Source organism: Mustela erminea, chromosome 10 (assembly GCF_009829155.1).
Source record: "Mustela erminea isolate mMusErm1 chromosome 10, mMusErm1.Pri, whole genome shotgun sequence".
Taxonomy (NCBI): Eukaryota; Metazoa; Chordata; class Mammalia; order Carnivora; family Mustelidae; genus Mustela; species Mustela erminea.
The window spans coordinates 25,114,344-25,186,432 of NC_045623.1; the positions used below are offsets into that span (position 1 = coordinate 25,114,344).

The window sequence follows — 72,089 nt, forward strand, 5'->3', positions numbered from 1 at the left end:
GTGAAATTTGTACCCCTTTGTCCCTTATGAGCTTTCTGTAGTTCAAAACAATAATACCCCACATAAAAGAATTGCATACCTGTTTATCAGGAGAGAATCCTGCAAAAGTGATCTCTGTTTTTTGTGCGGGGAAGGAACTTGAAAAGCATCTGGCAGAATGAGAGTGTGTGCGTGGCAGTGGGCTGGGGCAAGCACTTAGAAAGTTTTTCTTTTTTTAACCATTTTGGAGTATGTAACATACTAGATGCTCAGTTATTTGTCTACTAAATAAACTAAAATATATTTCTTTCACCTCTGTCTTCCTCCAGCTACCTCTTCTCAAGAGCTCTTCTGTCTAGGTAATGACTAGCATATACAAGTTTTAGCACATGTCTGTTTAGATTAATAAAATATTCAGTAAAATTTGTTCAGCAAATGTTCCACGTATGAATAAAAATTTTACCTATTTGTGAAGTGTAGGATTCTCTTTATGTCTCTTAGATTAAGCTTGTAAAATTATGTTGTTTGAATTTTCTAAATCTCAGTTTTTTCCCCTACTTGATCTGTTTCTGATAAAGGTGTTTTAAAAATCTCTCACTGTCATTGCATTGCCTAGTTCTTTGTTATTCTGTTTGTTTTAGCTTATAAACTTGAGACCAGATTATTAGATGCATATATATTTATTGCTGTAACAGTGGGATGTTCATTCTTATTATTTAGTGCCCAACTTTCTCATTATTTTTTCAAAACATTTACATTTACTCATTTGAGACATGAGTTTTCTTTTGATTAATAGCCTCATGATACATCTTTTCTAGCTCTTTATTTCCAAAATTTCTGCATAATTTCATTGTAACATGTTTCCCATTTATTTATTTTTTTAAAAGATTTTATTTATTCATTTGACAGACAGAGATCATAAGTAGGCAGAGAGGCAGACAGAGAGAGAGGAGGAAGCAGGCCCCCTGCTGAGCAGAGAGCCTGATGCGGGACTCGATCCCAGGACCCTGGGATTATGACCTGAGCTGAAGGCAGAGGCTTTAACCCACTGAGCCACCCAGGTGCCCTCCCATTTAATCTATTTACATTTATTATGCTTATAGGTATATTTGGACTTTTTGCTCTCTCATATTTTTGGGTTATTAGGCTTCCCATTTGCGCTTTTCTTCGTTGTCTCTCTTCTTCTTTCTTTCGAAATGAGAGATTTAAAATTAATTTATTTTTAAAATTCCAGTATACTTAACATACAGTGTTATATTAGTTTCAGGTGTATAATATAGCAATTCAACAATTCTACATACTGCTCAGTGCTCATCATGATAACTATACTCTTAATTCCCTTCACCTTTTCACCCGTCCCCCCAACCCACCTCCCTCTGGTAACCATTTCTTAGTTCTCTATAGTTAAGAGTCAGTTTTTTGGTTTGTCTCTTTTTTTTCTTCATTTGTTTTAGTTCTCAAATTCCATATATGAGTGAAATCAAATGGACTGACTTATTTCATTTAGCACTATGCCCTCTAGATCCATCCATGCTGTTGCAAATGGCAAGATTTCATTCTTTTTTATGGTTGAATTATATTTATGTGTTTATACGCACACACACACACACACACACATTATCTTTATCCATTCTAAAATGATGGAGTCTTACATATTCTCCTTTTTTTTGTTCCTACCCTGGTTTAGAAGCTAAAACTATATATGTATAGATACACATCCATATATATGCATATATGAATTATATACAATTTTACATGTAGGATATATACATACACCTTTGCTTATCTATGTACATACAGAGATTCTTATCTACATTGAGTCTATAGGTATTCTTATTATGTCTGAAAGTATTTTTATTTTTCTCATACTCTTGAAAGATAGCTTGGCTGAGTGTAGAATTTAGGTTGAATGTTATTCTGCCTAAGGTTGTAGAAGCTATCATTCCCCTATTTTCTGGTATCTATCGCTACCAATGCAAAATCTATTGACAATGAAAATACTTTAAAAAGTGTTGACAGTCAATGCTTTTTAGGTAATCTCTCATTTTCTTTGGTAGTCCTTAAAAGTTTTCTCCTTGCATGTTAATATTCTGATTTACTCTGATGTGTCATGATACAGATTTATCTTTGTTCATCTTTCCTGTACTCACAGAGTTCTTTTAATAAGTGCTGATAGCCTTCTTCGTGTCCTAAACTATTTTATTCACTCTATCTTTGAATATTGCGTTGGCACAATTGCCTCTAACATCCTTCCTGGAACTACTGTTAGAAGTTGGAAACTCTTAATTTTTGTCCTCCAGGCCCTTATCCACTTCTGCATATTAAAAAAAGTTCTTTTCGTCATGCTATTTTGAATTTTGGTGAGTTTTCCAGTACTCTATACTAATTTAATTTTCTATGTTATGTAGACTTTTGAATTTTAAAATATTGGTATTTTTCATTTCTAAGATTTTAATACATTTGTTTCATTTCTTTGATCTCATTTCATAACTTCCCTTTCTAAAAAATGGATGTTATTACCTCAATGACCTGAGGACTTTTACATTTTCATTCATGTTTGTTTCTAGAGCAGAGTTTCTATTGGCACTTTGAATTAGACCACTCTTTGTTCTGGCCTGTCCTGTGCACTGTAAGATATAGCCATGCCCCTGGCTTCTACATACAAGGCACCAGTAACACCCCCAACCTTACCGTTGAGACAGCTAAAAATGTCTCTAGCCATTGCCCAAAGTCCCCTGGTTGACAAAACCATCCCCAGTTGAGAATCACTAATTCAGAGTGAGTTTATGCTCTGCCTTTTTTTTTTTTAAACTAATTTTCTCAGTGTTAATTTCTCTTCGTGTTTGGAATTAATGTACAGATTTACTCTCTCCCACTCCTCTGCTGTCTAGTGCTTTTGCAGTCACTGTCTTTCGTTCCTGAGCCCCAAACACAGAACCAGGTCTTACGTTGATGGCTCAGGTTCCTGTCCCATGGAGATATTAAGGATTTCATAGATTCTTAAACATTGAGTGGCTAGGCTTGAGTCCTAGTTAAGAGTATGCATATCAGGGCACATCGGTGGCTCAGTGGGTTAAGCCTCTGCCTTCGGCTCAGGTTGTGATCTCGGGGTCTTGGGATTGAGCCCTGAATTGCGCTCTCTGCTCAGCAGGGAGCCTGCTTCTCCCTCTCCCTCTCTGCCTGCCTCTCTGCCTATTTGTGATCTATCAAATAAAAAAATAAAATCTTAAAAAAAAAAGAAAGGTTACTTCATTAAAAAAAAAAAAAGAGTCTGTATATGTTTCTTTTATCTCCTGGAAATCCAGCTTCCTACAGCCATAGCTTCACAGAGCTGTATGTAACAGCTTTCTTCAACTTATTTTTACAACCTGTCTTTTTGCAGTGAAACTTGCTGCAATCCACCCTCTTTATTGTGCACAGGGACCAAACTCCTGGCTGTTGCTGTCTGCACCTGTATCCAGAGTCTAGTAGACTCTCCATCTCATACTGCTATCTGCTTCTGCTGCACAAAGATGCTTCTCTTATTTGTAAGCATGGTTTTGTGCGTGGATGTTCTCTTTCATATATTATCTGTCAATGCAATGGCTGGAACAAGGGCTTTGGGACAATAAGGAGAGGCTCAGAGTGTGAACTGTTAAAATATATTTTAAAATTCAGTTGCTGAAAATAATATGATTTTTGGTGGCTCTACTCCAGGATTTCTCCATCTCAGAACTCATGGCATTTTGGGCTAGATAATTATTTGTTAGGGGAAGGGGGCTGTCTAGTGCATTATAGAAGGTCCAGAAGCATTCTGGGTCTCTGTTCACTAGATGTCAATAGCAACCCTCTCCCACCCAGTCATGATGAGCAAAAATGTGTTTAGATCTAGCTGAATATACATGAGGAGGGTGTGTGTGTGTGTCAAAGGTGCACCCAGTAGAGAACTATAGCTCTTGTTTGTGAATATCTCTTTTTTTTCTGTCTAATTCCTGGTCATATAAAATCAGTATTTGATTCTTTACATAGGTAAGGAAAATTTATTTATTTTTTTGTTTTTTAATTTTTTAAAAGACTTTATTTATTTATTTGCTAGACAGAGATCACAAGTAGGCAGAGAGGCAGGCAGAGAGAGAGATGGGGAAGCAGGCTCCCCGCTGAGCAGAGAGCCCGATTCGGGACTCAGTTCCAGGACCCCGAGATCATGACCTGAGCTGAAGGCAGAGGCTTTAAACCACTGAGCCACCCAGGCACCGCGTAAGGAAAATTTAAACGGATTTTTTTCATTTAATTTATCTTTTTAGAGTATGTATTGCTACAGCATTGGATTTCTAAAGCATTCAATTGACAAGGGTATCAAGATGATACCCTGGTTTGGATGTTAGTTGCTTCAGATGATATAATAACTTGGAAGAATGTTTTAGAGGGCATCAGAAGCACATAAATGGTAGTGAGCTTGAGCACTTGTGATGTGTCCTTGAACTTATTTTGTTCTAATTCCTTGGACAGCACTGCATCTAAGATACACCATTACTTTTCACAAATAGTTTCACTTAATAAATGTCACCTGCACTCACCCCACTGTTGACAGGACAATTCTGTCAAGTGATTGTTTTGGAGAGACGACCCAAGGCTGAGGTTGTTGTATGAAATGCTCTTCACTTCTGCCAGCTCTGGCAGCCCTAGAAAAATGACTTGATTGTCACTGATCTTACTCCTTTCTGAGTGCTCTACTCATTCTCTCAGGATATCTAAGACGGGCTACGGTTTGACATGTTGAGAGATTCATTTTGCACGAAGAGGAACATTTCTACTTCTACAGAAGGAAGACTAACATGTGAACCTGTCTGGTCCGGGATGAAGTCTGAGCAGGTGGTAGATACTTGCTACATTACTGTAAGGAGGGGCCATGATACAGTGTGCTCAGAGAGATGGCTGGAAAGGGCCAGGTCTTGCTGATGCTGCTGGCAGAGATCAAACAGGTTCAGCCTGAAGAAGTGGAGTCGGATCAGAGAGACAGGAAAGCAAAACAAAACAAAACAAAAAAACCCCAACAAGCCCAAAGTGAGCATGTCCTCTCACGAAGGGACCCTGGCCTTGGAACAGAAAGTGCTCTGTTTCTGTTGTCTCAGTCTGACAGAGGAAGTTCTTTCTAACAGACACTCACTGTTGTCCTTGTTTTGTGAGGCAAGTTGTTTCCTTAAGGTCTGGAGTGTCTTGTTCCACTTGGGTATTAGATGGCTGTGTGAACTAAGGTGTGGTTTTGTGACCTTTGAGACTCACTGGTGATGAGTGCAATGTTGTGGATTAGTCCGTTGCCAAGAAATACTTCCTCTCCTCATGAGTTTTTATTTTCCTAGCTTTATAGGGCCTTAAGTCCCAGAATGCAGTCCTTTAAAAAAGAGAGGGAGAGAGAGAGAGAGAGAGAGAGAACACTACCTCTCTCTACCTGTGACTGTCATAAAGCTTAGAGGTTGTAACACTTGGATGGCCTTCTCCAAAGGATGGTTTACTAGGATGAACTTCACCTTGCCTTTACTTAATTAGTTTTCTAATACCTCTTTCTCTAAATAAGGGGTCTGATTTCCAAGTCATAACTTCAAGTGTAGTACTAGCTGTATTTATGCATTTATATAAGGTATGATGATATGTTGGTGTAAAAGGACTATAAATAAAACAACTAAATTAATAAAGCATTTGTTGAGTGGATAACATATATTAGATTTCCATGGCTCTGTTCAAACATGAAAGTACCCCTCGATCCCAGAAATGTACCAGAGGCAATCTCTTTTGTTCTAAACTCCTATTTACATATATTTGTACTTTTCTCATAGCAATTTTTTAATCTTCTCTTTTTCATTAAAGTAACATACATTTGAGACATTTATTTACTAGATTGTAAGTTCTTAGAGAGCAAGATTCATATTTTGTTCATCTCCCTTGCTCAACTTTGACAAGGTGTAGCCAGAGGTGGGCAAAAGAGGTTCTTAATAAATACTGGTTTTAATCCATTTAAATATTAGAATTAATTTTTAAAAGGGAAAAAGAGGAATCATGCACACAAGTCTCCTCAATTTCTCCATTATTTCCCCATTTTGTGATGTTAATGTAAGTACTTAACTTTGGGGGAGGGCAAGAATACACGAGAACTGTTCTAACACATCCTTATTTGCAGCATATGTTGAATACTTTCCTCCTATGGCTTATCTTCAAGGCTGGGATAGACAGCAGATCCTTCACTACTTGGCTTGACCTTTTATATAATATAGACACACAAAATTGCTTGAAAAAGACTTTTCTGTGCCCCAGTTTTCACATTGTCTAAACAGGCAGGAACAGGATCTGCCAATAACATTGATCCAGACGTTCCCATGCATTTTTCATATGGAACTCTATTAATTGGGGTTCAGCCAGAGAAAGAGAACCACCATGAATCTATCTAATCATTATGGGAATAAGATTTTTTAAAAATGGGAGGAGCTGAGGGAGTGAAATTTAAAAAGGCCAGTGGGACCCATTTTTTTTTTTTTTTTTTTTTTTGTTTTATAGGAAAACTAAGAAATAGCCCCGTCATTGATAGATTGCAACTACTGTAAACCAACAATCTTTTGTCAGTAATACTGAGTGCTTTTCACAACATAACTTTAATGTTATTAGGCTAAGCAACATATCCTGCTCCTCACTAGGAGTAAGTATGAGGAAGGACAAAGGGGAAAAAAGAAGAAAGAACCCTTTTTTTGATACCACTTTGCAGAGCAAAGATTATCACATAGTAGGCACTCAATAAATAGTTGTGGAGTAAATAAATAAATTGTTAAGACTTGACCATTAAGGGAAGATTCACATGGATCCATGGTAGGCTTTGTTGAAGTCTATGTCAAAGATAGACTCAGTATTGGGTGATCCAGGAGCCCCTCTCCACAGTAGAATAGTTTGAGATGTCCAGATAGGGCCTAATCAAAAGTAGGTGTAAGGGCCTATTTATCCAGAGTGATTCCATCTTGGATTAAACAGTCATTTTGTTGTTTATAGAGTAAAATTTAAACTGTCCCTGCCCCCCTTTCCCCCCGGGAACTTACTTAAAAACAAGCCCGGGAAACCAGTCCCAGGTAACAAAGCCCAAATACAAGGGTGCTCAGGCCAGGTGGAGGTATCCAATCAGTGGGGGTGCATACTGTCTCCCTAGCTACCAAGGAGTATGGGCCCTGCCTTTTGGGCGCCAATTCTGACTGACGTGATAGGCTAGTTCAAATGTCTACTATAGGGTAAATTGTAATTCAATTGGTCACATATGTGTGGCCTAGCATGACTGTGCAGCTTTCTCTGTGTTACAATCTCATTGGCCACCTGTGCGTGGCCAGGCCCAACCACATGGCCTTTGCCCTTAAAAGCTAGTCTGTGAAGCAGAGAGAGGTCGCCCTCTCTGTAAGAGGTGTAGCCCCGAACTTTCGGTTTGATTCTTGGTGCTTGGCGTGTAATAAAGCTTTGCTTGACCTTGGCTTTGTATCAGTCTCACTCCTTTAATCACGGACCCATTATTGGGGGACCTTTCATAGGTGGGCCTGAAATATTTGCATCTGTTCTAAGGCAGACTAAGGAATTTGTAAGGTCTTAAGTAGGTGTTGTTCCTATCCAACTCATCGGATTTTCTTCATTGCCAATTACATAAAGCTAGGTTGTAAATTGTGGGACTGCTCTGGACTATAGTGAGAAGACTATAATCCTACAGGCCCCAGCATCCATGTTCTTCACCAGCAGGACCCCATAGACCATTTACTATGAAAATCACATGACCAAATGAGCTTGGTGTTCTCCTCAGGTAGATTCTGTTATCAAAACTAATATTCTCTAAACTAATATTATTTAGTTCTAATTAGTTCTAATATTATTTAGTTCTGTAATATTACAGTTTGTCTAAACTTATATTATTTAAGGATGGAAGTTTTAGGAACCTTGAACAATATGGGCTCTGACTGGACTTTCATGACCAAAGTTCAAGCATTATCCTTTGTGGGTGATAATAATACAGCGGGAGGTCTGAGTGAAGCTGGTCAAGGTCTTCGTTCTGGAGTCAGACCTGTGTTCTTGGCACTAGTGCTTACTGTGATGTTGAACAAACTACTTAACTACTTTAAACTTCAGTTCCCTTATCCTTCAAATGAGACTAATAATGGTATGAGGGTTTATTGTGTAGATTGAACGCCCTTATATGTTATGTCATATACGACATGATACAATGTACCTGCCACGTAGTAAACTCTCATCAAATGGTAACTCTTTAATTTTATTATTATAAATGTATTCTTTGGCAAAAGACACTTCCTATCCAATTGTCCTTTGAAAACATCAAAGCCTTTCATTATGATGCATTCAGTTTTCCTACTTCCTGACTTTGTCTACAAACAAAGTATTACCGATTCATCTTTTGAGGTCAACCTCCTTCATGAAGCATGTCCCCAACCTTCCATCTCATTTCCATTTTCATCTCAACCATCTTGGCATTCCTATCATCCATATTACTAAGAAATATACCATGGTATTTAATTCATTACTACTAGTTTTTCTTTCATGGCTCTGGTTGTGGTCTTTTCTTCTCACTAGACTTTTTAAGTACCTTAAGAGCAAGGATTGTGCTATATACCACATTTGTGCCATCTCGAGTATTCTATGTGGTGCTGGCAAAGAGCCTATGCTCAGTAAACAACTGTTGATTTTACTTTTTATTTGGAGGGTGATTAAAATAATGTTCTTCTGCTCGAATGTATCAAAGGACAGCTCACAAGATGTCACTGATAGCTCTGGACTGGGTCTAGAGAGATGATCCCTGGGCTTAATGAGGACCAAAGGGATTCTGGCCACACATCACATGTGCACAGGATATGTAAGGGACCAGTGAACATTCAGTAAAAGAATCTGGTTTAAACAAACCAAATGATCACATACCCTTTGCTCGACCCTGGGTATTGTTGGTGTAAAGCCAGCGGTGTGTGGCTGGAGAGGTGGGGAAGACTCGGTTGTCTGACCATACGGTATGTACCATCAAAAGGGCTCTCTCTTTTCCAACAGCTCCCAGGCTTCTAGCAGGCCAAGGGCAGGGCCTGGTCTAGAATAGAAAGTTGACAGACAACAGAACACCGTGCCTAAGCAGGACTGAGAGAATGGAAAAACTGATCCACAGGAGGTCCACCCTGCCAATTCAGCGGCCGTTGGAGGAAATGCTTTCAAAATAGAATGCGTGGAGCCTGGCAGGCCAGCACAGGAAGACATGCCAAAGCTTGCAAGCTCCCTATCAGAGACAGGGTGGATCCCGCATGCTAAATCATAGCTTTTCAAAAGGTATGGTACCTCCTAACTATCTTCTGTATCACTGCCAATCTTTCAGTATGGTCTAGATTGATACCAGGTAGGCAGAGACTAAGGAGAGTAAAACAATTCAGGTGTACAAGTTGTAATGGATGGCTTGCAGCTTTCCCTTCAAAAAATATATCATGGGTATCCTGCTTTATGCTAACTTTCCTATCCTCAGTGGACCCGGGTGCCAATGGTGAACTCCAGGAATGCAAATGGATTGTTGAAGTTAAGCACTTAAAGTTTCACAGTCCTTCTACTTGCTTCTGTCACTGAGCAGGTGAGTGGATTGTGGCAACATTTCTAGTGGCTTCTGCTTTAGTTTTGTAGATGACATGCTCAGTGGCAGATCTGTAAATGACCACAGTGGCGATCTTATGGAAAGGGCTGGCCTGTTTCTTCTTGATTGGGAAGAAAGAAACCTGTTTAACCAGATGACTTAATCCTTCTTCCTGGGAGAAAATACAACAAAAGACTAACAAATGCAAGAATGATGCCAGTTTTCCCTGAAGGAATTTCTGGGGAAGAGATGGGGGATAGTACTGTTGGAGGGATAGGTTATGACCTGCTTGGAAGACATAAAATAAAATTGTGACTAAAAACTCAGAGTAATTTTTTAACCTGAGGCCTAAAGTAGTTGGTTCAAAGGAAAACAAATTCAGGGATGCCAAACAGAGATTATTGGCTATCAGATGAGAGAGAAAATGAGCCATTGTGATTTGAAAATAGCCAACACAGTAAGTTTCTTCTGTTTGATTCATGAAAGTCAATCTCTCATAGTACCTCACTGACCGTTTGGGGGAGGGGGAAAGGACCTTCGCTTTTATTCTGTAGAAACAGAAATGTGCCTTCTCTCACTTCAGTTCCGTCAAACACAGAGAGGCCCCAGACACAGAGCTTTCACTTAGTGATTAGGAAATCTTTATGGATACACCTGAATGAGAAAAGGAGACCAATTTTTGATAATCCAGTGGGACAGATTCCTTTTCTTCACCTTTGGCTTTAAGTATCCCTGCTTTCTAATGTCAGGTCTGTGATCAGAGGACACCTGAAAAGTCTTTGTAAGGAAAATGCTACACTCTGACTTGTCGCATGTGTAGATCAAGGGAAGTGGCAGTGGCCTGGGAGAAAATTCAGTCCTTTTCTGTGAACAGGAGACTTTGTTCACACTCTGAGACGATGAGAAGTGTTACCTTCTACTTAAGTCACTTCTTAAATGAGCTGAGACACTTAGACCATTTCCTGCCAGTGGGGTGGCAGGAAAGCTGACACTTCAGGAAGACTTGGATGGTTTTGAAATGATTTTTCAGAACTTGAGAAATTTGTATGAATGTCCTAGAATATCATTGTGTGAATATTTGTGTCAGGAGTATTTCTGAATTCAAACGGCCATATTGGCAAGTAATTCAGGAGTAGTGAGTAAAGTCAGTGCAGGAGCAGAGAGCAGATAGGATTAGGACACAGAATTAATAAGCCTGAAGTATCGGTGAATGACATTTGGGTGAGACATGGAACCCTGAAGGAAAGAGACTTATTCTCCGCAGCTAGAGAAAACCAGAACAAAACAAAACAATCAGTTACTTATGTCAAATTAAATTTCAGAGCAATTACAATTTAAATGTAAAAAAACCCCCATAATGATAGTTGAAGTTTATGCAGGAGTTTCATAATCTAGGAATAGGGAAGGCTTTCTAAAAATGACATCTGAAGGAGCCTGGGTGGCTCAGTGGGTTAAAGCCTCTGCCTTTGGCTCAGGTCATGATCCCATGTCAGGCTCTCTGCTCAGCAGGGACCCAGCTTTGTCCTCTCTCTCTGTCTGCCTCTCTGCCTACTTGTGATCTCTGTCTATCAAATAAATAAATAAAATATTTTAAAAAAATTAAATAAAAACGACATCTGGAGCCAACATCTAAAGAAAAAATTTGCAGGTTGGTTGCATGAAAATATTTCTATGACAGCACTGTGAACAGGGGGCCTGGGTGGCATAGTTGGTTTCGCATCCGACTCTCAGTTTCAGCTCAGTCATGATCTCAGGGTCCTGAGATTGAGCCCTAGGTCGGGCTTTGTGCTAAGTATAGAGTCTGCTTGAGAAGCTCTGCCCTCCCCCCATTTTCTCTCTCTCTCTCAAATAAACAAATGAATAAATCTTTAAAATAAGTACTATAAACAAATTTGAACAACAGATAAAAAGTACTAGGCTTTCTTATATGAGAGGTATGACAAAAGAGGTATAAAATCAATAAGGAAGTAGTGGACACTTCTGGAGAAAACCAAGAAACAATATACAGGGCCATTAAACATATGAAATAAAGCTTCAACTCATCAATGTTGAAATAAATGTAAATTAAAAGAATGCTTACCGTTTTATCATGGAAAATATTTAAGAATTGATAATAACCTAGGTTTAATAAAACAGGCTAGGGGCCATCTCAATACACTGTGGGAGAGAATTAAACAATGGTACAAATTATATGAAGAACAATCTTGCAACCATTGTTTCAAAATGTAAAATACGTGTACTTTGTGGCCCTGTATTTCTAATTTTAAAAATTATTTAAGGATGGAATCACCAAGAAGCAAAAGTATGTATATAAGATGCTCATTGCTATTTTATTTAACATGACAACAAACGGAAACTACCTAATATTTCACAGACTAATGGTGAGTTTAAAAAAGCTAAGGCAAAACAATGGACAACTTTAAACTATAATGTAAACATAAATTTACTCATATTAAGACATATCTGTGATGTATTTGGTGATAAAAGAACACAAAGAAACACTTATAATAATACTCAAGTTATGCACACAAATTTAAATATGATTTTTTTCCCAGCATTTAATTAAGAAAATTTCAAAAATACAGAGAAGTGAAAGAGCAAGAAACACACGTATAGTTTCCACCTAGATTCAATAAGGGCTAACATTTTGCCGTACTTATTTCTCTCTTTCTCTGAACACACACACACACACACACACACACACGCACACACACACAACCTTGATCCATGAATGTTCTCTAATCATTTATTAGGACCCAGATCCTGCCTGATCTGATTAGAGGGACTTCCATCCCTTTGCATCCCTCTAAAGGCAGCCCATTCTATTTTTGATAGAGTTCTCTAAGGAAGTTTCTCCCTCATTTGCATTAAAACCTGCATTTAGGAGGGGAATTTTTTTTTTTTAAGATTTTATTTATTTATTTGACAGACAGAGATCACAAGTAGGCAGAGAGGCAGGCAGAGAGAGAGAGAGAGGAGGAAGCAGGTACGCCACCAAGCAGAGAGCCTGATGTGGGGCTCGATCCCAGAACCCTGAGATCATGACCTGAGCTGAAGGCAGAGGCTTTAACCCACTGAGCCACCCAGGCGCCCCTCGGAGGGGGATATTATCACTATAGTCCAGCTATGACTTTTTCTCAGGTAGGAGGGTGCTGAAATACAAAAATTTAATCACTTAAATTCAATCGGGAATATCTCAATTCTAGCTTTTATGTTTCGAAAAGTAGCAATAATAATGTCTTTGGCAGATTTGTCTTAAAAAAAAAAAAGTCTGAGTCAGATTTTAGAAAGAGAAATCCCTATTAATCTGTCTTTCCTGTTCTGAGGCGGTGAGGGAAAGAGTACCCCCTCAGACAGAGGTCTTCACCTGTGGAACAGCTTTCCCTCATACGGTCATGGCCAACCACCACTAAGCAAAACCACTGTGCTCTGGGACTGTTCCAGTCTGTCAGGGAGGCAGATGCTAGATAAGAAGATGCTGACAGGCCTTCTGGTGTCCTTCCAAGCTTCCCTTCAGAGTTCAGCTCCTTTGTCTTGATCTCCTCATCTCTGCTAACCGTCCCCTCCCAGGTGGGCAGGCCAGGGATTGTTCTTTAACGTCTCTCTCTTGCTTGGTAAATCACCTCAGTGTGGATTAATACAACCAATGTTCTTTTCTCTTCATAGAGTGTGTATGTGTGTGAGAGAGTTGAGGAGGAGGGTGCTTTCAGAAATTGGTAGGCTGGATGACTTGTCCTCTGCAAACTCCCCAGGTTTGGTCTTGGTCTCCTCCCTTCTCTCTTTCCCTAGTTTCTTAATCCCCATTTCCACTTTCTTTCTGTTTCCGTGTCCGTGCTATACTCCTCTTCTCACAGGGACTTTCTCTTGAGATTTCTCCTCTGTCGAAGATGTCACTTGTCTCAGTTCCTCTGGGGACTGATAATTCAATTGTGAAGTGAGTTGTCAATTCTTCAGAGTGAAGACAATTCTTCAGAGTTGTCTGTTAGGTTCTCTGACAAACAATACTGTTCTCTTTAGGTCTGGTTTACTTCAAAATGTTCCAATGGGGTAGAAGTTTCATAAATCTCTCTCAGCGATGGTATTTGGACTCATGGTTAATGAATACTAAAGTTTTAACAGAGGTTCAGGTACCAGGTGAATGGCAGATTTCCTGCTCATTGTTATGAGTCTTCCATGTTAGTTTCAGGATTGGCTTCCAGAGATTAGGTTTTAAGTTAACATAAGGGTCAAGTCCCACAGATTGGATATAAGTTTAAAATGGACACAGAGTAGGGGAAGACATTTAGCTTTTATTCAAAGCTCATTATAATCTTAGGTTTTTAAGGGCTGATAAAGGTAAGAAACTGGAAAATTGTCATTTCAATCTTTATCAGATCATTTGTCATGATTCTCTCATACTGTTATGATATATATACTCTCTCCTGTCTTACAAAGAATGTCAGGATTTGTGGAAGGTCCAGAGATTCTTGTCAGTGTCATCATGTATTTACTTTATGGGTTATTCGAGGTTAGAATAAAGTACATGATGAATTTCAGTTCAATTTCTCTACCAAAATATCAAAATGAAAAGATATAAAAGGTATTGGATCACTGAAAAGGAAATGAAATAATAAAATTATTGAATGTTTGTTACATCTGCCAAAGTAGCAAATGAATCAATTCCTGGAAGATTCAAAACTTTACAAAGATATACACTGCAATGTTATCTGGCAACTAAAGAGTAAATATGTATCAAAACAATTCAATTGAAGCAATATACTAGAGTTACTAATGAATTACATATAAAATACATCAATGCTATGATAAAAAGTCATTTTAGATATAGCATTTATACTATGTTTTTAAATAAATGGTTAAAAGATTATTTAATGCTTAGACAGAATGATCATTTGACAACCTCTCAAGTCCTAGTCTGGTATTTTATTTCTAGAACTCTTACATATTATATTTATATTTTTGGTAAATTTTATTAGTGACTGTTTCAGCACCAGACATTATATCCATATCAGTTGCAATGAAGATATCTATATGTGAATTAAAAAAATAATCTGTTCTGATTAGCAGAATATTTTGGCAAAAATATTTCATATTTATTAAAGAATATAGCCCTGGTAATTATTAAAAAAAAAATCAGTGCTAGGTAAATCAGCTTTGTGTTGAGCACCCAGTACATATACAACAGCACAGTACACATTGGGGAGACTACAAAGTTGCATAACAGTTCCTTTTTCTAGGACCACACAGTCTATGATTGGTGTACAAATTGCATACGTGTAAGATACAAATAATCAGTTGTGAAAGATAAATAATAATACAAGATAATATATAATGAGTGGTAAGTGGAAGATGCTGCTAACAAGCATTGTACTAGGAGCAGCAGATGGTTTTTTGTGTTGTGAAGATGATAGAACATTTTCTAGAGGAAGGAAATTTTGTAGAAAAATTGGGGAGTGTTTTTTTTTTTTAAGGATTTTATTTATTTATTTGACACAGAGAGAGAGAGAGAGATCACAAGTAGGCAGAGAGGCAGGAAGAAAGAGAAAGAGAGAGGAGGAAGCAGGCTCCCCACTGAGCAGAGAGCCCGACATGGGGCTCGATCCCAGGACCCTGAGACCAAGACCTGAGCTGAAGGCAGAGGCTTAACCCACTGAGTCACCCACGCACCCAAGTGGGGAGTGTTTTTACTGAGAATGGGTAAGCTGATGTACCACAGATCTGCCAACTTAAGGAAAAGAGAGAAGACATTTTAAAAATTAAGTAAAAATTTTATTTGCTTACAGAACTTAAATTGTTTAAATGAGGATTCCCCCCAAGGCAGGTGACATGAATTTTGTCCCAATCAAGACCTTGACCACTTAGCCCTTCATAATACAAGATGCTGTTTTAGGCTACTATAACTAGATAATATGCTGTAAATTACTCTGGGATCTCGAAATTGTCTGGTTGCATTTCTACAGAGCTGCTGTGTTTTCCCTAGGTGGTGTTGACTCAATAATTTATATTCTTATATATACACTTTTTTTTTTGCAGATACTTAACTAAGGCTGACATCACTGGTTGAGTATGTCTTTGCAGAATTCTTGAATATCTACCCACACAAATCAAAATTCAGAAGAGTTTACAGAGGAAAGTTAAATACCCAGAATTTTAGGCATGTTCTATACAAATCTTCACCTAATATGTAATCTTCACCTAATATGTCTGATTGGTATTTAAAAATTATATTAAAATTTATTTTCTATTTCATTGCAGTTTATCAAACTGTTATAGACTTTAAGGTTTACTGTTTACCCAGTCAGTTTTGCCCAAACCATCTTATTATCAGAACCTTTTCCAGGGTGCCTGTGTGCTCAGTGGGTTAAGCTGCTGCCTTCAGCTCAGGTCATGATCTCAGGGTTCTGGGATTGAGTCCCGCATCGAGCTCTCTGCTCAACAGAGAGCCTGCTTCCTCCTCTCTCTCTCTCTCTGCCTGCCTTTCTGCCTTCTTGTGATTTCTCTCTGTCAAATAAATAAATAAATCTTTAAAAAAAAAAAAAAAAGGAACCTTTTCCAGGTAACAACTAACCCTACCATCCAGAAGAAAGGTCTTTTCAGATTGCAAGTTTAAATCTTTCAGTTTTATTTCATACTTCAATAATAGCTGTAATTTAGCTAAATAGCCCTTGGTAATTTCATCCAAATGAGTAGTCTCCAGGAGAGAGAAAGTATATTTAGCGTCTAGGACTTTGTAAGAAACTATAGAATAATTCTTAAACTGCCCTTCCGAGATACAAAAAATACACAAATAATAGAGAGACCTACTTGGAGACAAATACAAGGTGGAAATACTCTTGTAACATGGTGACTGTAGGAACATCCATTAAAATGTAGATTGGGAACTGAACTGCTAGACTTAAATTCAAGGCCTGCCTAGTGTGGAGAGAATTATTTACGGAATTTGTTTTCTGACTGATGGAAAAGAATGGGATCTGGATTCTGACAGACCAGGGCTCAAACCTGATCTCCGAGCTTTAGGAGCTGTATGCCCTGAGCACCTTACTTTGTCTCTCGGCGCCTCTGTATTTCCGTCTGTAAAATGAAGGTATCACAACTCATCCTCGAAGGAAGTTGTGCGGCTTCCACATCTGTGTAAAGAGAGCAGAGAAATGCTCTATAAATGTCAGTGCTCTATTTTCCCTTCCCCACATGGGGCAAATGCTCCATCTAACTACTGCATGGTCAATGGTCTACACACTTTGAAAATCCCTAGATAGATTTAAAAATAAAAGAAAGCCAGAGGAAAGATTTTCACAAATCTGTACAGAGAGAAAGCAAAAGAAGTCAGGTGGGGAATGACTTTTATTTCAAAAAGAGCTTGGATGGAAATGAAGGAAACTCAAGGAGGTACCGAAAGAACAGTGGGCTGATTGTTAGAGTAATTAGTGGCAAAACTTCAATGTCAGGTTGTTTTTGGATCCCCACGTTACCACAATAAACCTGTGTGAAGTTTCTCCCTGTAGGTGGCAGCTGGCCAGCTCCGAGTGCAGATATTTAAGTGTCCTAGAGACAGGATGTGACACCACCTGGGCTACTTAAGACACAGGACTTGAGGTGGGCTGACGAACCCTTAATGCCCAGCAAGAGTGATCCTGCCTGTGAGTTAAGAAAGCCCTGGATGTTTTGAGAAGACTGCCAATATAATCCTGGTTAGAGTGTGATTTGATTAAAAAAAAAATCTCTAAAAATACTTCCTCACCTGCTGTCCTGTTCTTGCAAGTTTTGCTGTCAGGAATTTTTTTCTTCCAGTGAAGGTATTATCATTTTCAGATGTTCTCTTTTGAAATGGAAGAATCTGCAAGAGGTTTTAAGGCAACGAATTTTTGTCCTGTTCCTTTACTTAGTCCTAGTAGGTGAATCAACTTGAACCCGAGCTTTACTCCTTCCAGGACTGAAGCATGCTGGATATGTCTGGTGAGATGCCCGGGCAGTTCACAGGACTGTTTATACAAGCTGAGCATGTCTGGGTGGAAACTTCATCCTAAAAGCAAAAAGAGCCAGACCCCATGCTTGGCTGAGTCATAAAGTCTTAGACATTGAAGAGGAAAAATGACTTTGAACACGAAATTGTAGAGTTGGTCTTTTGACAGGGAAAGAGAGTAAGTAAAAATAGAAAAATTCCTTTCACCAAGAATATAACTGGTTAAGCTTGAGAAACACCTTGTGAGGATCCCCATCTTTAGAGATTAACCCAAGTAGGAGAGAGGCATTACCCTCTTCGCTCCACAGATCACCTTGAAAGCCCTGGTTGTCTGTGGATCAGTGGGGCCTTGGCTGGGTGAGACATTCATGGACTTTGTCTGGGGGCTGGAATTTCTATGTTAAGAGGTGGGAGAACCTTGTGAGATCTGCTCAGGTTGCAGATGGAAAAGGTATGTATATGATCAGAGTTGATATCATATGTATAAGAAAAAATAAAACAAAGGCTTAGATTTTTAAATTCAATTATATTTCTATTCCCTGAGTGGCAGGGAAAGAAAGACTTGGGGAGACCATGATTAAGAATTAAAACAACGAACACCTGGGTGGCTCAGTGGGTCAAGCCTCTGCCTTTGGCTCAGGTCATGATCTCGGGGTCCTGGGATCGAGTTCTGCATTGGGCTCTCTGCTCAGCAGGGAGCCTGCTTCCCCCTCTCTCTCTGCCTGCCTCTCTGCCTACTTGTGATCTCTGTGTGTCAAAAAAATAAATAAAATCTTAAAAAAAAAAGGAATTAAAACAGCTGGGGAAAGAGCACCCTCCTTCTCTGTGGATCAATTTTGGTCAGGGACTGATTTATGAATGGAAAAAAAAACTAGCTCGTTAAAGATGTAGAAAAAATTCTGAAAGAAAAATCTATTTAGAAACATTTTTTGAAATCTTGTCAGAAAATTTTACCAAAAATTAAATAAATGAAAGCTTTTAGTATCTTCATGTACCTTGAGAATGACACCTTTGCTCTAAGAATTATTTGACTCAATTATATAATGAATGTAAATTTATGCCTTTTTAATTAGACATTTTTAATTTTTGAAAATGAAGTCAGGTTTATACAAAATTAGACTCAATGTTCTGTAAAGCTTATATTCTCATCATTGGCACTATCCGTACAGTGGCAGTAATTTGAAGGATGAGGTAAAATTCCTGGCTGGGATTTATGAAGCCAAAATGGGAATTACTTCAAAACACTCAAGTGCTCAAATGATCTGACAGGGGTAGAAGAAATATTGTAAGTTGTGTTAGTCATCAAGTTATCAGTGTTATTTTAAATAGTTGTGACCAGGACCCTAGGAGTTGGATTTGATGGGAAAGAGAAAGAAGGCTGCTAGAAGAAGTAGAAAGGACATGGTGGGAATGTGGACTAGATATGTGTGTTTGGGAACTTTGGGCAGTAGGAGATGAGGTGGCTGCGAGGAGTGCCCTGGCAGTGGGGGGCCAGCGAGAGGCGGGTGACAGTGAAGGTGCCTTCTTCAATACCCAACTTGGAGACACACCTTAGAGACACACTCAGGGTTTCCTAGGAGATTCATGAGGCAACCTTTAAAATAATATCTTGACAGTTAGTGTCCTACTTCTTAGAAACTCAAGCACTTTACCAAACACTGCACATAGCACTCAATTATAATGATTACATTTCCAAGAAACCAATGTAGGTTTCAAGAGTTTAGAAAATTGGTGACTTTAGAGATTCTCTCTCTCTTCCTCAATTCAATGCAACAAACATTAGTGAATATTATTATGTGCCAGGCACTGTGCTGGCCCCTGGGCATAAGAAGATAAATAATAAATGAACACTTGAAGAATGATTCAGATGGGTAGGCGTGTGGGTAGGGCTTGGGTAGAGACAGTTGTTGGCATGGGGCTTTGTTTCAAGAGAAAATATATGACAGATAAGGAAGAGGGGAAGAATATTTCAGATAGGGTCATTGTTTCTTCAGGAAATAGTGGGTAATATGGTAGGATTTAAATACAGGACTTGGAAAGGAATCTAGTGGAAAAGTAAATATAATTTTGGCTTTTATTTACTGAACACTTTCTTGTAAAACTGGGTTAATGTCAGATTGCCATGCCTTCAGTGTTATGCTAAGAGACTTATACTTTTTGATTGGAGTAAGAGAAGAGTGATTCCCTGTGATAGAACTGTGAAGGAGTTTACAAGGCTATCGCCATGTAATCATGTCTATAATCATTGAATACTTGGGGTCAGGCATTGGGCTGACTATGTTAAACATTATCTCATTTATTAGGTCAGAATTTATTATACTCGTATGATGAGATGTGATAAGGGACCTGATTAGATTTTTAGTGATAGGGATAGAAAGGGGCAACAATTTATATAGTGTGAAGAAAGTACTTTGGAACCTTAATAGTTCATGCATTCATTCACTCACTTATTCATTCAACAAACATTTATTAAAGTACTCTTTGCCAGGCTCTGGGCTATGTGCCAGAAGCCAGCTGTATGTGGTATGAACTTACTATGTGCCAGGAGCTATTCCAAGTGCTGTGTTTTATTATTATCACCACTACAGATGAGAAAATAAAAACATGGAGAAATCAAAAACTTATCCAAGGCCAGAGAGCTACCACTCAGGGCTTGATCCACATTGTCTGGCCCTGGAGTTTCATCCCTTAGTCCTCCACACAATGTCCCACAGGTAAATAAGACTTCTGACCTAAAACACGTTATTTTTTAGTTGGGTAGAAGGACATGGAAACAAATAACTAAAATGCTCCAAGAGTATAATTCTAGTACGTAAAGTGCCATGTGTTATTTCCAGTTTTAGGTTATTTTGAATAAAACTGCTATAAACATTCATGTTCAGGGTTCTAAGTGCACAAAAGTCTGCTTTTCTGGGTTAAATGCCTGAGTACAACTCTTCTCGGATGGCATGGTAGCTGTGTTTAGTTTTTGAAGAAACTGGTAAAGTGTTTTCTAGGGCAGTTGTATCATTATACATTCCTAGAGGCAAAGTGTGAATGATCTAGCTTCTCTGCATCGTTGCTGCCTTTGGGGATTGTCACATTTTTTTGTTTTAGTCATTGTGATCGGTGTGCGGTGATACATCCTTGCAGGTTTCATTTACATTTCTCCAATGGTGAATGGTGTTCAGCGTCTTTGGATGTGCTTATTTGTCATCTGTAGATCCTCTTTGTTGACATGTCTCTTCATCTTTTGCTTACTTACCAACCGGATTTTTTTCCTGTTGAGTTTTGAGAATTCTTTATATATTCTAATTACTAGATACCAGTCCTCTATTGGATATGTGGCTTGCATATATTTTCTTCTGGTCCATAGCTTGAAGTAATAAGATCTTTCATACAGCAAAAGGTTTAATTTTGATAAAGTCTAAACTATCAATTTTTTGTTTGGTACCAAGTCTAAGAACTGTATCTAGTCCTTGGTTGTGAGGATTTTCTTGTACATGCTCATCTAAAAGTTTTATAGTTTTATGTTTCTCATTTAAGTCCATGATCTATTTTGTGTTAATTTTCATATAAGGTAAAGTTTAGGTCAAGTTTCATTTTTTTGTTGTTCTTTTTTTCCCCTTTATTTTTATTTTCTTTCACCTATGGATGCCCAATTGCTTCAGTAATTGGTTCTCTATTATGTTTCATTGATCTGTGTGCCTATCCCTCCAACATTACCACACAGTCTTGATTACTTCAGTTATAGTATAAGTCTTGAATGCAGATAGACTGATTGCTCCCACTTTATTATTTATTTATTTGAGAGGGAAAGAGAGAGAGAGCACATCTGTGTGGGGGGAAGGGCAGGGGAGGGGAAGAGAAGCACACTCCCCCCTGAGTGTGGAGCCAGATGGACTTGGGACTCCATTCCATGACCCAAAGATCATGACTGAGCCGAAACAAAGTGTCAGATGCTCAACTGACTGAGCCAACCAGCCATCCCTCTCCTTCTTTCTTTATTTATCTTTTTAAGGTCTTTATTTTTATTTTTATTATTTATTTATTTTTTAAAAATTAACATATAATGTATTATTTGTTTCAGGGGTGTAGGTCTGCGATTTACCAGTCTTACAGAATTCAAAGCACTCACTATAGCACATACTCTTATCAATGTCCGTCCCAGCCACCCATCCCTCCTACCCACCCTCAGTTTGTTTCCTGAGATTAAGAGTATCTTATGGTTAATTTCCCTCTCTGGTGTCATCTTCTTTCATTTTTCCCTCCTTTCCCCTATGACCCTCTGTCATGTTTACAAATTTGTCATACCAGTGAGATCATATGATAATTGTCGTTCTCTGATTGACTTTTTTGCTAGCATAATACTCTCTAGTTTCATCCATGTCATTGAAAATGGCAAAATTTCATTATTTTTTTGATGGCTTCATAGTATTTCATTTTGTGTGTGTGTGTGTGTGTGTGTATGTGTGTGTATCACATCTTCTTTATCCATTCATCTGTTGATGGGCATCTAGGTTCTTTCCATAGTTTGGCTATTGTGGACATTGCTGCTATAAATATTTGGATGCATGTGACCCTTCAGATCACTACATTTGTATCTTTGGGGTAATTACCCAGTAGTGCAATTGCTGGGTCATAGGAAAGCTCTATTTTCAACTTTTTTGAGGAACCTCCATACTGTTTTCCATAGTGGCAGCCCCAGCTTGCATTCCCACCAACAGTGTAGTTTCTCTGCATCCTCTCCAACATCTGTCCTTTTTTTTTTTTTTTAAATTTTTTATTTTTTATTTTTTTATAAACATATAATATATTTTTATCCCCAGGGGTACAGGTCTGTGAATCACCAGATTTACACATTTCACAGCACTTACCAAAGCACATACCCTCCCCAATGTCCATAACCCCATACCCCTTCTCCCAACCCCCCTCCCCCCAGCAACCCTCAGTTTGTTCTATGAGATTAAGAGTCATTTATGGTTTGTCTCCCTCGCAATCCCATCTTGTTTCATTTATTTTTCTCCTACCCCCTTAAGCCCCCATGCAGCATCACCACTTCCTCATATCAGGGTGATCATATGATAGTTGTCTTTCTCTGCTTGACTTATTTCACTAAGCATGATAAGCTCTAGTTCCATCCACATTGTTGCAAATGGTAAGATTTCATTTCCTTTGATGGCTGCATAATATTCCATTGTGTATATATACCACATCTTCTTTATCCATTCATCTGTTGATGGACATCTAGGTTCTTTCCATAGTTTGGCTATTGTAGACATTGCTGCTATAAACATTCGGGTGCACGTGCCCCTTCGGATTACTACGTTTGTATCTTTAGGGTAAATACCCAGTAGTGCAATTGCTGGGTCATAGGGCAGTTCTATTTTCAACATTTTGAGGAACCTCCATGCTATTTTCCAGAGTGGTTGGACCAGCTTGCATTCCCACCAACAGTGTAGGAGGGTTCCCCTTTCTCCACATCCTCGCCAGCATCTGTCATTTCCTGACTTCTTAATTTTAGCCATTCTGACTGGTGTGAGGTGATATCTCATTGTGGTTTTGATTTGTATTTCCCTGATGCCAAGTGATATGGAGCACTTTTTCATGTATCTGTTGGCCATCTGGATGTCTTCTTTGCAGAAATGTCTGTTCATGTCTTCTGCCCATTTCTTGATTAGATTGTTTGTTCTTTGGATGTTGAGTTTGATAAGCTCTTTATAGATTTTGGATACTAGCCCTTTATCTGATATGTCATTTGCAAATATTTTCTCCCATTCTGTCAGTTGTCTTTTGGTTTTGTTGACTGTTTCCTTTGCTATGCAAAAGCTTTTGATCTTGATGAAGTCCCAATAGTTCATTTTTTTAAAAAAAATTTATTTATTTATTTGACAGATAGAGATCACAAACAGGTAGAGAGGCAGGCAGAGAGGAAGGGAAGCAGGCTCCCTGCTGAGCAGAGAGCTCGATGTGGGGCTTGATCCCAGGACCCTGGGGTCATGACCCGAGCTGAAGGCAGAGGCCTCAACCCACTGAGCCACCCAGGCACCCCCCAATAGTTCATTTTTGCCTTGCTTCCCTTACCTTTGGCGATACACACACACACACACACACACACACACACACACATAAGGGTAAACATGATGAAGGGATGGAATATGAGTGTAAAGATGAAAATGAAAAAGATTTTAAAAAAGAATTGATAAGAAGTTGGTGGAAAAAAGTGAAAAAAAAAAAAAGGAGGAAATGTGATCAGGCTGGAGCCTAAAACAAAGCCATACGCTAGATTGAGGATATATTTCGGTCTGTTAGATGAAACTGTATCCCAAAATTTTAAAGACATAAAAACTTGTATGAATACAAAAAAATTAGGTAAAATACAATGAAGGGATAGAATATAACTATAAAAATGAAAATTAAAAAAGATTTTTAAAAATTCATAAGATAAAGTAGTTATAATAGGTTAAAATGGGAAAGAGGACAAATTTAAAAAGTAGAAAAAGAAAGTTAAAAATAATTTAACTTTGAAAGACTAAAGAATCATGGGGAAAAAGCCATGAATCCTATGTACTGTATTCCCCCAGCATTGCTATTTTGCAGTTCTCTTTGATCAGTAAACTTGGTCTTGGCTGGATGTTCTTCCTGATCTTCTGGGGAAGGGGCCTGTTGCAGTGATTCTCAAGTGTCTTTGCCTAAGGTGGAATTGCACCACCCTTGTCAGGGGCCAGGCTGAGTAATCTGCTCAGTTTCGCTCTTGGTAGCTTTTGTTCCCTGAGTGCTTTCCGTAGAGCTTTGAAGGGCAGGAATGAAAATGGTGGCCTCCTAGTCTCTGGCCCAGAGGAGCTGAGAACTTGGGACCTCACTCCTCAGTGCACTGTCAGAGAAAAGCAGCCAATCGCTCCTGTCTCCCTGGTCTCCAGCCTCACTCCCATCACACCCAGCCTGTGACTGAGCATTTCTGTCTCTGGTGCACGGTCTGTTTGGAGTCTCCAAACCCAGCAGATTTCTGTTGTACACTCCCGCGCCACTCTTCCTGGTGGAGGAAGGAGAGAGTCTCCCTAGATCTGCCACTTGTGGGGTCCCTGCTTGAAGAGAAGTGGCTTGGATCACGGTTGATGGCAGCCCCGAGGTGAGAGGCCACTCCTCAGCTCCATCTCTGTAGCCGGCTTCGCCGCTCTGACACTTGGGAGCTCTGCCACACTCAGGCACCCCCAGTCTTTCTGTGACCCCAAGGTTTCTGAGGGCACACTGACCCAGTGAGGGCTGAATCCCTCGCTTAGCCACTGGAGTGATGTCCCTCCGTGGACCAGACTTCTAAAAGTTCCAATTTTGTGCTCCACTGCTCTCTCACTTGGTGGTAAGTGGCTGACCGAGGCTCCCTCCCCCTGCAGTTTATCTTTCCAAATATCAGCTTGGATTCACTTCTTCACATGTCCTACCTTCCAGAAAGTGGTAGCTTTTCTGTTCATAGAATTGTTGCTATTCTCTTCGATTTCTTGTTGAGTTTGTAGGTGTTCAGAATGGTTTGATAATTATCTAGTTGAATTCCTGGGACCGGATAAAATTTAGGTTTCCTACTCCTCTGCCATCTTTCTCCACCCACCTCCTCCCTATTTATTTTTTATAAATTGTTTTAACTATTCCAGTTCCTTTGTCTTTCCATATAAATTTTAGAACAGTCTTGTCTATATCTATAAGACATCTTACTGAATTTTGATGAGAATTGTATTAAATCTTGTATATAGATTTGGGGAGAAGTAACAGCATTTTGTGCCTACTGTTCCAATCTATGAATCTGTTATGTCTCTTAATTTAGTAGATCTTCTTTGATTTCTTTCATAAGTGTTTTTTACTTCTCAACATATAAGTCCTGTCCTTGTTTTGGTAGATTTACACCTGTTTTTTTTTTTTTGAGCAATTGTAAATGGTATTGCATTTTCAATTTCAGCATTTATTTGTTCATTGAGAATATATAGAAATATAATTGATTTTTGTATGTTAATGTCCTGTGCCCTTGCTGAATTCATTTATTAGTTTGGGAAGTACTACAGGTTCCTTTGTAGATTCCTTAGGACTTTCTACATAAACAATCATGTCATCTGAAAATAGATGCTGATTCATTTTTTCCTCTCCAATCTCTTTGCCTTTCCCTCCCTTTCTTTCCTTATCCTTATTTACTAGCTAGAACTTCCAGAACTATAGTGGAGAGAGGGGTATCACTGCCTTGTTTCTGGTCTGGGTGGTGGGGATAGATGTGTGTACAGTCAGTCTTTTGTCATTATCTGTAGTTTTTGGTAAATTTTAATAATCAAACTGAGGGAGTTCCACTCCATGTCTAGTTTTCTGAGAGTTTTTAAAAACCATGAATGAATAATGATTATTTTCTAATGCTTTTTCTACACCAATTGATATAACAAAATGTTTTCTCTTCTTTAGCCTGTTAACATGATGGGTTATATTGATTGATTTTTAAACATTAAACCAGCCAGAATAAACCTCACTTGGTCATAGTGTATAATTCCTTTTGTATTTTATTGAATTCTATTGGGTAATATTTTATTAAGGATTTGTGTATCTATGCTCAAGAAGAATGTTGATCTGCAGTTTTTATTTTTCTTTTCTTTTTTTTTAAAAATTTTTTATTTTTTATAAACATATGTTTTTATCCCCAGGGGTACAGGTCTGTGAATCACCAGGTTTACACACTTCACAGCACTCACCAAAGCACATACCCTCCCCAATGTCCATAATCCCACCCCCTTCTCCCAAACCCCCTCCCCCCAGCAACCCTCAGTTTGTTTTGTGAGATTAAGAGTCACTCAGATAATGTTAACTTTACCAAAGTGCTAGCTTTCCCCATTCTGTTATTTGGGAGACATTGTGCAGAATTGGTATTTGTTTTTTAAAGTTTGGTAGAATTCTCCAATGAAACCACCTCTATTTCAAGATTTCTTATTTGGTAGGTTTTAATTGGTGAATTCAATTTCCTTAATAGTTAGAGGTATATTCAAATTATCTATTTCATATTAGTTTAATTGTGGTAGCTCGAGAAATTGGCTCATTTCTCCTACTTTGTCAAACTTATGTATGTAGGATTATTCAGTTTCCCCCATTTTCCTTTTGGTGTCTGCAGGGTCTGTAGTAAGATCCTCCATATCATTACTGGTATTGGTGATTCATGTCTTTTCTCTTTGCACTTTGTCAGTGAGACTTGCTAGCAGCTTGTCAATTTTATTGATCTTTAGAAAAATAGCTCTTTACTTCATTGATTTTTTCCTCTGTTTTCCTGTTTTTATTTTTTTATTTTTTATTTTTTATTTTTTTTTAAAGATTTTATTTATTTATTTGACAGAGAGAAATCACAAGTAGACGGAGAGGCAGGCAGAGAGAGAGGAAGGGAAGCAGGCTCCCTGCTGAGCAGAGAGCCCCATGTGGGACTCGATCCCAGGACCCTGAGATCATGACCTGAGCCGAAGGCAGCGGCTTAACCCACTGAGCCACCCAGGTGCCCCTGTTTTCCTGTTTTTAAATTCAATGATTTCTGCTCTTTATTTTTTCTTTCCTTTTGCTTACTTTGAGTTCAGTTTGCTCTTCTGTTCTTCTTTTTCTAGATTCTTGAAATGGGAGATTAGATTATTGATGTGAAACTTCTTATTTTCTAACATATGCCTTTCATACTATAAAGGTCCCACTCAGCCCTCTTTTAGCTATAACCCACAAATTTTGACATATTTCTTTTTTCATTTAGTTCAGTGAAATTTTCTTTTAGTTGAAGATTTCCTCTTTCATCTATGTATTATTGTGTTGTTTAGTTTCCAATTTTGTATATTTTCCTGTTATGTTTCTCTTATAGATTTCTAATTTGATGTGGTTGGAATATGTACTCTGGATAACTTCAATTTTGAAAAAATTGTTGAGTTTGCTTTTTTTTATGTTTCTCATACTAACACTCATAATGTTGTATTCCTTGTACCCACCAACCCCAAAAAACACCGAACAATTTACAGCTTTCTAGACATCAACTGGGTATCTTATAATTTAATTTAGTTCTGCCACTAACTAGTCATAGGCTTAAGGACTCAGTTCCATAAGACTGTCCTTGCTTCAGACACTAGTTGTAAGTAATGGGTCTCCATGGTTTGGTACAACCTGGCTACAAAGTTGAGGTTTGCCACAAACCTCCCTCAAATTTGATAATTTGCTGAAACAGCTTGAAAACTCAGGAAAACATTTACTTGTGCTTATTAGTTTATTATATACAAATCAATAGCCAGATGAAGAGGCATAAACAGCAATGTCCAGAAGGATCCTGAGCAGAGACTCTTCTGTCTCCAGGAAGTTGAGGTGTACCAGTTTTTTGGCATATAGATGTTTTCAGCAACCTAGAAACTTCCTGTATCCTGCATTTAGGAATTTTTGTGGAAACTACATCATGTAGGCATGATTAAGTACTAACTCAATCTCTAGACCTTCGTCCTTCTCTAAAGAATGTGGGTGGGGCTGAAAGTCTCAAATTCTTTTTTTCTCCTAAAGGATGTATTATTATTATTATTATTTGAGAGACAGAGGGAGGGAGAGAGTGAGCGAGCATGCGAGTGAATGGGGGGAGGGGCAGAGGGAAAAGGAGAGGGACAGAATCTCAGGAAGGCTCCTTGCTGAGTGAAGAGCTTGATGCAGGGCCCAATGTGGGCTCATCCCACAACCCCAAAATTATGACCTGAGCAGAAATCAAGATTTGGCTGCTCAAATGACTGAACCACCCAGGGACCCCAGAAATTTCCAAGCTCCTAATCATGGCTTGGTCTTCTGATTATCAGCCCCCATCCTAAAACTATCCAGGAGCCCATTAAGAGTTGCCTCATTTGAACAATAGAAATGAAGGGGAAATCAAGACATTCTCAGATAAAGGAAAACTGAGAGAATTATTTGTCATTAATAGACTTACTCTAAAAGAATGCATCTCCTTTTTTTTTTTTTTTTTTTAATCACCCAGGAAATTCCAAAAGATTTAGGAGCTCTGTGTCAGGAACTGAAGTAAAAACTGAAGTATTAGGAAAAAATGATGCTCCTAACATTCATATCCCTTAGGAAATTACAAGGTTTTTAGGAGCTCTGTGACAGGAACAAGGGGCAGAGACTAAATATGTATTTCCTGTAATATCACACTTGCCTATATGGTGTTATCTGAAGTTCATATGCTGATAATGAAGGTTATAGATATGAGGTAAGGAGGAAAAAAGAAAATGACGATAGTTTGGGTTAAGCACCATAGAATACATTAAAAAGGGAAAAATGAAAGAAAGTTGGGTATCCTCTTATGGTTCCAAATCATAAATTTTTGGTTACAAAAATCTGTAGAGTTTATCCCATTGTGCTCCCTCACACTCATCCCACCCCACCCACAATTTCTTACCTTCAGAGAGGCAAGGACAAAATCCAGATTCACATAGCTCATGAATGGTGAAAGTTTATTCAAACTTAGATCTGTCTCCAAAGTTTATTCTAAAGCCTATATAGGTTAAGGAACTGAGAGTTTGGTATTAATTACATGGCTCCCTTAGAGGTGAACATGGCAGAATTTAAGTATAAGGGGCACCTGGGTGGCACAGTGGGTTAAAGCCTCTGCCTTCAGCTAAGGTCATGATCTCAGGGTCCTGGGATCCAGCCCCACATCGGGCTCTCTGCTGAGTGGTGAGCCTGCTTCTCCCCTCTTACTCTGCCTGCCTCTCTGCCTACTTGTGATCTCTCTCTGTCAAATAAATAAATAAAATCTTAAAAAAAAAAGAAGAATAAATGAAACAAGATGGGATTGGGAGGGAAACAAACCATAAGTGACTCTTAATCTCACAAAACCAACTGAGGGTTGCTGGGGGGAGGGGGGTTGGGAGAAGGGGGGTGGGGTTATGGACATTGGGGAGGGTATGTGCTTTGGTGAGTGCTGTGAAGTGTGTAAACCTGGTGATTCACAGACCTGTACCCCTGGGGATAAAAATATATGTTTATAAAAAATTAAAAATTAAAAAAAAAAGAAGAAAAAGATGATGTTGGTGTAGATATGAGCTTTAGGGAAGATGGAGAAGAAGAAAAAAAGTCAGAGGATATTTTTGCTAATCTGTATTGCCATTTGCTGATTTTTCTGTGTCAAGGATTTATTTTCTTTATAAAGAAAAGAATACCTACATTATTTTTTGTTAGGATTTTTGTAAGGATAATGCAGGAAAAAACTGTAAAGCATTTAAGGTAGTGTACAAATACTCTTATATGTTCAAATTTAATACTACTTGATATCCTGAACATAATTGCTTATAAGTTTTCTGTTCAATGAAAGGAATTCAAATTAGAAACATAGCAAATGAGTATTTTCTAATAATTCGAACTCCTTAAAGTGGAACTGGAAAAAAATACTCACATTCACTTTTGTATGCATTAAACCCCTGGAAGAATAAACAGGACATTTATAATGTTGGTTCTTTGTTGCAAGGTGGGGTACAGTGGGGCTGCTGGTCTAGCTTAGCTTTGTTGTTGAACTGGGCAGATGGGTTGGAGGGAGACTTTTGCTTATACTATTTTATAGTTAAAAAAATTTGATCCCTGTGAATATACTGATTATCTAATTTTATAAAAGAACAAAAAAGGTAGAATTGGCCATCTTAAGAATTTACCCATACCTTTTTCCAGGAGTGTTTGGGTTGAGGGTGCCTGCCCATTAACCAGGGAAGTTGTAGAGAGCTATTCCTTCCATGAGTGAGAAGCAGAATTTGATGGCTTCTATTGTCCCTGTGGTATGATTCCTGAAATGTGAGTGGATTCTCTATTCTCCCAGGCTTTATTCATGAAATATACACTAAGCACATGCTATAGTGAGTTTGTTTATGTAGTGAAATCCAGCAAATACTGCTTCTAATTGCATGCTTTGTCTACTTTTTATGTTGGCTAGATCACCCTTGTCAACTAAGAAGGCTTTGCATTAAAGGAGAGATTCTGCTACACCTAAAATCACAGAACTAACATTGAAAACATTGTCCTGTCAATACCTAAGTGCCCATGTAGCCCCTTGATTGATGGGAGCAGAATGACCTATTGACCCACATTGGCATTATCCAAGGGCCAACATTATCAGTCAGTTCTCCTTTCATAAAGGAGACAGGGTGCCCAATATCATTTATGTATAGAAAGAATCTGCACTGGGCTCCTTATCTTTCTTAGTTTGACTTTTGTTCTGACTTGTGAACCCTGTTTTAGATTATAGTGTTGTTGACCTCTCATCTGTTGGCCCTGACATGAACTATGCTCTGTGGCTAGGTTTAAATATTTGCTTTGTCTCTGTTTAGAATTATACTTTCTTTCCTCTTCAATCTCTGATGGGCCTTGAAAATTTCTTTTCAACTTTCCAAAGAGAACCCTTTTAAAAATCACTGTTATCATGGAGTTGCCTCTATAATTATTTTGGCCTTAAATTTCATTCTCTGTACAACAATAGAATTGTCATCTGGTCAACCCAGTATTGTTGTGGAATCTTGTGACCTTTTACAATGTGTCATAATTGTAACGAAATTTTATTTGTGTGTTATTTTATTGAGCACAGTTCATCAAGGTTGATAAAATAAAGTACAGATATGCAGAAGCACTGTGGATTTCCTTTCCTCAAATCAATTTTCCTTTCTCTCAGTTAAGTCTGGAAAATGAATATTACTAAGACGAAACTGTAAAAAATTTACCAATATTGACATCATCTGACTAGTGAGTGGGTAGTAAAGGACTCACCTTTTAGAAGCAAATGGATCCTTTCAGGTAACTTCAGCACCAAACAGTATGCCAGAGATGTTCACTCTTACATGAGTTAGGCAATTTATGATCAGATTTCCCTCAACTTTGAAAGTTGCAAGTACTGCTAGATAACTGTCCGATCAAGCTCATTTCATGCAATATTGAATAGAATCCAAGTTAGCCTTCAGTCAGTTGGCTTCCACAGGAGACACCTTTCTATAATGACTCAGAATTGAGAAATTTTTATCAGCCACTCTTAAGAGAGGAATGTTGTGAAATTGGAACACATTTTAATATTAAGAGTCTGCTTTTACAACTACAGATTTCCCCAGGGACAGACTTTTTATTCCCAATTGATTACTTGGTGCTACATCACTAGGCAAAAATTCCCCAGAGTTCAGTTACCTCTTGGTCACATTTAGTTTGATAAGAATATTTAACTGAGGAGTGTACCAAATATTTGCCATGCCTTGTTCCTTAAAACTTAGGTTATATTTGAAAGTTTACCTAAAATAATTGTAAGATACTTTTTGCTTTGGTTTTTTGTAGGCTCGTAAGCATCAGATTTATAAGCACTAAAACAGAAAAATATATAAAAAATAAAAACATTAAAACATTTTTATCACTAAAAAGGTAAGACATTAATATAATTGTCATATACCTCAATACTTATTTATTTCAGTTAAAATAAGTAAGGAGAATAACTTTCACAGTTGACTTCTGATTTTAGAGAAACAATAGGCTAGTCATAAAAATTTTAGGCCTTGACTGGCAATTCTATCATTTTATTTTAGCATTCACTGTTGCAAAAAGTACTGCTGAAACTACCTGATTTTAACTGTTTTGAAAGACACTTTCTCAGAAACTTTGGAATTCCTACTTTCTGCCCCATTTAGCTCTCTGTTCTTTTGGGATTTCAGTTAAAAGTAGTTAAGACTTTCTCACTATAATATCTCCTATATTACTTACCATCTTTTCTGTATTTTCTTTACTTTTATCTCTCCATGCTTCATTTTGATGATTTTATTCAAATTTTGCTTTTAGTTCACTATTTCTGTCCTCAGCTGTGCATAATTTAATTTTAGAGTCATCCATTGAGTTTCTAATATCAGTTGTATTCTTCATGTCCAGAATTTCCATTTGATTTTATTTTATAGCCTATATTTTTTGTCATATTTCTTCATATTTTTTGTCTTTTTTGACATATTAATAAAGGCTTAAAGTCTGTGTACCAATTTTCATCATCTGAATCTCCCAAATCTGTTTTCTCTTATTTCTTTTGGTTTTTAATTACATTGTCTTGTTACTTTTGATGTGCTGAACAATGTATTATGAAAACTATAAAATTAATTTGAAGCATATGAGAGTGCTATCCCTGGCCTTACTAACTGTATTTTTTTTTCTTGTCAAGAGTGTAGAAGCATTAGCCATCCCAGAACAACTCATTCTAATTATAGAAATTAATATGATATGAAGTTGTGTTTTAGTCCCTGCAAAGGTTGAACTATTTCTGGTTTATCCTTCTTCCTAGACTCAACCCTTTGGGATTATAACCCAAAGTGTAGAGTGTTTCACCAGAGAAAGTTTGTTCCCCTATCATATAAAGTTTCCAGAATGTCAGTTCAGCATCTCAGTGTCTTTTCTAAAAGAAGCAGAAGTCTTCAGAAAAAGTGGCCTTGAATGCAGGGGTTTCTTCTCTGGGTTCCTTTCTCTTCCATGATCAGTTTGTATTTATAGACAATGTTGATGAACTAAAAATCAAATTGTATCTTCTTAAGCCTTAGTCATATTATTCCACATCCCTGCTCCTCAAGAAACTTATGATGAAACCTTAAAAATCCATTCTGAGTCTGTGTCATTCTTTGACCACATAATTACCTTGCCTCAGCAGATGTACAGGAATCTATACATGGACCCTTTCTTGATTTTATTGACATTTATCAGAATAAATACTTGAAGGAAGTTTCTGCCAAGGGATAGGAATATTTTAAAAAATTTGTGAGAGAAGAGAGTTTGGTTTTATTGATTTTTATTTATTCAGTCTACATAATTGGTGGCATTAATAATTTGATCATCAATTTGCCTTGTTTTGGATAAACTAATGTAGGTCACAGAAGTGGACATATTGGGTAAACTTTTGACTTTTTGACATGAAGAAAAATAACAAAGTGCTAAAAAGAGGCTAGATAGAGATTCGTAGACTCTGTATTCAAGACCTTGCTTGGTTACTCATTATTTATGTGGCCTTGGGAAAATCACTTACTCTCTTCAGTTTTCTCATTTATAAAATATAGAGAATAAACTTGAGTCAAAATTTCTCCTAACAGTATAATCCTTTTTTTCCCAAGGGAAACTTACATAGAAATTCAAAATTAGAAAAACAAACAAACCCAAAAAAACACAGCTAAATTGGATGTGACATTGTGTTTAGTGTGTGTGTGTGTGTGTGTGTGTGTGTGTGTGTCCTGGGTTACAGCAGGTGCAGATTTGCCCTGCCTTTGCCTTTGGGGTGGTTCCAGGATTCTGTGGAGTAAATAGTCATGATGTCTGTTCTAGGTCTTCAGAACACAAGTCTAAGAGTGATGTTACATTCATTGCAGGACATTGGTGAGAACAGAGATTGAAGGTTATTTGAAGGTCAGAGCATTCCTTGAAAGGAAATATTTCCAAGTGATTTCTGCTGATGCTCTTTTCATGAATCTGTTACTATTTCTGGCAACAACTCAGCAATGAGGTTGGAAGTGGCTGCCATAGAACTTGAAAAGAGAGAAGAGATTCACACTGAGGATCAATAGGAAGCGGATGAGGATTCAGTGAAGGATATTTTCCAAGATGACTTTTCCAGAGAGTAATTTGAAGTGTTTTCCTTTCTTTTAATTCAGGACCAATATTCCTAAAGACATGAGGCTGGTGATGTATTTCTAGAAGAAGCATCATAAGCAAGTCATTGTTTTTGCCTGCTTGACCTTGACCATCCTGATGCCAGCAATTACCCTGTTTACTGCTATCTAAAAAGAAAAATGCTGTGTGGAAGGTCTTGTCTACTGTTATTTGAACATTTGGAGAAGTCATGGAAGAAAAATAAAAGTTGATTAATGTGATCAGGAGAGAGCAAATGGAGAGAACTTCAATAGCAAATTTTTTCCTTAACATACAGGTAGTTTTGACCTAAGTCTGTTTGTTAGGCTATGTTGAATTAGTGGGTGGGCAAACAACAACAAAAGATGGTAAGTACTGTGGTTACAACTAAAGAGGGTGGTACTAAGCCTGCTGGTGGTGACAGATTTCTTTGAGTGGGTAGATTTCAGAAGATTGAAATACAGGATGACTGGTTTCTCTCAAGCAAGCTTTTTCTAGACTATCTGAAATAGATTGGTTGAGTGTTGCTGAATGTTTAATAATCTCAGAGTGATCTAGAAATGGAAAAAAAACTATAAATTTTTGACATCTAAATACTGGGTCAGAACTAGATAGAAGTGAAAAAAAGGGTATAGCTTGTTGTATACTCTCCTCTTTTGTCTTATGTTAAGGAAATAAACTATATGTTTGAAGTGGGTCCAGCTATGGTCTGTAAACATACACAAAATTTTATAGCTTTTCAGCAGGTTAAGAGGGATTTCTTTAATACATCTATCCATCTATCTATCTATCTATCTAATCACCTACCTATTTTCCCACAAATCTATCAGATCTGGAAACTGGAAGAATGTGTAGTTTTTCTTTATAACTTTCTTGACCAGGTGATGCTAATACTGCAAAGTATCTCTTTCCTAGCAGACTATGACCTCATTGTGACCTGGCACTCAATTTATTGAAACACCTTGATCATTATTTTTAAAGCCTTTTAGGGAAAGAAAAGTGAAGATATAAAACTGGTTTTGTCTTTGTTTTTGCCTTTAAAAAAAAAAAGATTTATTTGTGTTCAGGGAAGGGGAAAAGGGAGAGGGAGAGAGAATCTCAGACAGACTCCCTACTGAGCATGGAGCCAGACGCAGGGCTCAGTGTCATGATCCCAAGATCATGACCTGAGCTGAAAGTAAGAGTCAGGTGTTTAACTGACTGAGCCACCCACGTGCCCCTGTTTTTGTTTTTTGTAAGGAGGATAACTTTCTCTTTTGCTAACCTAATAGGGAATTTAACTTTCATGTATATTCCAAGCTTAATTCTTTCTGCAATAGAACTCACCTACAGTGTCCCTGTGGTTGGAATTTTAAACCTGCTATCATGAGCATAGCAATTTATCTCTGTGGCTGGATGGGTCTTAGGAAAAGAGGCACACAGAGGGGATTTGACAAATTTAAAATTGGCTTTTAGTTTGTATGTTGAAAGAATTCTAAGAGCAGGAAATTACGCCTTGAAAAGAGTTAGGAAATAACTGTTCAAAGCTTTTTACCAGTATATTTTTCACAACGATCTGTAATTTTGAAAGATGACTACAGTCGAGTGGCCTTTTTGTAGACTGGAGAATTGAAATAGTCCAGCCCCTCTGTTTAATAGATCACCAAGCTCATTAGTATGTTGAGGAATGGCAAAATTATCCCATGCCCAAAAGTAATTAGGGACTGAAGTGATTTTTGTAGTGAAGCCCAAATTAAAATTTAGCTATAATTTTCATGAAATTCATTGGTTGATGTAGTATTGTCCCTTTCATTGCTGAAGTCAGTAAGCTGTAAGAATATGATAATGCAATATTGAGAAGGAATTCTGATTCTATTCACTTCTTTATTTGGTTGCCTAATGATTCTGTAAGGGAAGATAATATAAGTGGATACCTCATTTTATGCAATTAGAAAAGTACTTGATAATATACTTCAAAAATATATTAAATACATTTTAAATGCACTTTGGAAAATATTTATTTATAAGACTCTGTTAATCTTTTGTAAATTAAATATTTCAGACTCATGCTTACTATATTTGTAAGTTCAAGTCTTTTCTATTTCTTAAACTTAAATTTGGACATATCTGCCTCTTGAAGTGAGGGTAGATGGGAAGGAAATATTAGGTAAAAGAAAGATAAGAAGATGGCTAACGGGGAAAGAAAGTAAAACCCTATCTGGAGGCAGAATTCTTCACTGTAGGTGTTTGGGAAAAAGGAAAAGCAGAACTCACAATGCAGCTGATGAAGGTGAGCAATCTTTAAGAAAGAGAGCAAACAACACTGTTAAGACAAAACTTTTTCTGTTGTGTACTAGGGAGAGTGAGATTACTGTGTCTATCTGGTGAGTCAGGTTTATCAGTGACTATCCTTGTAGGTGTAAGCAAAACAAACCCACTTGTAATACACAATTAACATCTCCCTTCTACTGCCACAACCAGTCATGAATGATGGCAATTTTGAGTAACAGTGTTTATCTTGAAAGAGCTCACAACACTTCATAGACACTTTCTCTCTTTCTTTAGATCTCTCATGCTTCCAGACAAACCCACACTGCATCTCCACCTCCTCAGCTCACAAGGAAGTTGTTGACTGACAGACTCAGTGTACGAAGCTGCCCAGCCCTGCCAAATGCTGGATTTGGAGCTAGCAGGAGGTGCTTTTGGGTGTTCTGTTGGGATCTCCCTAATCATTTTTTCATAGCCTCTCTGAATTTGCTCTTGCCATCTGCCCAGGTCTATGGTAAAATGCACACTTGGAAAGGTTGCAGTCAACTCTACTTCTAAGATCAGCGAGCATGTGATACGCTTCCCCATCCTCCTCTGCCCCCTTCCTGCTCTCATTGCCTCCCTGGAAGGCAGTGAGAATGTCTACTTCACTGGAAGAAATCTTAAAGCCCAGAGAGTATTTGCTGCATCTTCTGATCATTCAATAACTGTTAAAGAAGAACTGGAGTTTCCTCTGTCCTCCTCACAACTCCTAAATGTGGAATCACTTCTCCTTATCGGTGATCAACTTTCAGTAAAGAGCAGATACTATTTTTTTGAAGAGGCTAAGAAAGCATGAAATACTGACATGAACAAAGTTCAGAAGTCTAATTAGTTGAGTTATAACCCAGCCCTTGCTGGCTGATTGGCTTTGTCCTGTAGTTGCCTAATGTATAAAGTAAGATGATGAAGCCTAGCTCGTGGGGGAAGGGAGAGCATTGCAAGAATGATGAATAGTGGAAGTGTTCTGTAGGCCACAAAGATTCACAAAATTGTTATAGTTACTTGGATTTTTTATTTTAAGGATGCATGCTTTTATAAAAATCCAGAAAATTTAGCAATTTCTGGTAAAATTAGATGGCGGGAAAGTTGAGCACTTTATACCATTTGACTTTGGAGCAGGCAGAGGCAGAAGGAAAATGGAAAAAAATTCTGATTCACCCTACTATGTCTTTTAGGTGATTGCAGGAGGCACCATCAAAAGTTTACACTATAGAAAAACGCTAGTTTACTAGCAGCTTCTGTTTCTCTTGCTGCACCTTATTCTTGCATGGCTCTGAGGAAGTTAAAAGCAGTGATAACATTAAAGGTCAGATGAATTATTACTATAGTGTTCAAGCCAAATTTCTGATAGAGTTTTCCAAAAATGTATAAAGAATCATTCTTAAGAGCCTGTCTCAATGAATTGTTCTTTATTTGCCATGCAGAACTTTGTAAATATTTAACTTCCTTCAGAGGTTGGAATGTACAAATATTATTTATTATTTCTAATGATTGGAAAGAGGCTTGGTATCTGCAAACAAAAGGTATGAGTTGAAAGAGAATGCATAATACAATGCATTTCTTTATTAGTGCAGACACTTTCTTTATAAGCTGGCAGAACAGCATCTGAAAAGAAAAAGTGAGTGATTCTCAAGATGATTTGTCCCTTAGTAAGCTCAAGAGGTGGTGTTTAAAGTAGAAATAACTTTTCTTCATTGATTGCTTATTATGTGCAAGGCTCTATTCGGAGTAACCGCTTTATGTGCATGTTCTGCCGTCTGCCACAGAACACAGACTAACAGAGGATGCAAACTGGATTGTGTTGGAAACGTCACTTACCTATCTTGGTATGTTATCATGTCAATTATTTCATTATTTTAATGATAATTCCAAAGATCCTTGAAAAAGAAAAAGAGAGAGATGGACACACAGATAAGAGAGAGAGAAGGATTAGAGGGGGCAGACGCCGAGAGACAAGAAGAAGGAGGAGGAGGTGGAGTGGGAGAAAGAGCGAGAAGATGGAGGAGATGGAGACAGATGAGTTGTGAGATTCAGGACTTTGTGGGGAAACATGACTCATGACACATAACAAAAACACAACTTCATTATTGTCTCCCTCAGGTTTATTTCAGACATTCAGTGAGCATAATTATCTCTTGCTGGTGAATCAGAACTTGGGTAGGTTCCATTAACTTTTTTGCTCTTATTAACATATCCTACCAACTCTTAAGAAACAAACCAAGTCTCAGTAAATAAATCAGAGTTGCCAAGTCTAAGATGTTAATACACAATGAGCTTGATTCAATATCAGATGTTTCCCCCTTTTCCAACTCAGGCTTTCTTCTAGTTGACAGACATGATGGAAGAGACATTGTTGGCTTCTCTCTTCCTATGCTTTGTGCTTTCCTCCTCTTTAACACTGTTCTCATTCCAGTTTTTGAGCTTGTTCTTGACCCTATTAAGGTTTGGGAAGGCAGGTGGAAGAGGACAGAAAAGATCATAAACTGGCTCTTCTGGGCTGAGTACTTTTCAAATGTGATTCTCTCTCTGCTGGGCATTTTTGTGGGTTCCTCTGAGCTTCTCATTCATGGAGACCTCTCACATTTAGATTTGTTGACCCTCTCAGAGCTATCTCTACAGTGCATGTTCACTTTGACTCCCTTCAAGTGTCTTTTAGCTTCTTGTTCCTGGAATTTCTTTTCTTGTCCAGGTGTCCCTACCTTGGTGGGCCCACTCTGATGCCATGGTAGCTCTGTCTACCAAGGGACTTGACTCTTATCCACCAGAAACATTCATACATCCCTTATCCCACAAAAGTTTGAGAGAAGAGCTCCACGTCAGCAGGGCCACCCTGCCACAGGTCATTCTGTCTGAGGATTGAGTCAAGTTTCAGTCTTCTGTGCCTATCAATTGCAAGGGAAAATCTAGTTGTGAAGAAGGTGCCATGGGAAGTCCATTTACTCTGCTGGAGAGACATGAGGCAGACACTTCTCTATCCTGAATAGGTGGGAGAAAGCTCAAAGCATAACTTTCTCTGAAGAAGTCTCCTTCCAAATATTTTCCCACTTTCATTCTCTCTCTCCCTTTATCCTTTTTATATTTTCAAGGTGAGTGAGGTGGATCTATAACTTGGGAAACTACTGTAACTTCTCGATGGGGAGAAACTCTGCATATGGTGAGCTGTCTCACCCTGTTTGGCATCTGATACAGATCATACTGATGGCTCAGTAGAAATCAAGTCAGGAGTAGTCCTCCTCTAACTATGTTAGTAATGACCTGCTTTGCAGTTCAAATAAGCGTGACAAGGAAATAATCAAATTAAGTAATTTTAATGGTTTTATTAATTATAATCTCAGAGTCTAATATGATTCTCGATACAAAAAAGTACCTAGCAAATGTTTGTTTGCAGAAGACAAGAAGAGGAAAGGCAGACAAGTCACCTATTATAATCTGATAAATGTACCCATATGCCAATGCCCTGCTTTTCCCCCTTTAGCTTCTGCCAGCTTTGCCCTTGATCTTGCTCTTAGTCCCAATGGTCATGTTTACTCTGTTTATAACTGCTGTCTTTCCTTTGACTAACTGAAGCTCTGAATTTGGCCATCTATCTCTGCAAGTTCACATTTGCTATAAAACCTGGTTTTGGGGTAAGTTTTCACTACTTTGATGATGAATGTTGACTTATTTTATTTTTTAAAAATATATTTTTTTAAGATTTTATTTATTTATTTGACAGACAGAGATCACAAGTAGGCAGAGAGGCAGGCAGAGAGGAGGAAGCAGGCTCCCCGTTGAGCAGAGAGCCTGAAGCGGGGCTCGATCCAAGGACCCCGAGATCATGACCTGAGCCGAAGGCAGAGGCTTCAACCCACTGAGCCACCCAGGCACCCCTAAAAATATTTTTATGTATTTATTTGACAGAGAGGTAGAGAGGGAGCACAAGTAGGCAGAGTGGCAGGCAGGGGGGGAGGGAGAAGCAGGCTCCCCGCTGAGCAGGGAACCTGATGCGGGGCTCTATCCCAGGACCCTAGGATCATGACCTGAGCCTTAGGCAGATGCTTACCTGACTGAGCCACCCAAGTGTCCTTACCTATTTTATTTTTTATTAACTTACCAATTATTGAGAATCTACTGTAAGTCAGGCATTAAGTAGGCACTGAGAATACAAAACTTAAAAGGATATAGTTTTCATATATTAACACAATAACTGATGTACATACAGTCACTAAGTGCTTTAGGGGAATTATGTCATTTAATACTTATAACAACCATGAGCTAGATGTTGTTATTCTCATTTCCATTTTACAGATGACAAAACAAAACACAAGAAGGCTAAATAAATTGTTCAGGCTCCCCTAAGAGTAGGATGGGTCTGGAAGTCTCTTTTTTTTTTTTTTTTTTTCCCAAGCAGGCTCCTAAACCCAGCATGCAGCCCACCATGGGGCTTGAACTCATGACTCCGAGATCAAGACCTGAGCTATGATCAAGGGTCAGACACTTAACCACCTGAGCCATCCAAAAATGTAGTAGTCTCATTTTTAACCAATATGGTATGCAACTTCCTTCATCTACTTGGTTCTGCCTGATGTATTGAATAACTTCTGCCTGCTTCTGCGGTTGAGTTAGTGCGTTAGTACTGTGGTAGGAGTTGGGGCTGGTGATGGTAATGAAGCTTTTTTTTTTTTTTTTTTAAGATTTTGTTTATTTATTTATTTGACAGACAGAGATCACAAGTAGGCAGAGAGGCAGGCAGAGAGAGAGGAGGAAGCAGGCTCCCTGCCGAGCAGAGAGCCCTGATGTGGGGCTCGATCCCAGGACTCTGGGATCATGACCTGAGCTGAAGGCAGAGGCTTTAACCCACTGAGCCACCCAGGCGCCCCGGTAATGAAGCTTCTAATGAAATTATAGAGGCGCAATATTGTGTGGGATAAAGAACATTGGTTAAAGTCATGGCTTCAATATTTAGCTGTGTGTGCTCTTTCATATTATAAGAAAGGCATAAGCCTTAATTTTCTAACCTGTAAAATAAGGATAATAATGATACCCACTAAGGAATGTAGGGAAGGTGAAATAGAATTTAACAAAATATGTGATACTCAGGAAGCATTCAATAATTTATAGCTATTATTTTTTTGAACTAAATATATTTTAAGATATAATACACTGAAAATATTCAAGTTTGAGCTTCTTTCTGGAAAGACCAAGGTTTTGCTCTTTGTAGGACATTTGAAATGAGAAACTTTTGTTATTTCTATTTTAGAGAAGAAGAAAATGATGTGAAAAAACTGCCAGAAACCTGATAAGACTGTCTAAGAATTTGGTCTTTAGAAACAAGATTTCTTGCCTCTCTGTTCATTCTCTGTTTGTGGTGTCCATAGCTCAATGAAAAACAAGATTTCAACCTTTTGTTTCTTCTCCCAGAAATGTTTTTTACCTTGAATTCCATACCACTAGAAGACTGTGTAAGTCATATATTTTCTACCTAGTCTGTGATTTTAAAACGGTAAGACTGCTGCATAGTGAGGCCCCTCCCATGTTGGGGACTGCAGGCACAATGGTGAAGGGTAATGGCCTCTGCAAACATGCACAAGACATGCATGGGGTGCGAAGGGGAGCTCACAGAGGTAGATATTCTTTAAATTCCTAAAAGACAGTAAGGTAGTTAGTGAACGACACACCCTGTTTCAGCTATGAGTAAAAATAAAAAGGCCTGTGTTAGACACTGAGGTTCTATAGGAGCTAGGTTTGGCTGTTGGTGATGCTGAGATAGTTTAGCATTTGATCTTTGGATAAAAATTGGCTAAGTAGAAGATTATGTCATCAAAATGAATGGAATGCTTTGTGACATTGGAGGACACGTAAAATATGCAAACTCATTCTCACAAAAGGAAATAAAGCACATTCCATCTCTCTGAGGTTACATGAACCCCAAAAAGAAATAAAAAGATTTGAATCTAAAATTATTTTCTTTAAATTTAAGTCTTTTGTAGGGCACAGGTTTTAACTTCAGAAAGAAAAAATTATCCTCTAAAACATGAGGCAGGGGCACGTGGGTGGCTCAGTGGGTTAAAGCCTCTGCCTTCAGCTCAGGTCATGATCCCAGGTCCTGGGACTGAGTCCCGAGTCCCTGGGCTCTCTGCTCCGTGGGGAGCCTGCTTCCCTTCCTCTCTCTCTGCCTGCCTCTCTGCCTATTTGTGATCTCTGTCTATCAAATAAATTTTTAAAAAAATTAATAAAATCTTTAGCAAAACAAAACAAAACATGAAACAAAGCTTAATTTCTTAAATCTCTACTGGTCTCCTTAGTTTATTTAAAAGGTCCATAGGGAGTAAATCTTCAGGCATGAAAATGTCCTTTAGCAGAATCTCATAGTTTCTATTATGAGTTTCCCAGAAAGCCCACAGCGTCTCAGGATATTCTTGAGAAAGCACAGTGGAGAGTTGTCTCTTCAGTCTTGTCCTCTATAGGCGCATAAGAAAAAATTCAGTGAGGGGAGAACTTTTCCATTTATCTCTACATAAGAAGGTAGTGAAGGAAACAGAGAGAAAGAGGGTAGGCAGCCTCAGAAGATGGAAATAAAAGGGAGGCCCTCAGAGCAAACCACTTAACAGCTTCTCTGTGGCCCCAGTGTGAAACCACATGCAGATCTATTCTCAAGCAAATGAAGTAATCTTCCACACTAGTTTATAGAAAAGAGCTGGGTTCATCCATCAGACTACACTGCAGTTTTCAGGAAGGTCCAAACTGTCCATTTTGACTATCATATTGATAACATCTAGCTTAGGGTCTGGCTGATCAGAGATGAACTATAATATTTGTTAAATGCATAAATATGAGCGATCAAATTTTTCCCTCTTTATGTTACTTTTGGTATAAAAAGCTAAAGTATTTTGAATTTAAATACAAATGTGCTTCTTTTAGCTTAGGGCGGACCCTGCAATCTATTCATTTTACAATTGTTGAGCCTTATAGACCACTTTAGCAAAAACATTCCTTAGAACGGTTATCTAAACAATAACAACCTTTACTGTAACCAATTAATCTGAAAAACATTTTAACTAATTTAAGTAGAGATAATTTCGTATTAGCATGTGTGTGAAAGGGTGTAGGCCTGCTGGATCTGAATGTTCCTTGTGGGGAGCCTCACCTGCTGGGGCTGATTAGATAAGGCCAGTTGAAGCAGGATTACAAAGATTGAATTGGTCTGTTCAGGCTGCCATAACAGAATACCATAGACTGGATGACTTAAACAAGAGAAGTGTATTTTATCACAGTTTTGCAGGCCAGAAGTCCAAGATCAGGATGTTGGCTTGGTTGGATTCCAGTGAGAGCTCTTTCTGGCTTGCGGATGGCACCTTCTTGCAATATCCTCACAGAGCAGAGCAGAGCAAGCTCTTTGGTGTCTCCTCTTACAAGGGCACTAATCTCATCATAAAGGTCCCATCCTTATGACCTCATCTGAACCTAATTACCTTGCAAAGGCCCCATCTTCAAATAACGTCACATTGGGGGTTAGGACTTCAATAAATGCATTTTGGCAGGATGTAACTCAGTCTGTGGCATTTATGTTGAGTTGTTTGGACTTACTCTTAAGCCGCTGAGCAACAGAGTAAGATCAAAGTCTATGTTTCAGGAAGATAATCCGGAGAAAGAAGCATTGAAGAATTGTTATGACTAGTGCAGTGGATACATATGAGCTATGGATAGAGGAGCTGACTATAAATAAGATATCATAGATTTAGAATAAGGTGTTGGCAGTGGGATCCTGGAGAAAAGCAAAAATCAAAGATTCATGAAAAATGAAGAATCAACAAGTTTGGGCAACCACCTGGATACAGGGGATGAAGGAGAGGGAGGCATTAAAGTATCTCTGAAATTTTGAGCCTGTGCAATATAAAGAACAGTGATGCTGTTGATAGATCCAGGGAACTTTTCAACTTTTGATGTGCAGAGGATGAATAGTTGAAGGAATAACCCATTTTCCCAGCTAGATGACACTTGTGTATATGTCCATCTATGTCTATATACCCATCTAAGTAACAACATGAACTCTTAGGCAGCTGACGTCATTTTACTATGAAGCACTACCTGGAAAAAATTGAGTCATAAATTAATAAACTCAATACAACAAATATTTATTGAGCACTCTTTTTGAACAATGGAAGATCCATAGATATATAGTCCTTGCCATCTATAAGCTTATAATCTAGGAGGGGGTCATGAACTTAAATAATGTTAGTCTAAAGTAGACCAAGATATTTTATTATGGCAGAGGAAATGTCTTCTATTACAGGCAAATGTTCTAGGGGGAGGGAGGTTGATTTAGTATTTTGGAAAACTTCTGCTTGGAGGGATTAGAGCTTGATCTGGTTTTTGAAAAATAGATGGACTCCACAGAAATGAAGAGATTATTCCAGAAAGAAGGTATCCCATGAGCAAAGATCCTGAGATAAGAAAATGCAGAAGGGCAAGGTTGAGAAAGAAGAGCAGAAAATTCCAATGAAGTATAAAAGAGGTGAAATTATGTGGCCGAGGAAAGCATCTGTCCTAAAGATCATGTGGGGCAATATTATTTCCAAGGGAGGAAAAAAAATGGTTCTTATTTTTTTAAGATTTATTTATTTATTTGAGAGAGAGAGAGAGCTCACACACGTGGGGGAGGAGCAGAAGGAGGAAGAAAGAATCTTAAGCAGACTCTGCACAGAGCATGGAGCCCAACATAGAGCTTGATTTCATGACCTTGAGATCATAACCTGAGCTGAAGTCAAGAGTCTAACACTAAACAGACTGTTCCACCCAGCTGCCCTAGCTCTTACTTTTTAACGTACAAAGTACAGATATACATATAATAAATAATCAGGCATACAGTATATCTGTGGTATTGAAATTGTGTGTGGTGATTAGAAAAAGATTATCCAAGAAGGCTTCCTAAGTTGAGAAACACTGCTGTGGATAGATTTTTGGCAAAACAGTGAATGAAGCTCCCAGAAGAGAGTAACTTGCCTTAGCTGAGTTCTGGTTCTGATCCATTTCATGGGGACAGGACATTGAATTAAGGTGAATGTAGCTAATTTGGGTAAAGTTACTCTACAAACTCAAATTGGTTAATGTGATTTTGGAAACTATAAGCGAGGTAAATTATGCAAAAGTTGTTTTTTCCCTGACTCATGGAAAGAATGACTTCCAAAGTAATTTTACCCTTCTCCTGGATTTCAGTGACTTGGCATTATAAAGCACATGAATTGCAGGATGCTTTCAGAGCCCATTACAGTTATTAAATAATGAACATTCTTCAGTCTCACCAATTCCATTAAGAGTGACATCATCACTTTCCAAACTCAAAGACATGGACCTGCCCTTTGTCACATTGCAGACCAGTTTGGTGGTAGGTCTAAGATTGAAAGTTATTATATTTATCCTAGGAGATGCTTTCAGTCTATTCTAATCATTTTATTAGCAAGTATTTATGAAAACACAAAATGTATAATTATTATACGTGCCAGGCCCCCCAGGGAAAAAGGCTTAGAAGATGAGAAACCACATTTACTGGTCTCTATTTAGAGAATTGGAGAAACAATATAGAAACTCATGAGAATTTATGTTAGAATCAATTCATGTAGAGATCTGATGACCCAACTTTCGTAAATAAATAAATAAATAAATAAATAAACGCTTTAGCCTTTTTATAATGTGTGTCTTCTTTGGAATAATAATACGTGTCCAGTACTAAATGTCACAAAACTAATCAGGAGTCACATGGAAATAAGGAGGAAACATGATAAAGACAATTTACCTGAACCTTAGAAAGCCAGAATTTGCTCTAATTCAGGAGGAAAAAAAAAGGAATTAATAGTGGTTGCAATAGGAATGTGTGATAGATTACATTGCTATTGTTCAGTATCCACCTGCCCACCTTACTGAAGATTGGCTTGGACAGGTGACCTGCTTTGGTTTGTGAAGATGAATGGAAGTGATATGTGTCACACCCAGGTAGAAGCTTTGAGAGAAATTCATACTTCATCAAACTGTTTCTTTGCTGGAATGTCCACAGTGTTCTAATGTCACAGTGTTCACAATGTCCACAGACACTGACTACTCCTTCACTACTCCTAGTCCCACAGTGAGAAGTGGTTCAGAGCTGTGGTCAGTGCATTATAACATGAACCAGGAGTGAGAAATGGAACTCTGCTTCTGTAAGCTAATGCAATTTTGTTGGTGACTATGGCATAACTCTGCCTAATCTGACTGCTATTGAAAGCTAGGATAGTAAGATATCAATGAGTAAATGCAAGTTCTCATGGGGCTGACTAGTGAGAAGTTGGAGAATCCTTCCCTCTAGAGAAAACCAGTGGCTGGAACTCAATAAGAGAGTCAATGATTATGGTTTGAATGGTCCTTCTGTAGGTAGGACAGTGTATTCACTACTGGTTTTGTTTTATGTGCCTGTTTGTGCATGTATCTATTTCAGTTAGGAGAGAGAGGAATAAAATTAATTATTTCATGGGGGGAAATAAGTAATAAAAACTGCTTATTACTGAATTATTTTTTAACCACCCATTGCAATACAAGTTACCTCCTCTCAGAAAGTAGGTGATTTCAGGGAATAAAAAGCCTAACAATTTGCTTGCCTGTGACCTTGAGGTAGAGTGTTTCTATCATTCACTCATAGTATCCTCCAGTCCTATAAATCAATATTTCCATTTGAACATGTATCATATTTCTTTTCTGTCTTTGAGCTTGTATTATTTGAGTGTGACTGTTACTACCACACTAGCATGTATTCAATGTTATTGATTTGTGAGAAAGAACCCATCCAAGTGAAATGATGGTGGTTAATAGCTAATATTTTAAAAGTACTTTCTCTTGTAAGATTTTCCCGTGTATTATCTCTTTTAAATCCTTAAAATGACTCTATGCTGTAGGTACTATCATTATCCTGATTTATCTGTATAGGAAACTGAGGCACAGAAAGGATAAAGTTATACAGTTGTGCAGAGAGTGGCAGAGGATGGATTTAAGAACTTGGAAAGTTGGAATTAGGAGCCAGGAAGCTATTTTCAGTTTGTTGCTAATGAGTGGTGCAAATCCAAGCAATTTTATATCTCTGGGTCTCAGTTTTTCATGTTTCCAATTAAAAAGGTTGACTAGGGGAGCCTCCTGGCAATAAAACTATAAATTTCTGCACCATCAAATAACTACATTTAAATCACCTCATGCATTATGAAAAAGAGCTGTGACATTAGAAAGGCTACAAGTTTTGGTGTGGCCAAGCTGTGAGGTCTGGGAACCTACCCTCATGTGTAAATTGTTGGCAATATCTATCTCAGAGATTTGTGGTCACATCTAAATGAAATACAAAATGAGAGATTTGGGGGTTCTCTGCTAATTGTAAAGAACAGTATAAATAAAAAATTATCACTGTGTAAAAAACTTATTCATCCATTCTTTTATTGAGCCACCCATTCATTCACCCACCTAGCCATTCATCCATTAAATATTTATTAAATGACATTCACAAGGGTGAAGAGGAGGGTTCCTTTCCTGTACAGAGCTCACAGTATAAGCTGGAGACAGGAGAAGGGCTATATCATCAAGGGCCTTGGATACCATGTTAGAAAGGTCAGATTTTATCCCATAGGAGGTGGGAATCCATGGAAGAATTTTAAGGAGAAGGAGGAGACTAAATCTATACTAAAACTATAATTAGTTCAGCAACGTTGTGGAGGATGGAGTGGAGGGAATGAGACAAGGGACAAAATTGTTGGCAGTGGGGTAATCTCTCTCCTAGTTGCCATCTGAGACCTCAGGCCATGAGTAGTCCTGAAACTGCAGCAATGGGAGACCCCCTGGTCTGCATGGGTACTAGGGTGCGAAGAGAAAGGGATGGTTAGGTCATGAGCCCATCAGTTATGTGCAAGCCTCACTCAGAGACAGTCTAAATTGTCTTGTTCCTGGGGATCCACACACATTCTACCCTTTCCACTGTCCTACACTAAGCTGGTAGCCAGCGAAGCCCTGGAGAAACTAGGAATATAGGTGGGTGTACAAACTTGATCTTACTTTGGTCACTACATTCAGTCTGGCTTCTCTTTAAAACAATCCCCAGCAGAAGTAACATAGATCAAACTTATAGAAAAATTGTCATACTTGTGTTATGCCTTTGTTCTGTTCTTTGTTTTCTGGTAGAAGTATCAGAAGGTGAGAAAAACAGAGGTCTAGATAAGCCAAAAATTCTTTAATTAATTCCTAATCCCCCCTTCCATTGACAATAATCAATAAAGACAGATATTTAAGATATAATATTTATAGATCTTTCCATATGTATAAATATATATGCATACATCTTTCCATATATATAACTTGAAATTAATACTGGCTCTCAAAGTTTCTAATAATAAATACAGAATATCATAGAATATTGAAAAGATGCCAATTCTGGAGCCAGTAGTCTGGTTTCAAATCCTGGCTCAACTTCGTGTGGGCTGTGTGACCCTGGATAAGTTGTCTACCTTCTCGATGCTTCTCCTCCTTCAACTACAAAATGGAGAAAATTATGTTTCTACCAGTTAAAAGTGTTTTGAAGGCTTCTATAAATATAAATATAAATATAAATATAAATATAAAATAAATACATTTATATAAATATAAATATAAAATATAAATATAAAGGGCTCAGAACAGAGTCTGATCCAAAGTAAGAGCCTAATTAATGTTAATTTTTATTAATTTTATTAGCCATGATTACTATTCACGCTGCTAAGGTGGCAAGTGTTCCTCCTCCTGGGCCTTTCTAAAGACAGAAGTATTGAATTTAAATGTAAGGCAAGCAAGAAATTTGTTCTTACTCAGCACTGAGGCAAATACAGCCAGAGAACAGTGAGACAGACACTTAAAACTAAGAGGTAAGTCCAGTTCCTTTTACAATCACCTTGTTAATTACAGCTTCCGCATCTCAGACATTCGCAAACCCTCTTCTTGAGCAGAACTGATTTTGGCCTCGTCTGTTGCCTGTTCCCCGCGCTCTCCCAGGCCCTATACCTGACCCCAGCTGACCTATAGATGTGCCAGCACAGAGCTTTTGCTTTCCAAGTGTTGGAATTTCTGGATGCTCACCATAGGCTAAAAGCCATATGCAGGACATATCTGAGTGGTCTAAAATAGAGCTGTGTTTGAGTTGGCGCCAATTCTTCTTGCAGGTACTTATTAATCTACTTGCAGGTACTTTCAAACTAACTTCTTAGTAGAAGAGCAATCTCAGTATCATCACACTCTAACTTTACTCTAGATTGCTAAGTCTTTGAACTTAGGGTCTGGTTTTTATTAAAACCATGAATTGCTATACGGATTAAGTAGGGATTCCCTCTACTTAGTTCATAAAATATAAAAAAGTGAAGCAATGGAAGATACTGCTTGGTAAATTTGATTTTTCCAAAGTTAAAAAATTACCACAGAAAAGAAATGACGATTATGCAGTGGATGGAGGTATAAGCTAATGCTATGGTGGTTATCCTTTTGCAACATATAAATGTATCTAACCATTGGTGTTGTAGGCCTTAAGTGAAACTTACACAGTTCTATGTGTCAATTATACCCTGATAAGGTTGGAGAAAAAAAGAACTTAAAAAAACCCTTGCAATGTCAAAAATCACAAGCAATATTAAAGTGTAAATGACAAATTTGGAAAACCTTAGGAGTTATGACCACTGAGAAATGAATTTCCTTAAGGTACAAATAATGCCAACAAATCAATAAGGAAAATACTGGAAATGGAGCAAGCATAAGAGACTTGTGGCAGAAATAATTAAAATCAATAAACACGATAAATTTTCAACTTCACTAGTGATCATATAAACATGAAATAATAAAAGGATACTCTTTTTTGTCTGTGAAATTGGTAACGATTAATGATTAAAATAGGTAATTAGGACAAAGCTAACATAAAAATTGTCTCTTGTGTTGTCTAAATAGTACAATACTGCAGGAACAGAAGCTGACAATATGTTAGGGCTAACCGAAGGCCTGAGAAGAATCCATACCCTTGATCCAGTGATTTCAGTTCTAGAAATCTTCTGCACAGAATTAGGGATTCATAAAAAGATTTTTGTACAAAGATGTTTAATATAGTTTTGGTTACGATACGAAATAAACCTAGGAACATCATCAACTACCCAAGGAGCAGAACAAAACAAAAACAAAAGAACCTGAAAATGAGGATTGTTGATGAGTTGAAGGTGGAGAATGATTCCACAAATTATGTTTCACTCACGTGGCAGAATTATTACCCACCCTATATTTTTAAAGTTTTTATTTAAATTCAAGCTAGTGTAGACTTAATTTCAGGTGTGCAATTTAGTAATTCAAGACTTCCATACATCACCCAGTGCTCATCACAAGTGCCCTCCTTAGCCCCACCCCCTATTTAACGCATCCTCCATCCTCCTCCCCTCTGGTAATCATCAGTTCGTTCTCTAGAGATAACAGTGTTTCCTGGTTTGCCTCTCTCTCTCTCTCTCTCTCTCTCTCTTTTTTCTTTCAACTTCTTGGCTCTTTTGCTTTATTTATTAAATTCCACATATGAGTGAAATCACACGGTATTTGTGTTTCTCTTTCTTTCTACCTGGGCAAAAATATGGAAACTTCACAAATTCCTGTGTCATCCTTATGGAGGGGTCATGTTCATCTCTCTATTGTTCCAGTTTTAGTAAATGTACTGCCAAAGTGAGCACTACCCACCATATTTTTTTTTAATAGAGACTTTATTTTTTTTTTTTAAAGATTTATTTATTTATTTGGGAGAGGGAGAAAAAGAAGGCCCATGTTGAGGGGGAAGGGAAGACGGAGTGGGAGAGAGAAAATCTCAAGCAGACTCCCTGTTGAGCGCAGACCCCCACTTGGGGCTTGATCTTATGACCCTGAGATCATGACCTGAGCTGAAATCAAGAGTCTGATGCTTAATGGATGGAGCCACCCAGGAGCCCCAATCATATTTTTAGTGTATCCATTATTAGCCTATTTGGAAATAATTTTTAATAATAAGAAAATACATATATATACATATATGCATGCATATTACACATATTATATATCATAGACATATCAAGTTGTTATTAACCACATTTGGAAAGAAATTTTACTAACCTAGAGATATATACATACATATCTCATAATATACAAGTATGTGTTATCGTACAAATAAGTATTTTATTGCGATGTAATTATGTATTATCATACAAGTAAGTAAGTATCATATAAGTAAGTATGATAATACATAATTACATCACAATAAAATATTGTCTACATTTAAAAAAGTAAACCTGCCCATATACACTAATGTGTATGTCTAGTGTAGAAAAAGACTGGAAGGAAATAAATGAAAACCTTAACTGCATGTTATTCCTGTCTGATAGAAATGATCGGGCCAAAAGAAAAAATAATGTGAACAGACCTATTACAGAGATGTGATTTAGGCAGCATTTTTGCATACTTTTCAACTTGAGCCTCACTATAATCCTGTGGGTAAGTGCAGGAAGGTATTATTTTCCCCTTTCATAGAGAAAGGTGCTGAGGCTTAGGGAGGTGCTTGGTTTAATCAAGGTCAAAAGGCAGAGCTGAAATTTGAACATGGGTCATTTGATGCCATATCTGGAGCCACTTTCATTTCACTAAACTAAATTGACCCTTTAAGATCATGTGGCTAGAAAATCTATAGCCAAAGGGAGGCCAGGAAATGGTGAAAACCTATAGTTAGTTATAATTCTTGAAAGTTTCACAGCTGCTAATACATAGGAAAGGTCGATTGAGATTCTAAGTAGTAAATGCAAATGAAAGTTTCTGGAGTGTTAACGGAAATTATTGATTATTCACAATATCTTTGCACACTGGCTAAATTGATCCTTTTTCATGAGTCATCCCTGAAACTTTTGAGGGAAGGTAGATGGGTATTATCTTGGTCAACACAAAAGGAGACAGACTCAGAGAAGGGAAGAATGCACCACACACACACACACACACACACACACACACACATACAGTAAATAAGAGCAAGGTAAATTTCACATTCTCGGCTTCTGCGTGATGAAGTGTGATCATATTCTTACCCCCTAAACAGGGTAGTCTTGTTCACTGGTGAGCATGAGCAAATGTACTGCTCCCCGAGATGCATACCTTTCTACTTTAGCTTTTTCCCCTTCGCATCCCATTTTGTGTTCTCAAATAAAAACTTGAACATTCTTAGCCAAGAATTCTGGAATTAAAAAAAAAAAATGAGCATTGGAATAACTGTATGCTTATCATAAAGCCACAGCATTTAACCTTTACTCCTCCTTCGTTTGAAAAAAAACAAAAAAACTATACTGTGGTTGGTACAGGAAGTCCCTGTGGGGTATCTCCTGGGTGCCAATTATTTTTATCTTGTTTTATCATGTTTTTATTTCATTTCATCAGTAAGTACTCATTTGTATAAGTTGTTCCTTCCTCTTAGAGAATTATCCATTTCATTCAAATTCTAAGTCTTCCCTCAGTTTTCTGTTTGTCTGGCTAGAGTGCTTTGCCTTCTGAATTTTCTAAATATTTTTCTTAATCCATCAAATCACTTTGCCTAGATAGACCTAGTGTTCATTATTCCTAAAATATATTATTATTGATTCTATATTATTTTATATTCTATATTATTGATTCTACCTTTGTCTTACGGCGTATTGAAAAGCATTCTCCACAAAGAAGACACTAGTAACTATTAATAGTTGATTTGGAAATATTATGACTCATACCTATTTAGAATAGTACCTAATATCAGTATATTTTGGCAAATATTCTTACCATTACAAAAAGGAATGCTTTGTTAGTTCTTTTTTTTTTTTTTTTTTTTAAAGTTCTGATAGGTCTTATCAACTTAGAAATTATAACCTAATGCCCCAGAAGGAAGTATGTTCATCTCTGGTTACATCTTTCCTGGCCCTCTCAATCTCATATCATCTCATTTAATCCCCTGTATTTGGACTCTTGACAATTAAGAACAAATTATTCATGTGGTTAGAGTGCTGTATATAAAAATATGGTAGACGATAAAAGGGCAACAAAAACATACTCGGGACTATAAAGTAAGATTAGTAGTTAAGCTTTATTTATTTATTTATTTGTTTGTTTATTTGTCAGGGATAGAGGGAGAGAGAGCGAGCGAGCACAGGCAGACAGAGAGGCAGGCAGAGGCAGAGGCAGAGGGAGAAGCAGGCTCCCTGCCGAGCAAGGAGCCCGATGTGGGACTCGATCCCAAGACACTGGGATCATGACCTGAGCTGAAGGCAGCCACTTAACCAACTGAGCCACCCAGGCATCCCAGGTTAAGCATTTTGAACAGTTCTGGGACTTTCCTAGGTTTACAGTATACTTAGGGAAGGGAACTAAACGTACTCATCTAAACTTAAATAGCAATATAAACCAAACAATAATCAAAGGAGTATAAAGCATGTCAAAATATGTTCTGGAGGGGAGCTTAGTTTCGATTGGGAGAAATTGCTTTCTTGTGGAGTCACCAAGGAAATCTGGATAGAGAGTTGGTAAGAATGACTGCAACACAGTGAGTAATAGCATCAACTTTAGATCAAGACAGGCTTGGGTTTGAATTCTGACATGGTGATCTTGAGCAAGTGATTTTACTTCTCTGAATGCTGGTTGTTTTCTGTTAAACGGGCTGAATAAAACTTACTTTGTAGATGTGTTGGAAAAATGCAACAAAACGAAGTATGTAAAGCATGCAGCTTAGTTCCTGCTGCACAGGAAGTGCTGAACAAAAGCATCTGTGATTAACGGAATTGGAGCTTGAATGATAGGTTGTAATTCCGTGGTGGGGGTTGGGATTGAGGAAGTCGGAGAGACAGGACAGAAAAATAAAGGCAGAAGACCTTGCCGGTGAGGCAAAGGCATAAACCAGGATGAGGAGGCCTAAATATGCAGATAGGTTTAAGAAGAATATGAAGGGACCATACTGAAGGTTTTTGGGGGGGCCAAGGGTGTCACACCATTTATCTTGAACAGAGGCAATGTGTTTCAGATCACAAACCATTTGACCTTAACAGATGGCTTGGCACCTTCCTTTTGGATGCTGAGATGCTGGTTTTTGGCAAAGCAAATATCCTATATTTATTTGTTATTATTATTATTTTGCTTCATAGCACTGTGGAGCATCTTACACATTACGTCGTTCTATTATGACACATCTGTGAGGTAGGAAGAGCTCTGGATAAAAATGCCTGACATGAACTGAAAGGCCCACCGCAGGTGATTGTGCTGTGGAGATGGGCCTGGCTCCAGATTTCCTTCTTCCCAGAGCCTCCCTGAAAAAGCCCATGTGGCCAATCACGGCATTTCTCATTCCACATCTGCTCAAGGTGGTGGGGGTGGGGGGACGGGAGAGGGGAAGGAAGGGTCCTGAGCACTGTCAGGACTCGAGCAAGAGGCTTCCAAGTCTTCAGCAAATGGGTCGTGCAAACAGTTTTGCTCTACATACAGGGAATATGGATCTGTAATTATGAAAACACTTGCACGTAATTTCCACAATAGCAAGGTGTCAACAAGCAGGTGCTTCCTTGTGTTTGCAAAAAGGCTCATCTCACTTCTAAAATGTTTATTTTTAAGATATCTTTCATGTTTGACTTGTGCTTTCCTTTGCAGATGATCACAGTTGTTTCTCCTTTTCCTCTGGTGAATGATGAGGGCAGCGGAGATGGCAAACATCTTATGAAGCCAGGTAAACTTTGGAGGATGTTTGTATTCACCAAAGCCATAAAGCTGAGGCAGAAATGGCCTCCCTGGATTTTCCTCATTGTTTTGGGAGCAGTGAAAGGAGAACACGGGCTGAAGGAAATGCTCTCATGCAGAATTACAGAGGTGAGGACTTGCCTGGCAAGGATGCTCAGGGACCATCTAACTGATGTTTTATTTTTACAGAAGAGAGCTGAAGCCAGGAGAATTCAAGTCAGTGATTCTCAACCTTGACTGCGATTGACATCACTTGCAGAGATTTAAAAACAATTTTTTTCTGGGCTCCATCTCTAGAGTCTCTAATGGAGTTGGTTTGGGGTGTGGTTAGAACACCTAGAGTTTTAAAACTTCCCCAGGTGATCTTCCATTCAACCCTAGACTGAAAGCCATTTGTTTTTGTTCCATGAAATGTACAGTACCACATGTACTAATGAACAGCCATGCTCTCAATAGCAAATGTCAATATGGGCAGCCAAGGTATGTCAGTAGGAGCCCAGACTGCTAAATCTGGTGATGTCCTTAAGCCTCCAAACTTTATTCTGCAGTCTTTTGTTCATCTTTCTGTTGGCATTTCTTTCACAGCCAGGTCATGTGGTCTGCTGTTTCTTTCTTCTTCTTCTTCTTTTTTTTTTTTTTTTTTTTTTTTGCATTTTTTTGATGTTTTAAAATGTTTTCTTTTTTTAATTTTAATTTTTTAAAAATTTCTTTTCAGTGTTCCAGAATTCATTGCTTATGCACCACACCCATTGCTCCATGCAATACATGCCCTCCATAATACCTACCACCAGGCTCACCCAACCTCCCACCCCCCGCCCCTCCAAAACCCTCAGATTGTTTTCCAGAGTCCATAGTTTCTTATGGTTCGTCTCCCCCTCCAGTTTCCCCCAACTCCCTTCTCTCCATCTCCCCATGGCCTCCATGATATTCCTTATGCTCCACAAATAAGCGAAACCATATGATAATTGACTCTCTCTGGTCTGCTGTTTCTAAACTTGAAAAATCACATTATCAGAAAAGGAGTCTATAAAGGCATCATTCTGAGGTATAGCTGATTAATTGGTAAGACCTCCCTTCGCTGCCTTTGTATTTTAACCAAAACCATATGCCCCGCTAAGAAAAAGCCTTCATGATACAACCTTGCAATAATAACTCAGAGATATTACTTATTGTCTGTGAAGAGAGAATCAGATTTTCCCTATCAGGTCTGCAAGCTGGATTGTCTGGGAAAGCCTCAAGGTCTCTGGCTGTAAGCATGTGGATTTGCAAGCTCCTCTGGCCACTGTGCCTGAGGATGAAAGGACCGTCACTTCAATTGCAAAGACCAGGATTATTTCTTTGCAGTTTGTATGTTTTCTCCCTACTCCCAACCCTTCTAAACATGGAGGCAGGGGGAGCTGAAATCAGAGTACTTTTCCTGGAACAAAGCTGAAGAATGCCTGACTGTGCCTGGCCAAAGTGTGCCTCTTCATGGGGTATATAAAAATCTGGAAAACATGAATTCTGCTAGCTCCATACCTGTACCTAAACCTAAGAAGCCTGCTTTGTGCCTCCACTATGTGTTGTTTGTAGTGTTCGTCTTGAGACCTTGCCTGGTTATGTCCATAAAGTTGCATTTAAGTAAGTAGGCAATTATGAGAACTATTTTGAGTACATATTTCTTCTATAAGTCTTCACAGAAGTCTGGATACCAATTTATTCATTAATTGAATTCCTACTGTCCTTGCATTGTTGATTTTCTTCTCTAGAATAATAGCATTTGATTCTTCCTACAGTAGGATTATAGCTATGTGTAGAATTATCTACTAGAAATAGGCCTTTTTAAAAATTATTTTTATTAATATATAATATATTATTAGCCCCAGGGGTACAGGTCTGTGAACCATCAGGCTTTCACACTTCACAGTTGTCACCATAGCACATACCCTTCCCAATGTCCATAACCCCACCACCCTCTCTATACCCTCCTCCCCCCGGCAACTGTCATTTGTTTTGTGAGATTAAGTGTTTCTTATGGTTTGTCTCCCTCCTGATCCCATCTTGTTTCATTTTTTTTCTTTCCTTACCTCCCAAACCCCCCACCCTCCCTTTCAAATCAGAGAGAACATATGATCTGATCATATGATTTGATCAGAGAGAGCATAATACCCTCTAGTTCCATCCACATCTTTGCAAATGTCAAAATTTCATTTCTTTTGATGACTGCATAGTATTCCAGTGTGTGTGTATGTGTGTGTTGTGTGTGTGTGTGTGTATGACACATCTTCTTTATCCACTCATCTGTTGATGGACATCTAGGTTCTTTCCATAGTTTGGCTATTATGGACATTGCTGCTATAAACATTTGGGTGCACATGACCCTTCAGATCACTACATTTGTATCTTTAGGGTAAATAGCCAGTAATGTGATTGCTGGGTCATAGGGTAGCTCTATTTTCAACTTTTTGAGGAACCTCCACACTGTTTTCCAGAGTGGCTTCACTGACTCGCAATCCCACCAGCAGTGTGGGAGGGTTCCCCATCTCCACATCCTTGCCAACACCTGTCATTTCCTGACTGGTTAATTTTAGCCATTCTGGCTGGTATGAGGTGGTATCTCATTGTGGTTTTGATTTGTATTTCCCTGATGCTGAGTGATGTTGAGAACTTTTTCATTGTCTTTTGGGCATCTGGATGTCTTCTTTGCAGAAATGTCTGTTCATGTCCTCTGCCCAATTCTTGATTGGATTATTTGTTCTTTGGGTGTTGAGTTTGATAAGTTCTTTATAGATTTGGATACTAGCCCTTTTTCTGGTATGTCATTTGCAAATATCTTCTCCCATTCTGTCAGTTGTCTTTGGTTTTGTCGACTGTTTCCTTTGCTGTGCAAAAGCTTTTGAACGTGATGAAGTCCCAGTAGTTCATTTTTGCCCTTGCTTCCCTTGCTTTTGGTGATGTTTCTAGGAAGAAGTTGCTGTGGCTGAGTCAAAGAGGTTGTGGCTTACGTTCTCAAAGATTTTGATGGATTCTGGTCTCACATTGAGGTCTTTCATGAATTGTGAGTTTATTTTTGTTTGTGGTGTAAGGAAATGGTCCAGTTTAATTCCTCTGCATGTGGCTGTCCAGTTTTCCCAACACCATTTGTTGAAGAGACTGTCTTTTTTTCCATAGGACATTCTTTCTTGCTTTGTCGAAGATTAGGTGACCAGAGTTGCGGGTCTATTTCTGGGCTCTCTCTTCTGTTCCACTGATCTATGTGTCTGTTTTTGTGCCATTACTATACTGTCTTAATGATTACAAGCTCTTTGTAATAGAGCTTGAAGTCTGGAATTGTGATGTTACCAACTTTGGCTTTATTTTTCAACATTCTTCTGGCTATTCAGGGTTTTTTCTTGTTCCATATAAATTCTAGGATTATTTGTTCCATTTCTTTGAAAAAAGTTTATGGTATTTTGATAGGGATTGCATTAAATGTGTAGATTGCTTAAGGAGCATGGACATTTTCACAATATTTGTTTCTACGATGCATAAGCATGGCATGTTTTCCCACTTCTTTGTGTCTTCCTCAATTTCTTTCATGAGTACTTTATGATTTTCTGAGTACAGATTCTTTCCCTCTTTGTTTAGGTTTATTCCTAGGTATCTTATGGTTTTGGGAGCAATTGTAAACGGGATCAACAGTTTAATTTCTCTTTCTTCTGTCTTGCTGTTGGTGTATAGAAAAGCAACTTATTTCTGTGCATTATTTTATATCCTGACACTTTGCTGGATTCCTGTATGAGTTCTAGCTGATTTTGAGTGGAGTCTTTTGGGTTTTCCACATAAAGTATCATATCATCTGCAAAGAGTGAGAGTTTGACTTCTCCTTTGCCAATTCAGATGCCTTTTTATTCTTTCTTTTTTAAATTTAATTTTATTTCTTTTCGGTGCACCAAAATTCATTATTTATGCACCACACCATAATACCCACCACCAGGCTCACCCATCTCCTCACCCTCCTCCCCTCCAAAACCCTTAGCTTGTTTCTCAGAGTCCACAGTCTCTCATGGTTTGTCTCCCCCTCCAATTTCCCTCATCTCACTTCTCCTCTCCATCTCCCAATGTCTTCCATGTTATTCCTTATGCTCCTTAAGTAAGTGAAACCAGATGCCGATTCAGATGCCTTTTATTTCTTTTTGTTGTCTTATTGCTAAGGCTAGGACATCTAGTACTATGTTGAATAACAGTGGTGATAGTGGACATCCCTGCCATGTTCCTGACCTTACGGGAAAAGCTCTCAGTTTTTCCCCTTTGAGAATGATATTCACTGTGGGTTTTTCATAAAAAAAAACCCCAGGGTTTGATGATATTGAGGTATGTATCCTCTATCCCAATACTTTGAAGAGTTTTGATCAAATTTGTGTTTGATCTTGAATCAAGAAAGATGCTATACTTTGTCAAATGCTTTTTAGCATCTATTAAGAGTATCATATGGTTCTTATTCTTTCTTTTATCGATGTATTATATCACATTGATTGATTTGCGGATGTTGAACCAATCTTGTAGCTGGAATAAATACCACTTGGTCGTGGTGGATAATCCTTTTAATCTATTTTGGTGAGAATTTTTGCATCCGGGTTCACAAGGATATTGGTCTGTAATTATCCCTTTTGATGGGATCTTTGTCTGGTTTTGGGATCAAGGTAATGCTGGCCTCATAAAATGAGTGTGGAAGTTTTCCTTCCATTTCTAAGTTTTGGAATAGTTTCAGGAGAATAGGTATTAGTTCTTCTTTTAATGTTTGGTAGAATTCCCCTGGGAACCCGTCTGGCCCTGGTCCTTGGGAGATTTTTGATGACCACTTCAGACTTCTTATTGGTTGTGGGTCTGTTCAGGTTTTCTATATATTCCTGGTTCAGTTTTGGTAATTTATAAGTCTCTAGGAATGCATTCATTTCTTCCAGATTGTCAGATTTGCTGGCATATAGTTGTTCATAATACGTTCTTATAATTGTTCGTATTTCTTTGGTGTTGGTTGTGATTTCTCCTCTTCCATTCATGATTTTATTTGTTTGGGTCCCTTCTCTTTTCTTTTTGATAAATCCGGCCAGAGGTTTATCAATCTTATTAATTCTTCCAAAGAACCAGCTCCTAATTTCACTGATGTGTTCTATTGTTCTTTTGGTTTCTATTTCATTGATTTCTGGTCTGATCTTTATTATTTCTCTTTTCTTGCTGGGTTTAGGCTTTCTTTTATATTCTTTCTATAGCTCCTTTAGGTGTAGGGTTAGGTTGTATACTTGAGACCTTTCTTGTTTCTTCAGAAAGGTTTGTATCACCATATACTTTCCTCTTAGAACTGGCTTTGCTGTGTCCCAAAGATTTTGAACAATTGTGTTTTCATTTTCATTTGTTTCCATGAATTTTTTCAATTCTTCTTTAATTTCCTGGTTGACCCATTTATTCTTTAGTCAGATGTTCTTTAACCTCCATGTATTTGAGTTCTTTCCATTTTTCCTCTTGTGATTGAGTTCTAGCTTCAGAGCATTGTGGTCTGAAAATATGCAGGGAATGATCCCAATCTTTTGGTACTGGTTGAGACCTGATTTGTTATCCTGGGTGTGATCTATTCTGGAGAATGTTCCATGTGCACTAGAGAAGAAAGTGTATTCTGTTGCTTTGGGATCGAATGTTCTGAATATATCTGTGATGTCCATCTGGTCCAATCTGTCATTTAAGGCCTTTATTCCCTTGTTGATCTTTTGTTTAGATGATCTGTCCATTTCAGTGAGGGAGGTGTTAAAGTCTCCTACTATTATTGTATTATTGTGATGTATTTCTTTGATTTTTGTTATTAACTGGTTTATATAAGTGGCTTCTCCTGTGTTAGGGGCATAGATATTTAAAATTGTTAAATCTTCTTGTTGGACAGACCCTTTATGTATGATATGGCATCCTTCCTCATCTCTTAGTATAGTCTTCGGCTTAAAATCTAATTTATCTGATACAAGGATTGCCAGCCCAGCTTTCTTTTGATATCAATTAGCATGGTGAATTGTTTTCCACCCCCTCACTTTAAATCTAAAGGTGTCTTTGGGTCTAAAATGAGTTTCTTGTAGACAGCATATTGATGGGTTTTGTTTTTTATCCATTCTGATACCCTATGTCTTTGATTGGGGCATTTAGCCCATTTACATTCAGGGTAACTATTGAAAGATATGAATTTAGTGCCATTATATTGCCTGTAAGATGACTATTACTGTATATTGTTTCTGTTCCTTTCTGGTGTGTTACTTTTAGTCTCTCTCTTTACTTAGAGGACCCTTTCAGTATTTCCTGTCAGGTTGGTTTAGTGTTTGCAAATTCTTTTAATTTTTGTTTGTCCTTGGAAGCTTTTTATCTCTCCTTCTATTTTCAGTGACAGCCTAGCTAGATAGAGTATTCTTGGTGCATATTTTTCTCGCTTAGTGCTCTTAGTATATCATGCTAGTTCTTTCTGGCCTGCCAGGTCTCTGTGGCTAAGTCTGCTGCCAGTCTAATATTTCTACCATTGTATGTTGCAGACTTCTTGTCCAGAGCTGCTTTCAGAATCTTTTCTTTGTTGCTAAGACTTGTAAGTTTTACTACTTGATGATGGGGTGTGGACCCATTTTTATTGATTTTGAGGGGGTTTCTCTGTGCCTCCTGGATTTTTAAGCTTGTTCCCTTTTCCATATTAGGAAAATTCTCTAGTATAATTTACTCCAATATACTTTCTGCCCCTCTCCTCTTTCTTCTTCTTCTGGGATTCCAATTATTCTAATATTGTTTCATCTTATGGTATCACTTATCTCTCACATTCTCCCTTCATGGTTCAGTAGTTGTTTGTCTCTCTTGCTCAGCTTCTTTATTCTCTGTCATTTGGTCTTCTATATCAATAATTCTTTCTTCTGCCTCATTTATCCTAGCAGTAAGAGCCTCCATTTTTTATTGCACCTCATCAAAAGCTTTTTTTATTTCAACTTGGTTAGATTTTAGTTCTTTTATTTCTCCAGAAAGGGTTTTTCTAATATCTTCCAGGCCTTTTTTTGAGCCCAGTTAGCACCTTGACAATTGTTATTCTGAACTCTAGTTCTGACATATTGCCAATGTCCATATGGATTATGTCCCTAGATGTTGGTACTTATTGCCTCTTGTTCTTTTTTGAGGGGCGAGTTCTTCCACCTTGTCATTTTATTCAGATGTGAATATATGAATGAGAGAATAAAATAATAAGAGGGTGGCAAAGACCCCAGAAAAATATACACTATTCAAATCAGAAGGGACCTTCCAGAAAGTAGTCGATTTTCTGTTCCTAGAATTGCTGCTCTTCTTCTCTTCTATCTCCTGTTGATTCTGTAGGTGTTTGGAATGATATGATAACTATCTAGCTGAATTCCTGGGACCTAATGCTGTTTCAGTCTGCTAATCCTCCACCATCTTGCTTCCTCTGATTATGCCTTTAAAAAAAATATATTACTTTATTCATTTGAGGGAGGGTAGGGTAGAGAGAGAGAGGGAGAAAAGCAGATACCTGCTGAACATGGAGCAGGTATCCATGTTCACATTGATCCCAGGAGCCTGAGATCATGAACTGAGCAGAAATCAAGAGTCAGATGCTTAATCAACTGAGGCACTGAGGTCCCCCTGGAAATATGCTTTTATTATATTATCATTAGTAAGATATGGAAAGAGAGGAGAGAAGGGGCTATAAAAGAATGCTGGAATTAATCACGAGGACCTAACTCTGTATGTAAGAACTTTATGCCTGACTTTAAGTTTTGGCATGATTAATTAGTCTGTATCAGAGTTTTCCTCCCACCAAAATGTATATCAATGTGGAAAAATATATAAAACAATGATTTGAAGGAAATGGGCAGCAACCAATGCAAGGTTAAGGTCTCTGAGCTAAGGAAAACACATGAGTTACATCCTGTATTCACCCTGATTTCTCCCCAAGTGCAATTTCTAAACCCCTCTGTGGGGGTATAGAGCCCAAGCTGAAAACAGCAGTGTTGCTATCAGAGGAAACAGGCTGGTGTTTGGAGTTACCATGGTGACTGGGATTTGAGGGGTAGGGTCTTAGAAGAGAGCTACAGAGGACCCTCAAAAATCTACACAGAAATTCACATTGGCTCTTTGGCTGACTCATAAAGCTATGCATGCACAGAATGAAATTTCAAGAGCTGGAAATTTTCAAGAGAAAAAATGCGGGGAGGCTTAGATATAATCAGAAATTTTAGTTTTCACAACTCTGAGGAGACATTAATGTTTGGGTCCAGCTAGTGAATGCCCTGGGCTTACTGTTGTCATTGAAACACCACATCCTAGAAGTTAGGAGAATGTAGTATGTAGTATTAGTAGTATGGTAGGATTAAGGGCTGGACTCCAGGAGAAAGGGCAAAAGTGAAATAGACCCACCCCAACATAGACTAACATCAAATGGCAGGATGAGGGTGATCCTCTAGAGACTTACTTGTCTGCCAGATAAAAACTTAATGCTCTTTAGAAGATGACATACTTCAAAGCACCTATGATGTATCACTTAGAACATCCAGCATATCATATAAAAGTATTAGGCATGCAAAGAAGCAGGAAAAGTGACTAATAAATAAGAGACAAGACGGGGGAAAAAGACCTAGATAAGATATAAATATGGAATATAATTATCAAGGAGTTCAAAACAACCATGATTAAGGTGTTGAAAAATAAAGAAAAAGATGGTCAAAATGAATACAAAGATGGAATATTTCAACAGACATTTGGAATCTATTAAAAGAATCTGATAGATGTCTGGATCTGCACAGTGCAGTATTTGAAATTAAGGTCTTAATGCCTGACATATGACTAATTAGTCTAAATTCTCAAGGCAATTGCATTTATCTGCCACATAGATTAAAATCTGTGAATAGAGAAACCAATAAGTGTAGGCTGATTAATGATAATGAAATCTAAGGGACTGGGGTTGCATAGGCAAAGGAGAAAATTTTTTTGTGAACTGTGCTAGATTTTGACCAATGATATGAGGCAACTATAAAACATGATGTTCAAATGACCAGAAATACATATTTAGTCTGTCCGTTAGTTTGTTGAGGCTGCTGCAACACACATGAGGTGGCTTATGCCACAGAAGTCACATGGCATTTCCCCTGGGTGTGTGTGTCTAGGTCCAAAATTTTTGCCCAAATTGTCATTAAGTTTCTGTTGCTTTCAACCTAAAAACCCAATAATTGAAATAATTGGAACAAGATATAAGCCTTTGAGACTTCAGCATACATGGAAATGATCAGAATGGAGCAAAACTTGGAGTTCCAGATGGACAAACCACCTGTTTCCTTGGCAGGCAAAAGAAGGAAGAACAAGGAATCTGAAATGAGCTGGAGGAAAAGAAGGGTGGAATTAAGAAGATTGATTTTTCTCCTACAATCATGTAGGAGAGGCCTAACTTCAGAGTCTAGTTATTGGAATGGATTCCAAACTAAGGACACTCTAAGATCTACCTCCATATGTAGGTTCTCTAATGTCACATGGAAGCCTTACTATTGCATGTTGGTTTCTATTGTAATTTGATGCTATTGATGCTTATACGGGTAGTTCTCAGCTGCCGTGTAAGTCAGCTCTATTTCCTTTTTTTTTTTTTTTTAAGGTTATTTATCTGAGAAATTTAAAGGTTATTTATCTGAGAGATAGAGAGGTAGACAGAGAGACAGAGGGGAGGGCAAAGGGAGAGGGAGAGATAGAATCTCAAGCCGACTTCTCTTACTGAGCATGGAGCCCGGTGGGGGGCTCGAGGTGGGACTCAGTCCTATCACCCTGAGATCATGCCTGTGACAAAACCTAGAGTGGGATGCTCAACAGACTGAGCCCCCCAAGCCACCCAGCTCCATTTACTTTGTAAATCATATTTTCTGAAGTAACGACATGCGTGGAAGGTGATGTCCACATCCACATCCTGGTCCTGTAGCTATCACTCGGTCTCTGGTTTTTCTGGAAAAATATATCAGTGCAAGTGAAACTAGTATTCTTAAACAAATGAACAAACAAACAAACAAACAAAACCCTTGGATTTTCTTTGAACTCTCTCTGTAGTGAAGAATAACCCTTTCCCAAGAGAGGTCTGCCCTCTGCCCTCAGCTTCTGGGACGTAATCTCTACACCCTTGCAATGCCATGTCTGAGAGGAGTCTTGTGGGACTGGAGGTTATGGGATATCAGAGGTTTCACAGCCCCAAAACTTCCAGATACTCTGACAGAATGTCTGGATAAACTAATAATGTTATTCACTGTAGGAACTTTGAGTCACACAGCGTCAGCTTGATCCCAGACTACCTGGAAACTGAGGTCAGCCACATGGCCAGTCAACCACAGAACCTGATTCAAGACTCTGGATGCCAAGGCTTGGGTGATCTCCCCTGGTTTGGCGATTTTCCATACATGTCAGCATATGTTGCTGCTGGAAAAGTAATGCTGCGTATGGCTCAGTGCAGAGAGGACAACATGAAGCTTTGTGTTTGAAACTTTCCTGGATTTTGCCCCATGTACCTCTCTTGGCTGACTTTGATCTGTATCTTGTAATGTAACCTAATCTCTATCTTTTAATTTTTTTTAATTTTTATTTATTTATTTGTATATGTGTGTGTGTGTGTGTGTGTGTGAGAGAGAGAGAGAGAGAGAGAGAGAAAGAGAGAGACAGAGAGCAGAGCAGGGGGAGTAGCAAGCAGAGGGAGAAGCAGATTCCCCACTAAGCAGGGAGCCTGATGCGGGACTCCATCCCAGGACCCTGGGATCACGACCTGAGCCAAAGGCAGACACTTAACTGACCGAGCCACCCAGGCATCCCAAAACTAGTCTATATCTTAAACCATGAGGATAAGGGCTTCCAGTGAGTTCTGTGAGTTTTTCTAGTGAATTATTCAAACTAAGTATGGTCTTAAGGACCCATGAGTTTGTAATTGTCAGAAGTAAGGGTTACTGGTGGACTGCCTTCTATCTTCACATTCTAAAAAAACGTAAATAATTTATAGACAGTGTTTCTGTAATTACTACTAGTGACAATTCATCTGTGACGAACTGCAAATTTAAGCCACTGGCTTGAAGATAATGTTGGTAGTTGTTTGTTAAAGGAAGAGGATTTGTGGTTTAAAATAACTGGCAATTTCTCTAAGTACTGTGGTATTCATTCAGTCAACAAATATTTGCTGAGCACCTTACTGAATACCTTAAAGACAGTCCCTTAGATAGAGATAATTCCTAGATTTTAAAGAAGCTTGGCAATAATGGCTAACAGAGAAATCTGATTCATTTTGAACAAGGATTAGTTTGCGGACAGAGACAGCTACATCAAGGCTACGAAGTCCATTTTGTTGTAGTGGTCAAAATTGTGATATCTGGAACCAAGTAAGCCTGGGCTAACTACCTAATGTGATTTTTCAGTATGCATACTGTGATTTTCATTGCAATTTTCTGCTCTTTCTCACTTTTCTCATCTGTAAAATGGAAATAATATCTACTTCATACACTTGTGAAGATAAGGTGGGATGATGTATTAAAAGATCCATCATATAATCAATACCTGTTATCTAATATTATTTATATATATATATGTATATATATATATATATATATGTATCTTTTAATGCATATTTAAAAAAAAGAAAAACGAGTGTGAGGGGATGTTGCTTCCTAGCATTACCTACTTTTATATCTGTGGCGACTTAGATCCTTGGTCCGAAGAGCTATTGCAGCACCGGGGCGGACAGCAGAGAAGATCCAGCTTTGAACGAACTGTCTGATGTAGCAGAAAAGCAAATGACTTGGCAGCAGTCACTTCAATGACAGTCACTTTTGCTGCCTTTTGTTTTGTAAGTAAAATAGCAGGGCATTTTGGCTCTTGTGTATTCAGGGGTACAAAGCCCCAGTGAAGGTGAGATTGGATTTTGTGATCGCATGGCTTTTAGGCAGGGGAAGGATTGCGAAGCAGCTGGCGAGAGTAAAATATTCATTAGTTTAGTCTGTAGTCACAGTCACATGTTTAGATGGCTTCTCGGTGGGGTTAGCTCAAGTTCTGCCCCCAGACATTTTAATTGTACAGAATATATTGAACAGGCAGAACTACACAGAGCTTTGGTAAATTGTTTATTTCTGAGATTTTCTTCATTCTCATGAAAATGCATATTAGACATTAGTCTACCCAATTAAATTTACTGGACAGACAGAAGTGACAAAATAACATTAAAAGCTAACATTTTATAAAATTAAAATACTTAAAAAAAAAAACAAAAGAGGCCATGTTGTCCAACATGGAACCTTCTGCACACCCCTGCCTTTGAGCAATTTAGCCATTTGGTTCAGTTCACTAATCTCTCTCAGGTAATTATACCTTGCACTGACATCACACCCTGGGCTCTTCCCTCTTATTCTCAAAATGAATAAATCCTCCTGGCTAACAGTGTAGATTATATTCTGCTCCTTTTAAGTCAATTACTCAAAGTCACAAGGCTAGACCTTGGCAGAGCTCAAAGATTTGGTGCTAGTTCTCTCTTCAACGGACCCTCAGTCCCCAGACCGTAGCTTGCAGTGGAGACACGTGGAAAGCTTGTTGAAAATACATACGCCTGGGTGTGAGACACAGACGTGCTGATTCACAATGTCTGGTACTGAAACCCGAAGTCAGCATTTTTAACCACCACACTCGGTAATCCTGAAGTAGGTGATTGTAGAACCACAGCCAAGGGATCACACAGGAGGTCTTCCAGTAGCGAAATCTATAGGTCATCTCTGTCTCCCTTCAGCCTGGAGAGTAATGGACAGTAAGTGCCATTTCCTGTGCCAGGGAGGAAAACAGAGCTGGTTTCTTCAAAAGAAAAGCGGTGTTTTCTTTTTCTCTGCCTTGCTCACGCCCCTGTGAGGTTTACATCTGACACTTGAGAATTTTAGGTGGAAGCTAAGCTTTACTCTTGGGATCTCCAAGACTGGCTTCTCTCTGTGGTGTTCATACTTCATGAGGGAGTGCACACGAATATGATAGAAACAAACCAAAGCTTCAACCATGGAATGTTCCTCTTTCTGGACAATCTATGGATGCCCTCTGTAGCCACTGATGCAATGCCATGGTCTGACCCTCTTCCTGCTTTGTGTCTGGTTGCATCAGCTCCTTGGAACCTCTACAAGTAGTTTTCAGGAAACAGACGACATACTAACCTTTCTGAAGACCCACTGCTCTTTCCCAGAGCTATCTCATGAGATACACAAAATTGTGTATACAAGCCATCTCATGAGAATACAAAATTGCTTCTGGGGTCATTCTGGTCATCAGTCTCCAGAGGAGAGCAGTTTCTACAGCAATTGGGTGCTCCTACCTTGTGCAGAAGCGGGAAGCTGTCGCCTTTCTTTATATTAAGGACGATTCAGCCTTTGGCAAGAGCTTATGTGGTTTTCTCTTGAACCTCTGTTTTTCTGGTCCTAATGGGAAATGCTTTCTTTTCACAGCGCAAGTGCTAGATATATAGTGTCAGAATAAATCCCACGTTCTGTGGGACTCCTGGCAACTATAATTGTGTCACAGAAACAACAAAACATGCTAATGAAGCAGGTTTTATTTCTATCGGTAAACAGTCTGCATACATATTAAGTTTCCTGCAAACTAACAAAGATGATACATCAGGAAGTTTCTTAGCAGTTTCAGAATCATGTGATTGTATTTAATCTTCTTATTAGGAAAATGATGGGGGTTAGAATGGAGGAGAGGTTAGCAAACCTATTCTGTAAAATATTTTAGGCCCTGCAGGCCATATAGTCTCTTTTATAATTACTCAGTCCTGCTGTTGAAGCGTAAAAGCAGCCATAGACAAAACGTAAATGAATGGGCATGGCTTTGTTCCACGCATTCTTTATTTACAAGAACAGGTGGTAGACTGTGTCTGTCCTAGGGGCACTAGCTTACTGACCCCTGGACTCAGTAGTCTTTCCTACCTCCCTGAATTTGTAATCCTGTTCAAGCAAATTGCAATTCAACTGTCACTTGGTTGTCTTGTGATTAAGATCTATGGTGCTATCCATTTCTAATTTTATCTTCCAAAGACCACTGGAATTAGAAACCATACTAATATTTTTAAAAACTCTTATGCTATACGAAAATATGTTTCAAATGGTCATTAATTGAGTTCTTCCAAACCTAAAAAAATGGTGCAATTATTATGATCTGTGTTTGCACATACACATTATTGTATGTACCCACAGTAAATGACGCAATTGGGAATCAAGCTCAGGTGAATCTGCTTTTAGAAACTGATTCATAAATACCACCGCTTTACATGGAGGTAGAATATTTTTATATCCCAAAGAGTTAGCACGTGTGCTCATCCCTTGCAGGAGAATGAATGTAGAGCAAGAATGAAGGAAAAGAGAAAAAAAAAAAAACAACAAACAGGGAGCAGCCATGGAAAAGAGGGATTTTAATAGATAGGTCTGCAATGTCCAACATGACAGAAGCTGAGGGAGAGAACTGAGGAGAAGCGATTAGATTTGAAAACAAGAAAGTGTCTGATGACTCTCAGACCCCCAATGGGTGGGGCCAGGGGCCAGGTTACAAGAGGAATAATATGGGAAAGTAAATGTTGTTTTAGAAACTTGGCAATATAGTGGAGAGACATAGGATGTTGCTTCCAATCCCACCCCCCCTCCATCTTTTCATTCTCTTCAAGAAAACCAGCTAAGATATACATATCCTTTCACATGTTGGTCCTTCCATAGCTAGCTTGGCAGGTTTGCCTGGCAAAAGCCTCAAGATTTACTCTTTTCTTTTTTTTTTTTTTAAAGATTTTATTTATTTATTTGACAGAGATCACAAGTAGGCAGAGAGGCAGGCAGAGAGAGATGGAGAAGCAGGCTCCCTGCCGAGCAGAGAGCCCGATGTGGGACTCGATCCCAGGACCCTGGGATCATGACCTTAGCTGGAGGTTAAAGAGGCTTTAACCCACTGAGCCACCCAGGTGCCCTCAAGATTTACTCTTAAAGGGTGCGCGAGAAGCCATTTATCAGTCTCGAACCCAGTAATCTAGTGACGGCCAGGCTCTAAGGGTTCCTTCCTGGTGGTCAGGAGTCTTATGACAACATCACTGAGCTCCTTCTTCTTTTACGCTCAGAGCAAGATGAAATTTAGAGGCCAGCTTGTTGGGAAGTTACTTCACTGTGTCGTACAGATCTAAGAAATGTTGGAGCGACTGTTGTTCCCAAAAACACAGGTGGTGGTGGAGTAATAAGCAAAGTTTTGTTGATTTTGCTTTTCTCATAAAATCGGAGAAATGGATCAATTCTGGCAGAGTTCAAAGCTCTTTTTTCTGTCACGAAAGAGAAATAACTCCAAGGGCCAGAAAAATAAGAAGACAATGTGTTTATGTCAGTCCTTAGATTAGAGAAGTTGTCACTGGCTGAAGTTCCAAGCAGGATTATGGCTCACTCCAGCCATCTGAGTGGGGGGCTGGGACCTGGTGCTGACGTGGAAAAACGTGACCTCTTTTGACTCCTGGACTCAGTAGTAGGTTTGACGTGGCCTCTTTTGCAAAAATCTTTAAATCGAACAACTGCTTTCAAAACAGATGTCTGTGAGGCACCTGGGTGGCTAAGTCAGTTAAGTGTCTGATTCTTGATTTCAGCTGGGGTCATGATCTCAGGGTCGGGAGATCGACCCATCCAACTCCGTAATCAGCATGGAGCCTGCTTGAGGTTCTCCCTCTCCCTCGGCCCCTCCCCACCCCTGCTTCTTTCTTTCCCTCTCTCAAATTAAAAAAATTAATATTAAAAAAACCCAGATTGTCTATAATGCCAAACTTCAAACAACTCATTTTGAATTTTGAAAGAATCATGTGGGATACTTAGCAATTACATAAATCTCTCGGGTGATCCAATATAGAAGTTTGAGTGAAGATCAAAACTCTTCTATGATATTTCAAGATGTTTAAAAACAGTACTTTGAAAACAGAGGAAACTATGGGTTATCTGTATTAACCCTAGTGATGGTCATGAATGATGGACATGGACCAAACCTTAATTAGCCATTACCCAAAGTTCAGTGTCCAAGAAAAGTGAACATTCTATCAGAGTGGTTAATAAATTGCAAATTCAAATAATTTCATATATTAAAAATTTATTTTTCCATTTTGACAATGCTGATTTGTGACCTGCTCAAAAAATTGTTATTAGAAAAAAAGAGGTAGGGCAAATGATCTGAATACTTTGTTCACTAAGTTGTGTAACTGAAGCTTAGCTACAATAACGTTTAATTCAATGATTTAATGAACATCTTGGTGGTGGTATGCAGTTTTTGTTAATTTAGGAAATAGGATGGTTTTCATCTGCCCTTAATTATCATTTTTCTTGTACTTATTACTCACTTAAACTTTAAAAAGGAATTAAACCTTTTTATAGTATTAGAGTAGGTCATAATTAGTTCATTATGGAAGAATCAGAGTATAATTATTAATTCAACTTTCTGTTCCTTTTATTTATCTTTTTAATATTTATTCAGTTTTGAATTAAAAGACCTTTAACGAGTTCTGCTAATTCCAAGTGCCAATAGTTACTTTCTCTTAGAAATGCAGACTAAGATATTTATCATAGTGGATTCAAATGTTGCCTGATTAAGTTCTCTGATTTTTCTCCACAGGTCACTTTTTACCTGATGAACGAAGACCTTTAGTTTTAGGAAGGGTTGGTTTAGTATGCAGTGTCTTACACAATGCCTACCACACACATAGTAGGTAGCTAGTGAATGATTTTGTATTTGTATTCTTTTGAAAAGTCTTTTCTCGGTGTCTTTTTTTGGCTTTAACTTCATTTTTCTTTTTCAAGTTAAATCTAGTTTGACACAATTTTATAGACAACCAAGATTCCTAAGCTACTCATTAGTTGCACTTAGGTATTTGCCAACTTTGCTTGTTGACAA

The 72,089-nt window shown here is 38.3% G+C and overlaps 2 long non-coding RNA genes and 1 other non-coding gene across 3 annotated transcripts; 2 read left to right on the plus strand and 1 right to left on the minus strand.

The window, feature by feature from the left end:
- Positions 1 to 9,138: 9,138 nt before the first annotated feature.
- LOC116567828 lies at positions 9,139 to 37,188 on the plus strand. The gene is made up of 4 exons (XR_004276367.1): positions 9,139 to 9,294; positions 9,485 to 9,586; positions 34,172 to 34,516; positions 36,693 to 37,188. It is a non-coding gene; the product is annotated as an uncharacterized LOC116567828 (long non-coding RNA).
- A 1,229-nt stretch (positions 37,189 to 38,417) lies between these two features.
- LOC116567826 lies at positions 38,418 to 42,410 on the plus strand. Its single transcript, XR_004276365.1, has 3 exons — positions 38,418 to 40,063; positions 40,828 to 40,966; positions 41,677 to 42,410. It is a non-coding gene; the product is annotated as an uncharacterized LOC116567826 (long non-coding RNA).
- An 8,629-nt stretch (positions 42,411 to 51,039) lies between these two features.
- Positions 51,040 to 51,142, minus strand: LOC116568348. The gene has a single exon (XR_004276567.1). It is a non-coding gene; the product is annotated as a U6 spliceosomal RNA (small nuclear RNA).
- Between the last annotated feature and the right edge of the window lie 20,947 nt (positions 51,143 to 72,089).